The 65,358-nt window shown below is 43.1% G+C and overlaps 6 protein-coding genes across 6 annotated transcripts; all 6 read left to right on the top strand.

The window, feature by feature from the left end:
* Positions 1–10,280: 10,280 nt before the first annotated feature.
* On the top strand, positions 10,281–11,249 carry LOC310997260 (olfactory receptor 52Z1P-like; the record flags this gene model as incomplete). The annotated part of the gene is made up of 1 exon (XM_083986936.1): positions 10,281–11,249. One exon carries the CDS (start codon positions 10,281–10,283, stop codon positions 11,247–11,249), a length of 969 nt encoding a protein of 322 aa, XP_083843062.1.
* A 1,956-nt stretch (positions 11,250–13,205) lies between these two features.
* Positions 13,206–14,144, top strand: LOC310997259 (olfactory receptor 52N2-like; the record flags this gene model as incomplete). Its single annotated transcript, XM_083986935.1, has 1 exon — positions 13,206–14,144. One exon carries the CDS (start codon positions 13,206–13,208, stop codon positions 14,142–14,144), a length of 939 nt encoding a protein of 312 aa, XP_083843061.1.
* Positions 14,145–24,928: 10,784 nt separating this feature from the next.
* Positions 24,929–25,879, top strand: LOC310997258 (olfactory receptor 52E8-like; the record flags this gene model as incomplete). Its single annotated transcript, XM_083986934.1, has 1 exon — positions 24,929–25,879. One exon carries the CDS (start codon positions 24,929–24,931, stop codon positions 25,877–25,879), a length of 951 nt encoding a protein of 316 aa, XP_083843060.1.
* An 11,458-nt stretch (positions 25,880–37,337) lies between these two features.
* LOC310997257 (olfactory receptor 1500-like) lies at positions 37,338–38,288 on the top strand (the record flags this gene model as incomplete). Its single annotated transcript, XM_083986933.1, has 1 exon — positions 37,338–38,288. One exon carries the CDS (start codon positions 37,338–37,340, stop codon positions 38,286–38,288), a length of 951 nt encoding a protein of 316 aa, XP_083843059.1.
* A 17,802-nt stretch (positions 38,289–56,090) lies between these two features.
* Positions 56,091–57,041, top strand: LOC310997256 (olfactory receptor 52D1-like; the record flags this gene model as incomplete). Its single annotated transcript, XM_083986932.1, has 1 exon — positions 56,091–57,041. The coding sequence occupies one exon, from the start codon at positions 56,091–56,093 to the stop codon at positions 57,039–57,041; it is 951 nt and encodes a 316-aa protein (XP_083843058.1).
* A 2,319-nt stretch (positions 57,042–59,360) lies between these two features.
* On the top strand, positions 59,361–60,311 carry LOC310997255 (olfactory receptor 1500-like; the record flags this gene model as incomplete). The annotated part of the gene is made up of 1 exon (XM_083986931.1): positions 59,361–60,311. The coding sequence occupies one exon, from the start codon at positions 59,361–59,363 to the stop codon at positions 60,309–60,311; it is 951 nt and encodes a 316-aa protein (XP_083843057.1).
* Between the last annotated feature and the right edge of the window lie 5,047 nt (positions 60,312–65,358).

Raw genomic sequence — 65,358 nt, 5'->3', positions numbered from 1 at the left:
CTCTACTTCTGGACTGCGCTATTTATCTGTCTGGCCTCTATATACTACCTGGTCTTTTTTTACTAAATTTAACCAACTCCTATTGCCTAAACCCAACCAGGGGAAAAAATATGCTATTAAAGGAATTGTCAGAAAGGCAGGATATTTAAAAAAAGAAAAAAATACCGTCATTCCGACCATAGGAAGCAAGAATAGTCGGAATGATGGGACATTTGATAGAAAAATAAGTGTTGCTATTTAGACAATTAGAGGCCTATGTTGGACTGGTGGGATGTTGGAATTGTGGTTGGCCCCCCTTGATTATAGTCCAGTAACCACTTTGCTTTGTGATTGTTTCAATGACATTAGGTTTGTGTGTGAATTGCTGATATTTTTAAAATAATGTTTCCTCAAGTTTCATCCTCCTCTGTCACCACACATAAAACTCACTCACACACTCATCTGCATGTTTTTTTTTCTCTCTCTCTGTTTTGCACCTGTGACCATAGAGGAGGCTTCAAGACTGAATATTGCTGTAGTTTTAAAGTTTTATTCTTCTGATTCATTTTCTCAGGGGGAAAGAATGGACAACTAAAAAAAAAAAGATTAGGTACATCTGAAAATGTTTTTATTACTGGTCCCTCTGGGTGTCACAAACAGTGGTTTATTGTTCAACAACATGAAATGGTTATGTGCGTGTGTGTACTTGTTGATGCAACATATAAACCTTCCTAAAATGCAGGGACATTTGGGGATCTTCACTTTTAAAGGCATTTTAGGTTTAATGTGTGGTTTTAGATGCAGCCAGTTAATTTTCATGTTCAGTATTATGGGCCTGGAAATCCACTTTGACACAAGTGTCCTGACAAAGATAGAAGGGTGTGTGTGTGTGTGTGTGTGTGTGTGTGTGTGTGTGTGTGTGTGTGTGTGTGTGTGTGTGTGTGTGTGTGTGTGTGTGTGTGTGTGTGTGTGTGTGTGTGTGTGTGTGTGTGTGTGTGTGTGTGTGTGTGTTTCCACCACATGCAAACTCATTAAAGTATGAGGTGACTTAAAAATTTACATTTATTTATAAAACCTTTCACTTGCTATGTGTCTCTTTCATGCAATGATCTGCAGCAAACACCCATCATGATGATGATGATGGTTGTGGTGATGATAATGCTATGTATCAACGGTCTAGGGGTGTGCAAAGCAGCCGGTATTTGTATCTATATTTGTATTTGTTGGGGGGGGGGGGGGGGGGGGGGTATTTGTATTTGTATTTCTTTTCGAGTAAAATTCAAAATAGGCATAAAAATCCTTCTTTTTTTTTACGTTACACTTCTAATTTACGTTATAGTGTAAGTATTCTTTAATTATCCATTATAATAATTATGGATATGCAATACTGGTTGATGTTTCTCCATAAATCCAGCAATGAACATGGAATGTTATTGAAAAGAAAATAACATACAGTAACAGGCATTACCTAATCCATGGTTAAACCAACAACTAATAAAATATCATTGTGAACATTATGAACCCCGGAAAAAGGAGGTTTTTATACGCACATTATGCTGTAGGCTATTGAGGTGCAGGGCAATAAAAAGTAACGTAGAAAAAGAGAGGGTTGCCCGCACACTCTTACAGGAGGTCACAGTGATTTATTTAGCACAAACATTTTCGACCATGTGTGGTCTTTATCAGGTGCCAACAGAACAAAGGAACGCTCACGCCCATATATAGGGTCACAGGTGTATGGGTGTGAGGTCCAATTAGGTGAGGAGGGGCGAGCCTGAAGGCAAGGGGCACATCCTTAAGCTTACAGTATTGAATTATACACTTTTTAAATATATGGTTTTAAATATACAGTTTTTAAATATAGAAAATCTTTTAAATATAGAAAACATCATACACTTATCATTAAACAAATGGGCCCAGAAAAACACAAATATAATCAGTGGGTACCCATTTGTAGTCAAAAAGTTTTTTCATCCTAGCAGTGAAACAATAATCAAATATTTCATCATCATGAGAGAAAAAAGTAAGTAAACAACGTGTATATAATCCAGAATGGATACCAATGCATAAACAACCAACATTACATATATAAAGGATCACCAAAGTTACAAAACAAGTCTTAATAAATCATTAAAGTTACAAAGTTATTAATAAATCATTAAAGGTACAGAGCAAGTGTTAGAAACCACTTTTAAGGGGACTAAAGAAAATGCTTAATATCATACTCCTGGTTTAGGCCTCTGGGGGTTAGTATTTGGAGGGTGAAGATATGGAAGCTCTCTCTTTTCAATAGGAGACTATTCTGCCCTACAAAGGAGAAAGGCAGTAACTTCCAAAAGTGAAGAACTGAGAAAAATGACTGTAAAGTTTTCTTGTTGTCCAGCCAATATAGTTGCGAGCAGACCATTGGGTTTGTGGCCATTCTTTAGCTTTTTATTAGGTTATTCTTCCTACATATTAATCCTGATCTCTGATTTGACCTTTGACCCTTATTTGGCAGTTACTGTAATCTTCCTTTGTATAGTTTACCAGAATTTACTGGGTCAAACCAAAGCAAAAGGCAGTAACTTCTGTTTTATCTTGTAATTGTAGCTTTTAAAAGCAGTATAATGATCAATATGATAAAATTCTTAGTCTGATGATGAAATACAATGAAACAGCATATTTTTCTGTTATTCCTTACATTGTTATTCTCAATATTATTTATTTGCATCATTTATTATTGTATATGGAGGTAGCTTGTGATCTGTCAAAGTAACTTTTCTAATCAAATTATTATTAGCCTACTTCGTATATGTAGGTATGTATTTGGCTCAAGCCAAATGAACGGTCAATTAAAAAAAAAAAAAAAAAAAAAAAAAAACTTGTAGCCTATCTGTTAAACTGCAACTCTATATCGCACCTGCAGAAATCGCATGTTTGGGATTAATACTTTAACTTGCAAAACCGTGTGGGACATCTGTTTATGAAACGGATTTAACGGACTAGGTGAGGTTAGTTTTAACAAGTTGTGGCTGCTGTGCATTTTTCTTCATGTTGTGTGTTTGTGCGTGGGCGTGTGTGCGTGTGTGACAGGGGGACGGACTGAAGTTGCTTCCTGTCACAGACTCAACTCCTCACAGGGAGATTTTAATAGGCTGCTCTCGTTGTCTGACGTTATAGTGGTGGTGATCAGATTTATCCATTTACAATTTCATATCTGAGAGTGTTCACTGTGAGCGATGTTGTGTAGAGAGGATGAAGACAGCTGTCTAGGCTAAAGTTAGGCTAGGCTAACCGGCGCTAGCTAGCTGCCTCAACTAGGCTACGATTGCTAAAATGAATATAATGTGATGTCCTTGTAATCGTTCTTACCCCGTGTTGGGTAATTTACGTTTCAGCACCATCTCCACCGTCATTTTCCACCATCAGAAGGTCGTAATTAATGTTACAGTAACTTCTCTTTGAAGTGAGGGAAAACAAGGGGCAGATACAGTAGAACTGAAATTCAGCACAGCAAAACAATGGAGGAATACAGTAACTGAAGTTACTGTTGTTTACCTTGGTTTCTATAGGGTTTTTTGCAGTTACTGTAATTACGACCCTCTATTTTCTCCAAAATACAAGACATTTTTAAAGAAATTATTTCTCCACATGACAAAGGATGTCTTTAATGGTAGAAAAATGATTATAACTCATTTTTGAAAAAAATGAAGTTACTGCCTTTCTCCTTTGTAGGGCAGTATTGTGGTCTCCACCTCTTCTAGGGGGTTTAACGTGCTCGATGCCAATGTATCTCAGGGAAGAAATTGGGTGATTAGCTTCCCTGAAGTGCACCGCCGCCGGGCTACGCAAATCCTGTGTTCTGATTGCACTCCTGTGCTCAGCAATTCTTGTTTTTAATGCCCTTTGGGTTTTCCCGACGTAGGCCAGGCCGCAAAGACATTTGATTAAATAAATAACATTTTTTGTAGAGCATGTGATAGTGCCCTTGATTTTCATTGCTTTTCCCGAAATTGGATGATTAAAACTTGTGCATTTATAGGTGAAGTTGCACTGTGTGCATGAACCACACCTATAATTGCCAAAGGGCACATCTAAAATGTAGTATTTTTGATGGGTTTTAGGTCCGATTGAACCAGCATGTCTCTAAGATTTTTTGAGCGTTTAAATACTACCTGTGGAGGATCCTTAAACTCTTTTTTGAGGAGTGGGTCAGAACCCAGGATATGCCAGTGCTTTCTAATACTTTCTTGGAAGTCTTTACCAAGAGGAGAATACCTGAGAAAACATTTTGGAACATGGTCTTTTTTAGGTTTTTCTTTCTTTATTAAGCACTCCTCCTGTGATTTTTGATTATACCTTTCTCTTGCAGCATGGACCCAATGTTCCTTATAGTGTCTGTCTTGAAACCGTTGTTCAAGTTCATTTGCTTGTTCTTTGTAATCTGCATCTTTAGTACATATTCTTCGAATACGGCTGAATTGACTGATGGGAAGGCCTTTCTTCAGGTGGGTGGGGTGGAATGACTGGCCATGTAAAAAGGAACATTTATCAGTGTCCTTCCTATAGAGATCTGTTACCAGTGTTCCACCTTCACGTTTAATAAGAATATCCAAAAAGTTGATTTTGTGTTCATCATGGCTCATAGTAAATTTCAATATTCAATAATCAAATATTTCATCATCATGAGAGAAAAAAGTAAGTAAACAACGTGTATATAATCCAGAATGGACACTAACCCCCAGAGGCCTAAACCAGGAGTATGATATTAAGCATTTTCTTTAGTCCCCTTAAAAGTGGTTTCTAACACTTGCTCTGTACCTTTAAAGCAGAAGTGAGTGATCCGGTCGTTTTCGCTAATGCTGCGTTCCAGGCAGGCTTTTGAAATCGTAAATTACAGCTTCAAGTCACAACTTACGACTTTGTAGCGTTCCAGGCAACCCACTCGTGTTTTTCCGACCTGTTTTACCGGTGAAAGTCACTATAACGGCCACTCGTAACTTCCGACCGGTGAACTCGTACCAGATCGAACTGGTACCACTTCACGGTCGGAAAAATACGAGTTTCCTTGAACGCACCATAACAGTCCTCGTCCCTACGTCACCACATTCACGGCGTTCCTTGACTGCACACACAGCCCTGCATGCCGTTCTCTCTCCTCATTGGATAAAAACTGTAGGATACGATAAATGTTTTCTCTTCGGCTCAGAGCAGAGCAGAGGGACTGAGAGACCCGTGTTTCAGTCCAAACACTCTATGTAAGTGATTGCTGTCGGAAGATATAACTATTTAAGACTTATATTAACACAAATATATCACTCACTTCTGCTTTAATGATTTATTAATAACTTTGTAACTTTAATGATTTATTAAGACTTGTTTTGTAACTTTGGTGATCCTTTATATATGTAATGTTGGTTGTTTATGCATTGGTATCCATTCTGGATTATATACACGTTGTTTACTTACTTTTTTCTCTCATGATGATGAAATATTTGATTATTGTTTCACTGCTAGGATGAAAAAACTTTTTGACTACAAATGGGTTCCCACTGATTATATTTGTGTTTTTCTGGGCCCATTTGTTTAATGATAAGTGTATGATGTTTTCTATATTTAAAAGATTTTCTATATTTAAAAACTGTATATTTAAAACCATATATTTAAAAAGTGTATAATTCAATACTGTAAGCTTAAGGATGTGCCCCTTGCCTTCAGGCTCGCCCCTCCTCACCTAATTGGACCTCACACCCATACACCTGTGACCCTATATATGGGCGTGAGCGTTCCTTTGTTCTGTTGGCACCTGATGAAGACCACACATGGTCGAAAATGTTTGTGCTAAATAAATCACTGTGACCTCCTGTAAGAGTGTGCGGGCAACCCTCTCTTTTTCAACATTATGAACCCCACCACCACCCGTCCACCAGGACGTTGAACATACAGAATAAAAACAAATTAAAGCTGCAAGCGGCTGTGACGGGCCCTCGCACCACGCATCCCGGCCTCGCGCTCCCACTCCCTCGCCACCTAGCCTAGCCACCGCTAGCAGTTCCGACCCCAGCTCCCATGCAGCCGGGAACTAGCCGCTGGGTGACAGCACGCGGGAAACATAGACACAATAAGCCCGTGTTGCCCCACTAACCCCTTCACGTCTCCAACCGCTTTTCCCCACTCAGCGACACACCCGCTGAGAACGTAACTCAACATGCCGGCTCTGTTGCTCGCAGCCCCGCTGTGAAGCCAGCATTAGTCATGGGCAGCTCTGTTTTACGGAACGTGAAGGTAGAGACTCCAGCAAGCATAAAGTGCATCCCAGGGGCCAGAGCACCCGACTTCGCCAGTCGGAATTAACTAAGGTTAACATGGCTTCGGTGTGCAACTTTGCAAAGACAATGTCGGACTCCGTAATTTTCTCTGGCCTGCTGCCCAATTTAGTGAGTGACGATATGTTTAGCCGCATGCGTTCATTCCATCGCTGGATGTCTAGGTGGTGCTTAGATAACGACGTGGCTTACATAGACAACTGGACCTCCTTCTGGGGAAAGACTGGTCTGATTTGGAGAGATGGTGTCCATCCTACTTTGGATGGTGCATCTCTCCTATCCAGGAATATAGGGCAATTTATTAGCCATGCTAATCCCTGACAAGCACCCAGAGTTCAGACCAACAGGCAGAGCCGCAGTTTACGCGGCTCTGCCTGTCAAAACAACGTTTCGGTCCACAGGACCTTTTTCAAGCAGAGATCAGAGATCTGAGATCTCTGCTTGAAAAAGGTCCTGTGGACCGAAACGTTGTTTGTTTTATTAAAGTCTTTTGCAAGTGACTTGACAGTGTGCGGGAGACCCTTTTTTCCTTTGTTCACTCCCTACCTATGCTCCAACGCACCTGTTTTTCAAGATTTTTTAGGTGTGCATCAGCTTCCACACCTTAATATACTTTGATGAGAAATATTTTTTTATGGGTATATTATATTGGGTAAAAAATACCTGGCGTTAGTGATGATGTTACTATTTTTAACATTAGTGTTCTAGGGTTAATCATATCCTTGATTTAGAACTTATGGAATAGAAGTTGACCATGTCACAGTTCTTCCTCAAAACCCTGTCTTGTCTGATCATTCTTTTTACTTTGACAAATTATATCCTACCTTGGAAAAAGTTCCGCTACAGTAGATGTTTATCTGACACGGCTGTTTCTACATTTCTAGAAGAGCTTATTCCAGCAGAGCTTGCTGCCAAATCTTGTAACAATATAATGGGCAGTTATGCTGATTTCGCCCCCACACAGGTGGACTATCTTGTGGATAGCACTGCAGCAGCACTCCTTGGGACACTTGATGCAGTAGCTCCCCTAAAAAAGGGGGAGCATACATCAGTCCGACTGCCCAAAAGTCCGACGACTCATTTCTCCGACTACCCATTCTACAGTGTTAAGGTTAGGTTTAGGGTAAGGTCAAGGGTTAGGGATACTTAAGTCGGAGAAATGGGAGGTCGGACTAATGGACGCAAAAATAAAGAAATGTATGGTCGGAGAAATGGGTAGTCGGACAGACGTCATGCGCCCCTAAAAAAGAAGGTTATCAACCAGAAAAGAATAGCTCCCTGGTACAGCCCAAACCTGCGCGCTTTGAAACAGAAGACCAGACAGCTGGAAAGGAAAACACATTCCAGCCAACATGAGGAAGACCGTCAAGCCTGGAAGGATAGTTTATTAATATATAAAAAAGAACTCCGTAATGCTAGAAGCAATTACTATTCATCTTTAATAGAAAAGAATAAGAACAACCCCAGGTTCCTCTTCAACACTGTGGCGACAAGACAACTTAAAGCAGATATCAGTGGAATGTTTTTGTTAATATAAGTCCTAAATAGTCCTATTTTCCGTCAGCAATCACTTACATGAAGTATTTCAGCCTAAACACGAGTCTCTCCGTCACTCTGCTCTGCTGTAACCCGAGGAGAAAATTTTCCTTGTGGGATACAAATGTTATCCAATGAGGAGAGAGAACGGCATGAAGGGCTGTGTGTGCAGCCAAGGGATGCGCGTGAATGTGGCGACGTAGCACGAGGACCAATTGATGCCTGACAAGGGCGGGGGCTGCTAACTCATGGTGCGTTCAAAGAAACTCGTACTTTGTGTTTTTCCTTCCTGTGAAGTCATACCAGTTCGATCTGGTACGAGTTCACGGGTCGGAAGTTACGAGTGGCCGTTATAGGGAACTTTCACAGACAACAGGATGGTAAAAACACGAGCTACGGGTTACCTGGAACGCTACCAAGTCGTAGTTGTGACTTGAAGCTGTAACTTACGGTTTCAAAAGCCTGCCTTGAACGCAGCATTAGCCGAAACGGCAGTGAAGCTGATATCTGCTTTAAGGATGTCTTCCTCTTAGTTAACATTTCTTTTCTGAACCACATCAATATTTCCCTATAGTCACAGGCTACATGCCACAGGCCTTTAAGGTGGCTGTCATCAACCCTTTACTTAAAAAACCTTCTCTTGACCCAGATGTTCTAGCCAACTATAGGCCTATATCCAACCTCCCCTACATCTCCAATATCCTTGAGGAGGTTGTCCTGGAGCAGCTACATGAGCATCTGCACAGTAATGAGCTCTTTGAAGCTTTCCAATCTGGACCATAGTACTGGTCTAATGATCTTCTTATAGCTTCAGACAGAGGTCTTGTATCTGTACTTGTACTTTTGGACCTCAGTGCTGCATTCGACACCATCGACCAGCATCCTCCTGCAGAGACTGGACCATGAAATTGGGATTAAAGGACCTGCCCTAAAATGGTTTAAGTCATACTTATCTGACAGGTTTCAATTTGTTCATGTTAATGACGACCATTCAGAGTACAGCAGAGTTACATATGGTGTACCACAGGGTTCAGTCTTAGGGCCAATTCTCTTCATTCTTTACATGCTCCCATTAGGTGACATCATCCGGAAGCACTCAATCAATTTTCACTGTTATGCGGATGATACGCAACTCTACTTGTCCATGGAGCCAGATGACAGAAGCCGCCTCATCAATCTGCAAGACTGCCTGAAAGACATTAAATCCTGGATGTCCTCTAACTTCTTGCTACTGAATTCAGATAAAATTGAGGTCATCCTGTTTGGACCTAAACACCTCAGGGACGCGTTCTCTAATCAGATCGCTACTCAAGATGGCATCACCCAGACCTCAAGTACAACTGCGACACTGTCTCTGTTTCCACAGATCCACCGGAGCTCCATCTCTCTGCACCAGCCGCCGCCTGCACCCCCCCCTTGTCTTGCCTTTCTTGTTCCCTATTACAAATATTTTATAAAGTATTTGTTTGAAATAAGTATTCTTAAAAAACACGTTATTTGTGCCTTTCCGAATATCGTATTCGGGTTCAGCTCCACCCCTAACATACAATATACTGTATCATTGCTAAATTTATCATTGCAATTTATCATTGCTAAATTGTTGATTGTGTGTATGTCTTTTTTTTATCTTTATTGATGTTTTTAACCACATGGAGGTTTGCATTTAAATTTCGTTTAAACCTTGGTATGAATGACAATAAAGGAATTCAATTCAATTCAATTCAATAACATCATGATATTTCCATTAAGCAGAGTATCATCTTTGTTATTTTAGGGTTGCTCTGTGATCTCCAGTACCGTGACAGGGGAAATGGAGAGGATGGTTGATGCTGAGTCAGTGGTTACCAAGTAACAGCTAACCTGTCAGCGTGTGACGCTGCAGCTCATGGCCACCAAATAAAAGTGTGAGCTGTTGGCTGATGTTTAGGGTGGAGGGTGGTATAGGGTTGCACAAGGTTATTCTGGCCAATACACACACACACAAACAACATTGGAAAGTGGAAAATGTGTTTGAGTTAATGTGACTTGGTTCTGTGTAACTATACTTTAGTTTATTTATTTTCCCCTAACCCGATAATTTCACACGGTACTCAGGTTAAAGTCTGATCCCATTTTATCAAATCATTGATTTTTATCATGTGGAAAAGTTGAAAGTCCTTATGTAAAGTGTTTCTTGACTTGTCTCTTTTATTTGACTCTGATGTCTAAACGTAGTGCATGTGTGGAGAAGAACTCTTAATCTTACAGGAGCATGAGCCTGTATTTCACCATATGTAAATAACTGGGGTCATACAGTTTGAGAGGAACTATATTGTATTTAGTGTTGCGTACGTCTGTCACACCTGGTGGATCCATCTCTAACCCTAACCCTAACCATAACCCTTGTCTTTGTACATGTATTTTTTTCACTGGCTCACAGATGTTTGCAGCTGCATCTTTTCCTAATCTATTGCATGTATGCAGTTGTACACAGATATAGGAAACCAGACTGTCAGAGATGACATGCTGCTCATAGAGGGGTTAAAGGTCTCTTCCCAGTTCTTCTTTCCCACCTTCATCCTCATCCTCCTCATCTACACCTTCGCCATAACATCCAACGTCTGTCTGGTGGTCCTGATCCTCAGCAACAGGAGCCTCCACCAGCCAATGTACCTGCTCCTCTGCAACCTGAATATAAATGATTTGATCGGAGCCACAGTAATTATCCCTAGTTTGCTTGGAAATCTGTTACTTTCTACCCACTCGGAACATCGGTACATCCAATACATCAGCTGTGTGACTCAGGCCTTCTTGAGTCACATGTATGTAGGTGCTTCCCACACTGTACTGATGATCATGGCCTTTGACCGCTACATGGCCATCTGCAGTCCACTGCGTTACAACACCATCATGACCAAAAGGATGGTGGTGAACCTCTCTCTTGCTGCCTGGGGAAGCATCCTGGTGCTGGTGTCGATCCTGTTGGGCCTCACCATCCGCCTGTCCCGCTGCAGGTCGGTCATATCCCACCCATTCTGTGACAACGCCTCGTTGTTCAAGCTCTCCTGTGAGAGCCTCCTCATCAACCACATCTACGGCCTCGGCTACACTGCAGTGCTGCTGGGCTGCTCCATCGGCAGTGTCATGCTCACCTACCTGAAGATTGCTGCTGTGTGTCTTGGCAGTAGAAACAAGGCGCTGAACAGGAAAGCGCTGCAGACCTGTGCCACACACCTGGCTGTGTATGTCCTACTGCTGAGTTCAAGTTTTATTGTTATAATCCTGCACCGTTTCCCTCAGCTTGCGAACCAAAGAAAGATGGTGGCCATTCAGTGCGTTGTGGTTCTTCCGGCTCTGAATGCTGTGATCTATGGGCTGCAGATCAAAGAGATCAAGCAGAGAATTGTTGCCTTGTTCCACTGGAGCAAAGCAATTCAACAGAAATGAAGCAATTCACCATTCAGATCTTTAAATCCTTTGCACTGTAGAGACAATGTCAAGATGATCTGTCAGATTGTAAATATTGATGTCGGTCAATATAACAGGCTTTTTTCAGTTTGTCATAAAAGTTTATCAATCAATTTTTTTGCTTTCTGTGTATTTTTTGTGTTGAAAGCCATCACCATAAAGCAGAACTTTGTCCTTCAAGTGTTCAAACATTTGTCAGGAGACTCATCAGATTCTTGATTATGGTCTGACATCCCACCATTTAGACATACCGCTATTCCGACATGCATCATCCCACCATTCCGACAAGGCTTTCAATATAAGGAAATGTGCGTTACTCAACAGGTCACCTATTTATCTGGACTCCCTATCTATCTGGCCTGTCTAGCCTCTATCTGGTCTTTTTTTTTTGCTAAACTTAACCAACTCCTTTCATCATTGCCTAAGCCCAACCAGTACAAAATATTTTGGAGAAAAAATACGCTATTAAAGGAATTGTCAGAAAGGCAGGATGTTTAAAAAAAAGAAAGAAAAAATACCATCATTGCGACCATAGGCAAGAATGGTCTGAATGTTGGGACATTTGATAGAAAATAAAGTGTTGCCATTTAGACAATTAGAGGCATATGCCAGACTGGTGGGTCACCCTCCTCTGTCTCCACACATTAAAACTCATCTGCATTTCTCAGACACTCTCTTGTGTTGTTGTTTTTTTGTTCTGTTTTGCACCTGTGACATTAGAGGAGGCTACAAGACTGAATATCTCTGTAGTTTTATTCTTCTGATTCATTTTCTGAGGGGGAAAGAATGGACAACTCAGAAAAAAATGATTACATCCCTGAAAATATTTTTATTACTGGTCCCTCTGGGCTTCCATAGACATTCCATAAACATTGAGTGTCACAAACAATGGTTTATTGTTCAACAACATGAAAGGGTTATGTGCATGTGTGCAATATAGTGAGGACCAAAAACCTTCCTAAAATGCAGGAACATATGGGGATCTTCACTTTTAAAGGCATTTTAGGTTTAATGTGTGGTTTTAGAAGCAGCCAGTTAGTTTTCATGTTCAGTATGATGGGCCTGGGAATCCACTTTGTCAACAAGTTACAAAGATAGAAGGGCGTGTGTGTGTGTGTGTGTGTGTGTGTGTGTGTGTGTGTGTGTGTGTGTGTGTGTGTGTGTGTGTGTGTGTGTGTGTGTGTGTGTGTGGGGGGGGGGGGGTTACACCACATGCAAAGTCATTAAAGTATGAGGTGACTTACATATTTATATTTATTTATAAAACCTTTCACTTGCTCTGTGTCTCGTTTATGCATTGATCTGCAGCAGACACCCATGATGATGATGATGATGATGATGATGATGATGATGATGATGATGATGATGATGTTGATGTTGATGTTGATGATGATTATTATGATGATGGTGATGAGGATGATAATGCTACGTATCAATGGTCACCAAGCAACAGCTGACTTGTTGCTCCAGCTCACGTCCACCAAGGCACAATATAAAAATGTGTGTTGTCTCAGTTTGGTCCAGGGTGGAGGACGGTGTGTGATTGTGTGTGTGTGTTTGTCAACAGCGAGATGACAGCAGAATAAATGTGTTTCTCAACTCTGACACCTACCCCGACACACACGAAGAGGCTCAGTATCGTCACTGAACACTGACTGAGATAGTGAGCCAGATACTTAGCCTTTTGTGGTTAGATTGGCCATGTGTGTGTGATGTCCTGATACACCGGAGATGAACAGCAATGTGTCCGCAGAAAGTGTGTGCGCATGTGTCTTTACATGTGTGCCAAACCAGAAGGGCAGTGACTGTAAATGTTGCTCTAATGACTAATGACTTACTAGTTGAGACATAACCGAGTGTGTGGGTTCACATGAACCCTTTTTACTGCGTTTCACTGTGTTTAGCTGCTTTTCTCTGAGCTGTCACAGGTTCATGATGGAGAATCAGACTTTCATTACAGATGTCTTAATGCTGGAGGGGTTAAAGGTAACCTCTCATTTCTCCAGCCCTGCCTTCATCCTCCTTTTTTTCATATACATCATCATAATGGTGTCCAACCTCGGCCTGGTGGTCCTGATCTTCAGCAGCAGGACCCTCCACCAGCCCATGTACCTGCTCTTCTGCAACATGAGCATTAACGATGCATTTGGAGCCACAATAATTGTCCCTCACATCCTCAGAGATCTGTTATTTGTCCACTCAGAGCGGTACATCCACTACATCAGCTGTGTGATTCAGGCCTTCTGTGTTCACCTCCATGTAGGCACCTCCCACACTGTGCTTATGATCATGGCCTTTGACCGCTATGTAGCCATCTGCAGCCCGCTCCGTTACGCCACCATCATGACCAACAGGATGGTGCTGAACCTGTCACTTGCTGCCTGGGGAACCATCCTGGTGCTGGTGTCCATCCTGTTGGGCCTCAGCATTCGCCTGTCTCGCTGCAGATCATTTATAACCAATCTTTTCTGTGACAATGCCTCCTTGTTCAAGCTCTCCTGTGAGAGTCTCCTCATCAACCAGATCTACGGACTCGGCTACACCGTGGTGCTGCTGGGCTCCTCCATCGGCAGCGTCGCACTCACCTACCTGAAGATTGCTGCTGTGTGTCTGCGCAGTAAAAACAAGGCGCTGAACAGCAAAGCGCTGCAGACCTGTGCCACACATCTGACTGTGTACATCATACTGCTAGTGTCGGCCTTCGTTATCGTCATTCTGCACCGTTTCCCTCAGCTGTCAGACCACAGGAAGGTGGGTGTGCTGGGTCATGTGGCCTTACCGGCTCTGAATGCTGTGATCTATGGGCTGCAGATCAAAGAGGTCAGACAGAGACTCAGAGCTGTTCTACACAAGAACAAAGTGGACATAAAGTGATCAACTGCTTCAACAATATCATAATTACATATAATAATGACAGCCCTTGTGTTTCAGGTTGAGCCATAAACACTGTCCACTATATCATAACTGTTCATCTCTCTCTGGTAACATAACAGTCTATTTTTCACTGAAGTACAGTGGCCCTGAAAGGTCAAAGCACTGCAACCAAACAAAACACAAAACTCATCTGCACACATTGAGGTGGGAGGGCTGATAAATAAACGATTAAAGCCATATGTATTCATATGTTTAATTTTTTTTACTTCAAAACTAATGTAGAAAAATAACCTCATCTGCAAGATCGTCTCCTTATTTATTCTGAAACTAACTTTATTTATAACACTGAGATATTAGAGTTCTTTCCTAACCACGGAAACAAACACGATTAAATATTGAGTCATTAAATTGAGAATCAAATAGAAATAATGAATATAATATAATGTAACAGTAGTTTAAGAGTAAGTTAAGAGTAGAAGAAACTTTTGTTTGTTTGTTAGTGCCTTCACATTAGGAGGGGCCTCAAGGAAACAACATGTACTGTATGTACAGGTTTCATTTTTTCGAGATGATGGTGATGATGATGATGATGATGTTTACTGCAAATTCCCTCTGCTTTATCCCCATGGTGATGCCAAAATGAAACTAGTGCAGATGTTTACTGATTGTGTCTTTCAGGGCCACCGTACACAGCTGTAAACTAAGTACAAACTTGATTTCCTTTGTGTATTGCTTTTTGACTTATTAAAATTATTTATGTTTGAACAATGACTGTCTAAATCATGGTGAAGTGTTAAAAGCTTCATGGATGTGTTTTCATCACTGATTCACCTCAGCTGTTAACTATGTGTGTGCAGTCTTTAAGTGCTGAAATCACAGTCTTCACTGTGTGTCAAGTTCAACAAACACCAGATCCTACATTTCCCATAATGCATATTGAAGAAACCTTATTAATACCAACCATAGCAAATATCATAAATTCATAGTGAATCCACAAATAGTAATGATGAATGCAAAATGACTGCATTATTTATTACCTAAGTATTTTAAATTGTGTTCTCTTGACAATCATTTAATTACAGCTTTGTTAGGATTAGGCATAGATACATTTTTAAAATCTAGATTTCTTTCTTTCTTTCTTTCTTTCTTTAACCTTTATTTAGATCTCGAAAGCCATTGAGGGTAAACCCTCATTTCCAATGACGTCGAGAGCACATCAAATCAAAACAACACATAACAAATACAGTAATCATAAAAATACATCAAACAGAAATACGATCACACATTATCAACAATTTTAAGGATTTTTTGAAACAGTTGCATTCAAAAGCGTGCATATTTATGATCATGTTTTTAAACTGGCCTGGGGTAACAAATGAATTCATTTTCAGAGATCGTTGAAGAGAGTTCCAGGTATGAGCAGCAGAAAAACTGAATGCAGTTCTAACGAAAGCTGAATCTGTCCGAGGAACCTGGAGTGTTAGATAATCATTTGAGCGAGTTGGATACATTTGAGATGGCCAAATTACTAAGATATGTTGGTGTGAAGCCAGTTAAGGCTTTATAGATAAAGTCTTAACTTAGTAATCTTTAGTAAGATCTTTAGTAAGATTAATCTTACTAAATGCGATACAACCACAATAAATATTATTAGGTACACCTGTGTTTATCCTGCAATGACATGTCAAAATGGCTGTTGTGAAAAGGGTCTATTGTTCTGATTAATGTCTTTTATCAAATTGCCGTAAAAAAAAACCTTGTCAAAACCATTGTTTGGCTGTTTGCCCTCATTTCCCTCCTTGACTAGAGTGTGTAATGCCAATTACATTTTGAATTTGAATGTCTTTATTGTCATTGCACAAGTGAAACGGAATTGGGTGCAGTCCTTAAAGTGCAAGTTAGGAGAAATAAATAAATAAATAAAACATCTATAATAAATAAATAAAATCAATTAAAAACACATACAGGAAACAACAACATGTATTCACATTCTGCATGTTTACATGATGGCCGTGTATGGCTCTGGCATAAAAACTGTTCTTGAGCCTGTTTGTGCGGGTTTTTAATGCCCTGTAACGTCTGCCTGATGGCAGAAGCTCAAACAGTGAGTGTCCGGGATGAGATGGGTCATTAACAATTTTCTTGGCTTTTGTGAGATACCGGGGGCCTCATTTATCAAACAGGGTGTAAAAGTGCTACTAAATTTTGACTACGACGAAAAGCCAGAAATGTCGTACACCCAAAATATTTACACCCTTTTCAGATCTATCAAACTGTGCGTACGCACAACTGCCGGCAATTTCCATTGATAAATCACACCGGACCCAAGAAAAGTGCGGATGTGAACACACCTCATATCCCACCCGCTAAACAGCCCAACACAACCATATATGGTCAATGCAAATCAGCGCACGTGCATATTAAGTAGCCATGTGCACTCGTGTGGAATGACGTCAGTGGAAGACGGTGAAGACAACGGACGGACGGAGAGCGGAGAAAGAAGCGAAATTTCTCTGGAAGCGAGATACACGGTAACACGGCAATATCAGTCAGAAAAATCATCTTGCATTGAAAGGCTACAATAAAAACAAAGAACTCCCAAATCTAAATGAAACAGAGCAGAAAGAATAATAATTTTAGATTATGTCACAAATAATTTAAAGCAGGTTTTCCACTACCAGTTACTATTAGGCTACTTTGAAACATTCTAAAACATTGAAGTCCACCAGTCTGTGACTTTTCCTAAAATGATGTTGGGCAGCACCCCCTTTTGTTAAATACAATAAATAGCCTATTATTCACACAAAAAATATCTATCATGTTTTCTCATTTTTACTTGTAACCACCACCTTCGTTCATTGGACAACCAGATAATTCACCGATTTGCGGCGACATTATTGGGCTTGCTGCGCTGTGTGTGTGTCCAGTCTGGCTACTTCACACACGCAGTCGCAGAAATTATTTTCCAGACTGGACAGACTGGTTGTGGAAGAGGTGTAGCCTACATGCAGGGGAAAAATATCAATATGATATCAAAAGAAAACAAAATTCGTTTTAAAAAGCCAGTATTTAGGAGCAAAACTAGTGTAAATGCCATAGACTGTATGGTAAATGCACAGGGGAAAAATCAGAGTCGCTGTGCTTTTCATGTAAAGTGCCGACGTCAGCACGTGTGCGGGGGGGGTCATCATCACCACCACTACTTTAAACACTATGCGCTCCTCTCTCCCTCGCACACTGCAATTCTCCGACTCATCAGTGGCGTCGCCAATTCCTGTTCTTCAAAAAGCGTGTAAATCACGGTACGCCATGGTCAGACTGGTCCTACATTTCGGCACATTCTCCCGACAGGTTTTGGTTTGATAGATCCCAAATTAGGCGGAGAAAAGTGCGTACGCACAAAACGGGGGAAAGAGCGTGTAAAAAAACGGGTATCCACAATGATAAATGAGGCCCCGGGTGTTGTACAGTTCCTCCAGAGAGGGGAGTGGGCATCCTATGATCTTTTGGGCTGTGGAGGCAACCCTCTGGAGTTCTTTCCTGTTCGCCACTGTGCAGCTGGAGAACCACATGCAGATGCAGTATGTGAGGATGCTCTCTTTGGAGCAACAGTAGAATGACACCAGCAGTTTTTGTGTGAGATGGAGTGTTAACATCACCACCATCCTCAAGAAAGCACAGCAGAGACTGCACTTTCTGAGAGTACTCAGGAACAACCATGTCAGGTCGTCCTTTATCTCCACGCCCAGGAACCGGAAGCTTGCGACCCTCTCCACACAATCCCCACTAATGGACCGAGGCAGGATGGCGGTTTTATTCCTCCTTAAGTCTATGATCAGCTCCTTTGTTTTTCATCCCTGTAGCCGGACTCATCCCCCCCAGATATGAGCCCCACCACAGTAGTGTCATCTGCGAATTTGACAATGTTGTTACTGGGGTGGGCAGGAACACAGTCGTGGGTGAGCACACAGCTCTGAGGGGAGCCAGTGCTGAGACTGAGTGTTGAGGAGATGTGGGGGCCTACTCTCACCCTCTGGGGGTGATCTGTTAGGAAGTTCTTTATCCAGCAGCAGGTGGAGTGTGGTATTCCCAGGTCTGGCAGTTTCATTACCAGTCTGTTCGGGAGGATGGTGTTGCACGGAATAAGTGTAGGTGATAAGTTACAGATGGACATGATGTCCAGAGAGGGAAATGGAAGCTGGTATGTGGCATGATGAGATTTATAGCAGTTCCAGCCTGTGAAGTAGGCCGAGAGTGTTCTTGGGGCCAGGCTGTCGAGGATGGCTTCTTGTGAGGCTCTGGAGATGCTGTCTAGCTGAGGGGTTAGTTGTATATTGTGGCTGAAAACGGTGGGACTGGAGTACGATGAAGATCTGATTCTGGAGCCAAGCGTCTGAATTTCTGGAAGGAAAAACGGGACAATGAATCAGCAATGCTGTTCTGGTAACCAGGGATGTGGGCTGCTTTAAGGATGAACTGGTGACGAGCTGAGACTAGTGTCAGTCTGCGCAGGAACTGCATGATGGCGGATGGGATCGGCCTTTGTTGATGATTTCTACGACTGCTGTGTTGTCTGAGTGGATGACGATGCATTTCCGGGACCATTCTGGGTGAATGGGCAACACCTTGATAAGCCAAGCACCGTGGCCTGCCAGACGGATGAGGGTAATGGCGTGGTTGATGGTTGCATATTGCATGGATAAGTCCAGGCTAGGAATGACGCTGCTGATACTTGGAGTGAGGGAATCATGTGGGGAGGACAGATCTATGATCAGTCTCTTTTTCTGGTGGCGACTCCTATTGGGTTGATACGGAAGACTGGGAAAGGAGGACTGTTGAATGGGCCTATCATAAAGCCTTCTTTAACCTTTCAGCCAAGAAGATGTTAACAGTGTCGGGTTCAGTGATAGCAGATTGGAGGTTGTGGCAGGCCGAACAGAAAACGCAAAAGTGGCGTCGCGTCTTCACTTTTTATCCCGCATTTAGGGGTGGAAATCTGCGTGCATACGGTGACGCAATGCTGTCCTCCGTGCCCTCCACAGGTCATAGCAATCGGAGCAGAGGTTTTATGTTTTCACCCTTTACACAGAGACGCACGGAGAAGATTTCCACTCTGGAGGGTGGTTTCACTTTTTTATGTTGTCAAGCCCAGAAAACGGCGTCACCGTCTAAACGAAAGGCACATAAGATGAAATATTTTGCCGTCGTGTAAACGGGGCCTGCTGTTGCTGCTGTTTGTGTGTGTGTGTGTGGTGAGCTGAACAGAGTGGTTTCAGGTGTGCCGAGACGGAGCAGAGTCCCATCACTCTCGCTGCCAGATCGTATCCACTGTTCAGTCGCTCGACTCTAGCTTATAGACCAAGACTTGAGATAAGAGATACATTTTAACTCTGTTCCTCAGTTCCAGCACCCGCCCGCCGCCCCGCTCTGCTCCACCAGTCTCCGCCTGGTAACACCCCAGCCTGCTCCTTTTTCAGCCTGCCCCCCTCCACGGACGCCCTGGACCTGGACCTTCACCCTCACTCCCCCTCTGAGCCTGGCCTGCTCCCTCCTTAGCCTGCCCCCTCCAAAGACGCCCCTCAGTGAGTGTATTTGGCGTTTGATGGGTTAGTAGCTAACTTCTTGTCCACTGTTGGATCAAACTTAGCAATGATATGCAGCAGCTCACAAAAGTTTCCCAAGTTGTGTGACTCCTCACCCTCTCTATGGCCTCGCTGTGCGATCCCCTGGCAGGCTGTGAAGCGCAGGCTCTCTACCACAGCTTTCATGTATTTTCTGTTCTCCATAACGAACGCAGAATGTCCCTTATCAAGCATGTTTGCTATTTTAGATCCGCTTGTCTCTTTTTGCTGGAACTCACTCCATCCTTCCATACCATACTTTCATGATGGCTCTTCAGAGATGCTGATGCTTTCCGCCAGTTGTTAAATCCGTTGCTGGTAAATGCTGGCTCTAAATGAAATCTGTGCCCTCTTTTCAGAAAATGCCTACACACAAAACAAAATGCTGCATCTTTGGCCACGCTGTATTTCAGCCATGAATACTGATCCATCCAACTTTTGTCAAAAGTTCTCTGCTGATTTGCAAATTGCCATGTGGGGTATTTCAGAATGACTGGCTGTCTTGGGCCCTCTTGAGGATGGTTGTTAAAATCACCCGCAGCACAAACCTAAATGTTAGCATTCTCGATGGTAACCGCCACCAGCGATTCTCCTTCGTCTTCATCCTCCGGATTTTCTTGTTCCTGGGGCTCTGTGACAACGAGTGGTGTGGCTACACCTTCACAGTCTTGAATGGGAGTTTGTTGTCATGTATCAATGACAATGTACTGTTGCAGTCGGCAGCAAAAGACAGACGCAGTGTTTGGAGTTAACAAATAGACTAAAGTAGTTGAATTCACGTGTTCAAGGTTAACTTTCACCTCCGGGGAGGGTTAACAATGGTAGAGTGGATTGAGCAGTGACTTTCACCTGGAAAAAAGCAGAGGAAAAGACAACATGCAGAGCTAACGTCCAGAGAGGTGGGACTATTTTTTCCACAGTGGGGCTATTTTATTAGATAATAATTTCTGGTTGAATAAAAACTACATGACATTGATTGTGTGTTCCTCTTTCATATTGCCAAATTGGCAAACCACTTGTAACCCTTATTACGATGTTATAACAGAGCACAGGTAAGTAATAGTCAATGCTAAGAGATGGACCAGTAATAGAAGACTATAAGCTAGTGAGAGCCCTTGTTGTTGAGTAATCAAAAGACACAGGCAATGGTTTGAGTTTTTTGTGTGGCCACTTGTATTTTCATTGTGTTCTTGGTTAATAATAACAACAGTTTGTTGCAAGGCATTGAATGAAAAATAAGTGTGTCAGTGTATCAGTGTATGTTTGTTCTGTCCTACCACACAGTCCATGAGGAAGGGGGAATGAAGGAATCCTTCTCCACTCTCAGAGTTCAGTATCAGTAGTTTCGATGCGGCTCGCCACCCAGCTCACGCTGGGAATCTACGGATCTGGGATCTGGAAACAATCTCTGGATCTCTGGAAACTTCACACGAACCAGCTGAAGCTCTCCACTGGACGGTGGGATGTGGCTGGGATGTCATCTAATGATGTCACAGGAAAAAAAAAACCTGACCTACGAAGAGGTCAAAGGAGATCCACATAGCATGTTGATTATCAAGTAATACTACTTCACTTCAGTTCAAATATTAATCTACAGTTGTGAAACTATAAATACATTGAAAGTGCATTTTATAATTATATTCAAGTACTGTAACTACCTTAACTGTTTAAAGATCTGAAACAGTCATTAGTAACACAGAAAATATCATTTTACAAAAACAAAAAAATATTGCATAGTACCCCTTTAATTTTTGTAGAAAACTGCATTAAATTCAGAGAAACTCATGGTAATTTAGAGGCATTAAGGCCTACTGTGCTTATATGTCTCCCCTTGCACCGGTAACAGTGAGAAACTGCACCAAACATTCACCTCTGCATTTACCACAAGCACACACACACATCAATAGTCTCACCATCGTCTTATTTTTTCAACATATGTAGTGAACGACAGTTTAGAAAAATATTCCTAAGTAAACAACTATAGAACACAATAAAACAATAATTTGCATATGACACCAAATGAGCCAAGTGGCTATACACAAGTCAATGGGCCATTAGCATCACAACACACAGTCTATGGTGGCTATAGCACCGTTAGCACCGTTAGCTTTTTTCATGGCTATCTGCGCAGATTAACGCGACTTTTAGCTGCTTTACACACAACCAACAGGTTACACATGAATATAAGATACATTCCAAGTAACCGAACAGATTAAGGGGTATTTTCACTCACCGAGTGATCAAGCTACAAGCACCGTTTCAGCATTTACCCTCGCCAGGTCGGCGGAAATCATCTGGTCTCACGGAGCTCTACAAAGTTTAAATGTCAGTATACTGGTCAACCAGTGCTTAAAGCAGATATCAGTGGAATGTTTTTGTTAATATAAGTCCTAAATAGTCCTATTTTCCGTCAGCAATCACTTACATGAAGTATTTCAGCCTAAACACGAGTCTCTCCGTCACTCTGCTCTGCTGTAACCCGAGGAGAAAATTTTCCTTGTGGGATACAAGTGTTATCCAATGAGGAGAGAGAACGGCATGAAGGGCTGTGTGTGCAGCCAAGGGATGCGCGTGAATGTGGTGACGTAGCACGAGGACCAATTGATGCCTGACAAGGGCGGGGGCTGCTAACTCATGGTGCGTTCAAAGAAACTCGTACTTTGTGTTTTTCCTTCCTGTGAAGTCATACCAGTTCGATCTGGTACGAGTTCACGGGTCGGAAGTTACGAGTGGCCGTTATAGGGAACTTTCACAGACAACAGGATGGTAAAAACACGAGCTACGGGTTACCTGGAACGCTACCAAGTCGTAGTTGTGACTTGAAGCTGTAACTTACGGTTTCAAAAGCCTGCCTTGAACGCAGCATTAGCCGAAACGGCCGTGAAGCTGATATCTGCTTTAACTTCATCAAGAATTACTACAACTCAGTTTGGAACATTATTTTCATGTCTTACCGTCTTACCCCGTGGATGGCAACAGGTTTACTCTCGGTTTGGATCAGATAGCACATGAGGCAGCAGAGGTAAACATGACCGCAGAACCGGAAGAGAAGAACGGACGTGACCATATGGGGTTGATCACCTGGGCTCATGGGGGTTCAGTGATTGGCTCGTTCTACGTAGCCCTCTGCAGCAACTCTTTTTTTTTCCTTTTTTCTCTCCATTTCTCCTTTTCTCCATTTTAACCACTTTTAACCCAGTTTTTAACAGTTGTTGGTGCATATAAATCAATTTCAATGAATTATCAACTCATTTCGAAATAAAATGAACTATTTATGAATCATCTATTTATTCAAAAATAAAATAAACTGTTTTTAGAATTTTTAATGACTTTTTTCAATAAATTGTTTCTTTCACAAATAAAAGGAATTATTTTAAAGGAATAGTTTCAACAAAATAATGTCACTTTATAGCCTGGGCTACACACTCTAAGGGGGTTTTCGTTGCTTAGCCGTGGTATAATGAGCATATACCACGGCCTGTCGTGATATATTGCTTAAATATTATTTAGTTCACATTTTTAAACAACATGAAAAATATTATTCAAACATGAAATTAAAATATAAACATAAAACATTTCTTGGGGGTGCTGGGTGGGTGCTAAGGCCTTTATAGGGGGAGCTACAGCACCACCTCCCTGGCGCCGACACTGGGTTAGAGAGAGAAGTATATATATATGTATATGTGTGTGTATATATGGTTTGTTTTTTTAGTAAAGCAATCGTTACTTTTCCTGGTAATTAATTACTTTTATCATGTAGTAACTCCGTCAGTAACTCAGTTACTTTTTGGGGAGAGTAACTAGAAAATATAACTAATTACTTTTTTAAAGTAACATGCCCGACACTGGCAATAGCACAAGTCATAAAGCAATAGTTTGATCAACACAAACATTTTCCACACATATACAAAATTGACCACATTCTCAACTTCACCCACACTCTTACACCTCTGGTTCGTTTTAAACATTGTATCAGAAGCATAACAACACAAAATTATGATATATTCATGAAATGAGTGAGTAATTAGCCGTGGTCGACAGCCGCCAGCTATGCTAAATGCTAATGATTACTACTCACTGGAGTTTTCTCTCGACAAAAACACAATAACACGGTGATGTCCGGCAACCCAAAAACCTCCTCACAGGTGCGGATACCTTCCGGAATCAATAACTCAAAACAAAATAGCTTTGATCACTTTTTATCTAGTTATTAACATTAACGTGCTCTCTTTGCTGTGGTGTGTCTGCCCTCATCGGCATCGGTGCAGGAAGAAAGAATGAGCAGGGAAAAACAAACGAACTAAGAGCGTGAGTGGCACTTGAGTGTGATGAATACACACCCTGCTGGTGAAAATAAGGAACTACAACGAACTACAAACTCATTCAGACTGTATAGCTCAACATGATTAAACTAGAAATATTGGGGATTACACTGTGTGTGTAACTAATGGGCTCTGTGATCTCCAGTACCGTGACAGGGGATATGGAGAGGATGGTTGGTGCTGAGTCAGTGGTTACCAAGTAACAGCTAACCTGTCAGCGTGTGACGCTGCAGCTCATGGCCACCAAATAAAAGTGCGAGCTGTTGGCTGATGTCTAGGGTGGAGGGTGATAGAGGGTTGCACAAGGTTATTCTGGCCAATACACACACACACCACTGGAAAATGGAAAATGTGTTTCAGTTAATGTGTCATTGTTCTGTGTAACTACTGTATACTTTATTTTATTTATTTTCTCCTAACCCGATCATTTCACACGGTACTCAGGTTAATGTCTGCTCCCATTAAATCAAATCGTTGATTTTTATCATGTGGAGTCCTATGTAAACTTCTGCTCTCACTCATTTTCATCCGAGTGTTACTTAACTTGTCTCTTTTATTTGACTCTGAGGCCTAAACTTAGTGCATGTGTGGAGTTGAGCTCTTATCTTACAGGAGCATAAGCCTGTATTTCACCATTATGTAAATAACTGGGGTCTTACAGTTTGAAAGGAACTATATTGAATTTATTGTCTCGTAGGTCCGGCACACCTGGTGGATGCATCTCTAACCCTAACCCTAACCATAACCCTTGTCTTTGTACATGTATTTTTTTCACTGTCTCACAGATGTTTGCAGCTGAATCTTTTCCTAATCTATTGCATGTATGCAGTTGTACACAGATATGGGAAACCAGACTATCAGAGATGACATGCTGCTCATAGAGGGGTTAAAGGTCTCTTCCCAGTTCTTCTTTCCCACCTTCATCCTCATCTTCCTCATTTACACCTTTGCGATAACATCCAATGTCTGCCTGGTGGTCCTGATCCTCAGCAACAGGAGCCTCCACCAGCCAATGTACCTGCTGCTCTGCAACCTGAGTATAAATGATTTGATCGGAGCCACAGTAATTATCCCTAGTTTGCTAGGAGATCTGTTACTTTCTACCCACTCGGAACATTGGTACATCCACTACATCAGCTGTGTGACTCAGGCCTTCTTGAGTCACATGTATGTAGGTGCTTCCCACACTGTACTGATGATCATGGCATTTGACCGCTACGTGGCCATCTGCAGTCCACTGCGTTACAACATCATCATGACCAGAAGGATGGTGGTGAACCTCTCGCTTGCTGCCTGGGGAACCATCCTGGTGCTGGTGTCGATCCTGTTGGGCCTCACTATCCGCCTGTCCCGCTGCAGGTCGGTCATAACCAACCCGTTCTGTGACAATGCCTCGTTGTTCAAGCTCTCCTGTGAGAGCCTCCTCATCAACCAGATCTACGGCCTCGGCTACACCGTGATGCTGCTGGGCTCCTCCATAGGCAGTGTCACGCTCACCTACCTGAAGATTGCTGCTGTGTGTCTGGGCAGTAAAAACAAGGTGCTGAATAGGAAAGCGCTGCAGACCTGTGCCACACACCTGGCTGTGTATGTCCTACTGCTGGGTTCGGGTTTTATTGTTATTATCCTGCACCGTTTCCCTGAGCTTGCGAACCAAAGAAAGATGGTGACCATTCAGTGCGTTGTGGTTCTTCCAGCTCTGAATGCTGTGATCTATGGGCTACAGATCAAAGAGATCAAGCAGAGAATTGTTGCCTTGTTCCACTGGAGCAAAGCAATTCAACAGAAATGAAGCAATTCACAATTCAAATCTATAATCATTTGCACTGTAGAGACAATGTCACAAAGATCTGTCAAATTGTAAATATTGATGTTGGTCAGTATAACAGGCTTTTTTCAGTGGTCATAAAAGGTTATCAATCAATTTTTTTGCTTTCTGTGTATTTTTTGTGTTGAAAGCCATCATCATGAAGCAGAACTTTGTCCTTCAAGTGTTCAAATATTTGTGAGGAGACTCATCAGATTCTTGATTATGGTTACATGCTGTCATTCCGACATCCCACCACTCGGACATCCCACCATTTAGACATACCACAATTCTGACATTCTGACATGCCATTCTCCCACCTTTCCAACAAGACTTTCAATATAAGGAAATATGCGTTACTCAACAAGTGACTCCCTCCTACTTATCTGGACTCTCTCTACCTATCTGGCCTGTCTGGCCTCTATCTGGTCTTTTTACTAAACTTAACCAACTCATTGCTTAAGCCCAACCAGTGCAAAATCTTTTGAAAAAAAAAAAAAAAACGCTATTAAAGGAATTGCACAATGTTTAAAAAAAGAAAAAAATACTGTCATTCCGACCATAGGAGGCGAGAATGGTCGGAATGATGGGAAATTTGATAGAAAATTAAGTGTTGCCATTTAGACACTTAGCGGTCTATGTGAGACTGGTGGGATGTCTAAATGGTGGTTGCCCATTGATTATAGTCCAGTAATCGTCTTTGCTTTGTGATTGCTTCAATGACATTAGGTTTGTGTAACTCAGAGCAGGAATTGCTGATATTTTTTAAATAATCTTTCCTTATGTTTCATCCTCCTCTGTCACCACACATAAAGCTCAACTGCGTTTCTCAGACACCTTGTGTGTGTTTTTTTGTTTTGTTTTGTTTTGTTTTGTTTTGCACCTGTGACTATAGAGGAGGCTTCAAGACTGAATATCTCTGTATTTTTTACAGTTTTATTCTTCTGATGATTCATTTTCTGAGGGGGAAGGAATGGGCAACTTAGAAAAAATGATTACTGACATTAGGCTATCAAGATAGAGATGAAAATACGGAAGAAGTGGTGGAACAGGAAAGTTGTGGACTTCAGTTAAGTTAGTTTTAAGTTGGATATTCGACAGACATTCGCAACATATAATTTTTTATATGTAAATCTCAGCATTTTAGCTCAATAGCTTCCAGGTCATGTGATCAAATGACTCAAAGTCAGTGTGGGATCATAGTACTACACTGGCTGCATGAGATACACCTCTTGTTTTTACATTTGACATCTGTTCATTATTTTTAGGCTATATGTAGATACTAGCATTTTAGCTCAATAGCTTCTCAGTAGCTTTAAACACAGTATCTCTGCTTTAAATATCCCACATTTTTATTTCGAAAACAGGAAGTTGGCACATGCTGTAGCCTTCCTCTCTGTGTGTTTACTGTAAAGTCTGCAATATGGGTGCTCTTGAAATATTGGAGTGGCTTGCGAATGTCTGTCAAATATCCAACTTAAAACTAACTTCACTGAAGTAAAATGTGGTCTTAAAGAAGAAGCCCATGGTGAAGCAGAGGAAACGGCCTTTGAAAGGCTGGTCCAGGTCTAAACATTTAGAAAACTGAGTTTTGTTTTTGCTCCCCAGCCACAGCTCCCCACTAGACCAGTCTCATACACTCCAGCCATTCTTGCCATTACAATGATAGGAAACTCTGTTAGGATTTGCTTTGCCTGTGTTTGTTTCTTGTTTGTCAGTTGCGTGTGTTCCCTCCCTGCTGGTCCCAGGCTGGGCGGGGCTGACCTACTTCCGGCTCCCGTTGCCACCTCCACTCACCTGCAGCTCGTTCAGTAATCAGCAATCCTCAAGAGGCTGGCTCAAGCACCCACTCCTTGCCTTGTTCATGACCATCCGTGGTAACACCTTGGCTCGTGAAACTTTGTTCTTCCTCTCCGCCATTTTCTTTATACTTTCAGCATTCACACTATTGTTCTTCTGTTCGGCCATTTTCTTTATTCCCTTTTTATATTCTTACTACTTTCCGCCTTTTTACGGTCTTCTTCTAATCCTTCATACTTTGTGCTATTTCAACAATTCTCACATCAAAATGTTCAGCCTTTTCGGGACACGATTGCTATGACTTTTCTCTTTTCAAATATTCATACTTTTTGCAATATTCAACTATTTCTGATTTTTTTTGGCCCATAGAGAATGCATTGGAACAGTCTTCAAACTCTTCAAATCTTCTTACTTCTTTCAACCTCTAAAGCTTCACCATACTTTCTGCTAGAGACTTCATTCAAATTCTAATCTGTAGACAAACCTTTTAAGTGTTCCTCTATGACTCAGCTTATTGATATCTTCAACAGTTTCTGATATTTGGCAGTTTTAAAATCATTCAGTTTTTTGACAAAATCCAGCTTTATAATGGTTGTGTATTGCGTCTAACGAGCAGGACTGAGAGACACCAAAAAAAAAACATTCTAGAATTTTTCTGGCTAAACTGTCAGCACAGCCACAAATTAAACTCTAGACACATGATTTTCTCCACAGTTTGTAGCCACACTTGTCATGTCTCATATGATGTGCTCAAAACAGCAGACAGACTTACAGAATTGTCTCAGTGAACCTCTTTGTGTAGCAAGACCCACTCCAGTGGCTCATTGACTTCAATACAAAAGTAGGAGCTGATTTTTTGAGAAAAGGAGAAAGGACCCCCTTTTCTAACTAGCCAGGTTGAGAAAAGTATTTGCCCTACAAACATTTATTGCACATCAGAACGCTCAGGAAGGACTTTTGAACCAGTCAGTCTCTACCACATTCTGATAAGAGGTACGGTTCTCTTTTTTTGGCTGTTGTTAGGAGAGCTGCGCCAAGCTCAAATCTGACTGTTCTGCTCCTGTGTTGTGCAGTTGGCCATCAAGTCTGTCACACGCGCACACACACACACACACACACACACACACACACACACACACACACACACACACACACACACACACACACACACACACACACACACACACACACACACACACACACACACACACACACACAGGTTTTCAACTCACATGCATCAGCCCCTCAATGATTTCAGACTTTTGAGGGCAATTTGTAAACATCTCCAACAATTTATCTTTTTCTCATGAATTTCAGTTTGTTCTCCTAATGCAGATGTCAGGATTTTGAGCTTCTCCATGACCTGACGTTTAGCTTTTCCACCTCTATAAATAGTACAATTACAGTTGGTGCATGGTGCTTGTTAAGATGTTTATAAAAACAACCCCCCCCCCCCCCCCCCCACACACACACACACACAGCTAAATCAGACTGACAAAGGATGCAGCTGTCAAGTCTCTGTATCTATCCATCCATCCATCATCTCTTTCTATCCGTCATCCCCTCTCTGTCTGCCTTTCTTTCTTTCTCTCTTTCTTTATTTCTTTCTATCTACCCCGTTTCTTTGTCTTTTTACTTTTTCTTTCTTTCTTTCCACCCCGTTTCACTTTCTTTCTTTCTTTCTTTCTTTCTTTCTTTCTTTCTTTCTTTCTTTCTTTCTTTCTTTCTACCTTCTTTCTCAGTCTTTTTACTTTTTCTGCCCCACTCTATCTCTATCTATGTACCTCTTTCTATCTGTCACCCCCTCTCTCTCTGTCTCTTTTTTCTCTCTTTTTCTTCTTTCTTTCTTCTACCCCCTTTCTCTGTCTTTCTTTCTTCCTACTCCTCTTTCTTTCTTTCTTTCTTTCTTTCTTTCTTTCTTTCTACCCCTTTCTCTGTCTTTTTACTTCTTTCTTCGTTCAGCAGGAACGTGCTCTGCGGACCCAATCGCCCTCTACTCCCAGCATTTCTCGGCTACCTCTTGTCACCTCTCCTGCTATGGTTACTCCATCAAGCCAGCCAGCACGACAACCCGCTCAACCTGTAGAGGAGGTACCCATGCAACTGGGCCATGCTGGATTAACACCAGAAGAGCGCCTCCGCAGGATCCGGGCGGGTGAGTGCATCTACTGTGGCAAGGCTGGCCATTTCATCTTCAATTGTCCGGTACGCCCAAAAGACAGGGCTCATCAGTGAAGATGGGGGTACTGATGAGCCAGAACCATGAACCTGATCCGTCTCCCAACAAGACCCGACTGCAAGTGCAAGCTTCGTTGTGTTTGGATTGTGGTGTGCTCCCTCTGCTCGCTCTTATTGATTCAGGGGCCGAGGATAACCTTTTGGATCGTGAGGTGGCAGTGCAAGCTGGACTCCAGCTGGTAGAACACAAGGTGCCAATGCTGGCTAAAGTAACACACAAGACATCCCCGGTGACTCTGATACTTTGGGGAAACCACCATGAGACCATCATCTTTAGTCAGGCATGCAAACTTGCCACCTTTCGGCGAAATTCGCCGTTTTGAAATCGAAATGGGTCATTCTTCTGAATCGCGTAGATCCGAGGAGAAAAAATTGGATGGGGGGGGGGGGGGGGGGGGTCTCGGGCCGAGCTGAGCATGTCAACTAGCGAGTGGGACTGTGAACCTCAAAACAACACAAGACCCGGACCACAGATTTATTTGCCGCCACTCTCTTCTCGTGACAACAAATGACTGACAAGAGTGGCGTGTGAGAGAAGCCCCATCACCAATCAGAAGTGAGGAGGGCGAACCCTTCTCTCCCTCTCCCTCCCTCCCCCCGCCTCGTATCTCCCACTCGGTGGAAATTGCGGCAAGGTAATAATTAATATCAACAGTTTCTTCTGAAGCTAAAATGCTAAAATTTGACTGATGATCAGTGTTGGGTTACCTTTTTTCAGTAACTAATAACGTAACGCGTTGCTTTTTTTAAATCAGTAACTCCGTTTCCGTTACCGAACGCTGCGTTACTCCGTTCTTTTCCGTTCCCTCTGGTGAGGTTTTACAACGGCACACAGTTCCCATAACATTTTAGCGATCAATAAAGTTTCATTGAATTGAAAGACAGAGCACAACAAAGCACTCGGTGCCCTCTAGCGTCCTACATGTAATCAAACACGCTCCATGAAGAGGACGAGACAGGTCAGAGCACGGCATGACGGCGAGCTAAGGTAACATTAGCTAACGCAGCATCCGAGTCCGAAGCTGTGTGTCAGTTCAGGCTGCAGCTGGGACACAGCTCCAGAGTCACAGCGAGCACACGCTACACGCAAGCACCCACTCCACCTAAACAGCAGCGGTTAGAGTGCGACACGCTCTGTGTAAACACAGCTGATCGATCGCTCTGTGTAAACACAGCTGATCGATCGATAAAAATTACCGCTTGAGTGAATTTTATTTTATGTTATGATTTGAAGAGGGCCTGTGAGGTCCTTGTGCAGGCCAAAAAGAAAAAAAAATGAACTTTTTTATGATGTTGAACTGTAAATAGTCCTACTGTTGATCCTTATGAAGTTTTTTTTCTATTGTTTACCAATAAATGTTTGTATATGGTAAGTTATTTTGTAGTGTATTTATTAATTCAAAATGCCTCTGGTTGCACTTATAACACAAACTACGAAATTCACTTTTCCGCGCGCGCGCACGTCCGCGTACCCTTGTCACCTTTTTCACCCCTGACCAGTTTGCATGCCTGTTAGTGTGCTGCATTGATTTCCGTGGCCTGAATGATATCACAGTAAAAAACAAATACCACTTGCCCCTGATCAACTCTGCTTTTGAACCACTGCAGGGTGCCACCATCTTTTCCAAACTTGACCTACGCAACGCCTATCACTTGGTACGCATCAAACATGGTGATGAGTGGAAAACCGCTTTCAACACCCCCCTCGGCCATTTTGAATATCTGGTGATGCCTTTTGGGCTCAATAATGCCCCTGCAGTGTTGCAAGCTCTAATTAATGATGCGCTCAGAGACTTTTTAAACCTGTTTGTTAAAGCTGAGAAGTGCGAATTCCATGTTGATTCTGTGTCATTTCTAGGAGTTGTCATCCAGAAGGGGTGTATTAAAGCAGAAGTAAGCGGAATTTTTGTGTTAATATAAGTCTTAAATAGTTATATCTTCCGACGGCAATCACTTACATAGAGTGTTTGGTCTGAAACACGGGACTGTCAGTCACTCTGCTCTGCTGTAAGCTGAGGAGAAAACTTTCCTCGTATCCTACAAGTTTTATCCAATGAGGAGAGAGAACGGCATGAAGGGCTGTGTGTAGGGATGTATACCGTGGACCGGTACTTTTTGGTACCGGTCCATAATAGCGTTGGTACCAGAGTACCGTTAAGATTCTGGACTAACGGTACTCTTATCGGTACTTTTTGAACGTCTCCCTAAGCGTCACGTAATAATGACACTGCCGCCACAGCAGCTTGTCACCCCCCAATTTCCACCGGGTTCGTCAGCGCCACGGAACCGCTACACGGCGGTCACCGCAGCTGATCCCTGCCGCTCAGCACTTGGACCAGGCGAGCCGCGGCAAGTCTCAGCAGCGTCTCTCCGCGCTGCGCTATCAAATCCGACACATGGCCTGACGGTGCGCGTGGAGCGAGACGAGTCTGGCCCGGTCCGTTCGCCTGTGTCGGGTCGTCATGTGTTTGAAGCCTCGCACCGAGACCCAGCAAAGTACTTTAATTCATGTCGGAGGCGGAGGGCTGAGTGTCCAGTAGAGCAGCAGGTCAGTGAGGAGACAGAGGAGGCTCCAGCAGCTTCATGTCTGCTGCTGTGAGGAGCAGAGTGCAGTCAGAGCAACGTGATGATACTCCGCTAAGAAAGTGGAGGAGAAAACTCCGACTGTGGAAACACTGAGCTGCTTGTGTCGTTTATTCTGAGGTAACACGCATATATTGACTGGTCTACGGCGTGAAGAACATGGACTGGCTGCTGTAGATGCAGCGTTACGGTGTGTGTGTGTGTGTGTGTGTGTCTGTGTGTGAGCTGTACACACACACGCACACACGGGGTGCAGCGTCGTAGCATTGACGTGAAACAACAACCTGCAGATCACCTGAGCTGACGTGAACTGTGAGTCAGAGCAATAAGTAAAAAAGCTAACTATTCATCAAGAACCATAGATGGAGATCCTATTTTATCATGATGACAGATTAACTGCAGCTCCTGCAGGTTAACTGTTGACTTGCTCAGGGTTTAAAGGAGGTGTTCTTCTCTGCTGTCAATTTTTTTTATTATGTTGCTGGTGTTACCCCCCAATTTAAGAAAAACAAAACCAAAAAAAAACGGTTGAATCTTTTGACATCTTTATTTTTTACACTAAATTACATGTTGTAGTATCAATAAGAGTATCGATAAGTATCGGTACCGATAAGGAGTATCGGTATGGGTATCGGTATCGATAAAATCCTAACGATATACATCCCTAGCTGTGTGTGCAGCCAAGGGATGCGCGTGAATGTGGTGACGTAGGGACGAGGACCAATAGATCCATGACGAGGGCGGGGGCTGCTAACTCCATCGGCTGACAAGAAGTTATGGTGCGTTCAAGGCAACCCGTAACTCGTGTTTTTCCGACCTGTGAAGTCGTACCAGTTCGATCTGGTACGAGTTCACGGGTCGGAAGTTACGAGTGGCCCTTATAGTGCACTTTCACAGGCAACAGGTCGGAAAAACACGAGTTACGGGTTGCCTGGAACGCTACAAAGTTGTAAGTCGTGACTTGAAGCTGTAACTTACGGTTTCAAAAGCCTGCCTGGAACGCAGCATTAGCCAAAACGACCGGATCGCTTACTTCTGCTTTAAGGCAGATCCAGGCAAGAACCATGCTGTGGAGGACTGGCCAGTTCCGAGAACCAGGAAGGAGCTGCAAAGGTTCTTGGCATTTGCAAACTTCTATCGGCAGTTCATCAAAGACTACAGTAAGGTAGCAGCACCACTTGCCAGACTCACATCGGTAACCCTCCCCTTTTGCTGGTCTCCGGAAGCAGAGCAGGCTTACCTCAAGCTAAAACGCCTCTTTACCTCAGCTCCTATTTTGATCCAGCTTGACCCTAGTAATCAGTTCATTGTTGAAGTCGATGCTTCTGGCACTGGGGAGGGGGCAATATTATCTCAGCGCTTTGGTCCAGACAAACAGTTGCATCCCTGTGCTTTCTTCTCCCGGCGTCTCTCTCCTCCTGAGCGAAATTACGATATCGGAAAACGAAAACTGCTAGCTGTCAAACTAGCATTGGAGGAGTGAAGACATTGGTTGGAGGGGGCTGTTTGGACTGATCATAAAAACCTGGCGTACATTCAGTCAGCTAAAAGACTAAATTCCAGACAAGCTGTTGTTTTTTGGTTGTAACCTATCGTCCCGGCTCTAGGAACACTAAACCAGATGCTCTGTCCCGCCAATACTCCTCTGAGGATACCAGCTCCCCTCCTGACACCATCCTCCCTGCCAGTCAGGTGGTTGCTGCACTCATCTGGAGCATTGAGAAGACTGTCAGGGAGGCCCAACATCAAGAACCAGACCCGGGTAATGGCCCGGTTAATTGTCTGTTTGTTCCCCAGTCAGTGCATTCCCAGGTGCTGCAGTGGGCACACTCCTCAATTTCACCTGCCATCCAGGAGCCAACTGAACCATCTCTTTGCTCAAGCAACGTTTCTGGTGGCCAACTCTGGAAGCTGACACCTGGGAGTATGTAGCCGCCTGTACCACCTGTGCCTGCAGCAAAGCCTTGAGTCAGTCTCCTTCTGGCCTTCTCCAGCCCCTCTCCATTCCTGGACGGCCCTGGTCCCATGTGGCATTGGATTTTGTCACAGGGCTTCATCCTTCTAAGGGTAACACAGTTATTCTCACGATTATTGACTGGTTTTCTAAAGCAGTACATTTTGTTGCTCTTCCTAAATTGCCCACTGCCTTTGAAACCACTGAACTGTTAAGTCATGTCATTCGTCTTCATGGGATACCCGTGGACATCGTCTCGGACCGGGGGCCACAGTTCCCAAGTGTGGAAAGGGTTTTGCAAGGCCCTGGGGACGTCAGTGAGCCTCACTTTGGGTTTTCACCCCCAGTCCAATGGGCAGTGTGAGCGGGCCAATCAGGTCTTGGAGGCCACCCTACGTTGTGTGTCAGCTACAAACCCCACCACCTGGAGCTTCCAACTCCCATGGGTTGAGTATTCTCATAACTATCTCACCTGTTCAGCTACTGGTTTCTCACCCTTTGAAGTGTCACTTGGCTATCAGCCCCCATTGTTCCCAGTACAGAAGGTGGAGCTGGCAGTCCCATCAGTCAAGGAACATATCCTCCATTGTAAGGAGGTGTGGAGACAGACTCTTGCAGCCCTCGAACATTCACAAGCTAACGCTCAGCGGACTGCCAACCGGCAAAGGTCCCCAGCCCCAGAGTACCGTCCAGGTCAGTCAGTTTGGCTTTCTACCAGAAATATCCCTTTACGCACTGAATCCTGGAAGCTCCCTCCATGTTATGTTGGACCTTTCCCTATTGAGAGCATCATCGGTCCATCTGCCATGAAACACACTCTGCCTAAAAATATGAAGATCCACCCCACGTTTCACGTCTCTCAATTGAAACCTGTCGTCACCAGCAACCTCTGCCCTCCTTCCGATCCCCCTCCCCCCCTTCGGCTTGTCTACGATCAAGTGCATTTTCAGGTGCATTTTCTGTCCACCTCCTTGTTGATGTCCATCGGCGAGGGCGCTCCTGGGTACCCTGTTCGTTCATTTTGGATCCCGACATTCTCAGGGCTTTTCACAGGGACCACCCTGACAAGCCTGGTGGGTCGCCTGGAGGCGCCCATTAAAGCTATGGTCTACGATTTGAAAGAGGATGAGAAAAATTTGAAAAAAGCACCCCCCCACACACACACACACCCCTCCCCTCTGAGCTCGTATGGCCCGCCCCTCGGAGCCTCCTCGTGACCCCCCCCTTCCCAGATCAGAGTGGAGCAAGCAACAAGCCTGCTGCCTGCAGAACCCAAACATGGCTTTGAATGCGGAGTAAAATGTTGTGTGCACAGTCACAACTTCCACAATAAAACCAAAGATTACCTGTTCAACATAAACTCAGCACCGCCGCTGCAGCCTGACCGGGGTCTCTCTGCACCGCGGCGCCGCGGAGCTACAGGCCCCGCTTCCTGCTTCTCTCCCCCAGGCACAGCACCCTTGCCCGGTCACCCAGCTCAAAGAGTTGGCAGTGCCACTGTGCACCAGCTTCCGGTAATGAGGCAGTGCCAGTTGCCGTCGTCGCCGTCCCCGGCAACGGGACCGCGGCGACCGCTGGTACAGGCAGCGCCGCCATTAGCAGCTCTGAGCACAGCCTCATGTTACAGGGAGACTCCTCATGCTGGGTGACCGGGCAAGGGTGCTGTGCCTGGGGGAGAGGAGCAGGGGAGATGAGGGGATTGGATGGAGGGTACGATTTAAATGCAGGCCCACGGCTGATAGACTGAATGGATTTTTTTTGCTTCTTTTTGCTATTTATATTGTGTAGATCGGACCACAGGACCATAATCGTCGTATAAACGATGTTAATAATAATTACCAATCCTCCAAATTGTAGACCATAGGTTTGGGGGGGGGGGGGGGGTCAGTAATCAGCAATCAGCAATCCTCAAGAGGCTGGCTCAAGCACCCACTCCTTGCCAGTTCGTCGTTGACCATCCGAGGTAACACCTTGGCTCGTGAAACTTGCACTCCAGCTCCACACCAGCCTGTGTCATTAAAATCTGAGTCTTGCATTGTGGGTCCAGCTTTCTGCCCTTTCCCTAACAAACTCAGAGAGAGAGAGAGAGAGAGAGAGAGAGATCAATAAACAATAGTACAATAAACAGAAAATAGTTGAAAAAATTGTGCCCCCCTGAAAAATCGTAATGCCCCCTTTTAATTTGTTTCTGCAGCTGGGTCTGCGTGACAGGGGATATGGAGAGGATGGATAATCCAGAGTCAATGGTTACCAAGTAACAGCTAACCTGTCAGCGTGTGACGCTGCAGCTCATGGCCACCAAATAAAAGTGTGAGCTGTTGGCTGATGTCTAGGGTGGAGGGTGGTATAGGGTTGTACAAGGTTATTCTGGCCAATACACACACACAGCGTGAAAGTGGAAAATGTGTTTGAGTTAATGTGACTTCGTTCTGTGTAACTATATTTAATTTATATATTCATTCACGATACTCAGGTTAAAGTTTGCTCCCATTATATCAAAAAAATTATTTTTATTATGTGGAAAATTGGATCCTTATGTAAACTTCTGCTCTGACTCATTTTCATCCATGTGTTTCTTGATTTCTCTTGTATTTGACTCTGATGCCTAAACTTAGTGCATGTGTGGAGTGGAACTCTTATCTTACAGGAGCATAAACGTGTATTTCACTGTATGTAAATAACCGGGGTCACTGATACAGTATGTGACAAACTATATTGTATTCATTATAGGTCTGTCACACCTGGTTGATGCATCTCTAACCCTAACTATAACCCTTGTCTTTGTACATGTTTTTTTTTCACTGGCTCACAGATGTTTGCAGCTGAATCTTTTCCTAATCTATTGCATGTATGCAGTTGTACACAGATATGGGAAACCAGACTATCAGAGATGACATGCTGCTCATAGAGGGGTTAAAGGTCTCTTCCCAGTTCTTCTTTCCCACCTTCATCCTCATCCTCCTCATCTACACCTTCGCCATAACATCCAACGTCTGTCTGGTGGTCCTGATCCTCAGCAACAGGAGCCTCCACCAGCCAATGTACCTGCTCCTCTGCAACCTGAATATAAATGATTTGATCGGAGCCACAGTAATTATCCCTAGTTTGCTTGGAAATCTGTTACTTTCTACCCACTCGGAACATTGGTACATCCACTACACCAGCTGTGTGACTCAGGCCTTCTTGGGTCACATGTATGTAGGTGCTTCCTACACTGTACTGATGATCATGGCCTTTGACCGCTACGTGGCCATCTGCAGTCCACTGCGTTACAACACCATCATGACCAAAAGGATGGTGGTGAACCTCTCGCTTGCTGCCTGGGGAAGCATCCTGGTGCTGGTGTCCATCCTGTTGGGCCTCACTATCCGCCTGTCCCGCTGCAGGTCGGTCATAACCAACCCGTTCTGTGACAATGCCTCGTTGTTCAAGCTCTCCTGTGAGAGCCTCCTCATCAACCAGATCTACGGGCTCGGCTACACTGCAGTGCTGCTGGGCTGCTCCATGGGCAGTGTCACGCTCACCTACCTGAAGATCGCTGCCGTGTGTCTGCGCAGTAAAAACAAGGCACTGAACAGGAAAGCACTGCAGACCTGTGCCACACACCTGGCTGTTTATGTCCTACTGCTGGGTTCAGGTTTTATTGCTATTATACTGCACCGTTTCCCTCAGCTTGCGAACCAAAGAAAGATGGTGGCCATTCAGTGCATCGTGGTTCTTCCGGCTCTGAATGCTGCAATCTATGGGCTACAGATCAAAGAGATCAAGCAGAGAATTGTTGCCTTGTTCCACTGCAGCAAAGCAACTCAACAGAAATAAAACCATTCACAATTCAAATCTTTAAACCATTTGCACTGTAGAGACAATGTCAAGATGATCTGTCAGATTGTAAATGTTGATGTCGGTCAGTATAACAGGCTTTTTTCAGTTTGTCCTAAAAGTTTATCAATCAATTTGTTTTTGTTTTCTGAGCATTTTTTGTGTTGAAAGTCATAATCATAAAGCAGAACTTTGTCCTTCAAGTGTTCAAATATTAGTGACAAGACTCATCAGATTCTTGATTATGGTTACATGCTGTCATTCTGACATCCCACCACTCCAACATACCACTATTTAGACATACAACCATTCCGACATACCACTATTCCGATATGCCATCGTCCCCCCACTCCGACAAGGCTTTTAATATAAGGAAATGTTTGTTACTGAACAAGTGACTCCCTCCTACTTATCTGGACTCTCTTTTTCTATCTGGCCTGTCTGGCCTCTATCTGGTCTTTTACTAAACTCATCCAACTCATTTCATCATTGCCTAAACCAAACCAGTGCAAAATATTTTGGGGAAATATTAAAGGATTTGTGAGAAAGGCAGGATGTTTAAAAAAAAAAAAAAAAGAAAAGAAATACAGTCATTCCGACCATAGGAGGCAAGAATGGTCGGAATGATGGTACCTTTGATAGAAAATTAAGTGTTGCCATTTTAGAGGCCTATGTGAGACTGGTGGGATGTTGGAATGGTGGTTGCCCCCCCCCCCCCCCCCCCCCCCCCCCACCCCTTGATTATAGTCCAGTAATTTGTGATTGTTTCAATGACATTAGGTTTGTGTAAGTCAGAGCAGGAATTGCTGATATTTTTGAAATAATGTTTCCTCATGTTTCATCCTCCTCTGTCACCACAGATAAAACTCAACTGCATTTCTCAGACACCTTGTGTGTTTTTTGTTTTGTTTTGTTTTGTTTTGCACCTGTGACCATAGGCTTCAAGACTGAATATCTCTGTATTTTTATAGTTTTATTCTTCTGATGATTCATTTTCTGAGGGAGAAAGAATGGACAACTCATATAAAATGATTACATCCCTGAATTTTGTTTCATTACTGGTCCCTCTGGGCTTCCATAGACCTTTGAGAAATGAATCAATGCTGAAACATTGAGTGTCATAAACAATGGTTTTTCATTTAACAACATGAAATGTGTGTGTGTGTGTTGATGCAACATAGTGAGGACCAAAAACCTTCCTAGAATGGAGGGACATTTGGGGTTCTTCACTTGAGGAGCTCTTTTCCAAAACGCGATAAACGCCAAATAATAAAAAAAAGAGTTTGTCACGCCATTTTGCTGTGTACTAAGCCTATTAACTGCTCCATCAACGTATCACGTCAAATCGCTACATTTCCCTGTTTAAAAGGCACCGCAAGATGCCGTTCTCCTCCAAACCGCGATAAGCGCCAAGTCTATTTTTAGCCAAAACGCGACATCTCCTCCCTCTCCTCAGAATTCTATGAGGGCTCCATGCAGTCCAACATGGCGGTGCGCTGAACCCAGGTCTGTTTTCAGTCATTCATTCAGTAGTTTCTGGGTTCTGTGTTAATTACTGTATCTGTTTATGTGGTGGACACTGGGCCGTTAAGTATACCCCCACAGACCCCGCATACCGTACGAGCCCCGCCCCCGCCTGTAACGCCGGGTGTCCTCCGTTTCAACGATCGATTTTTTTTTATTTTTTTTTTTACAGCAAAGACGTAGTTTTGTTTACAGCAACATGTGCTCACATCATGATAGCGTCTGTATTTTGACTATTAAAACTTCCATAGTCCATAGTTCTCTTTGTTTAACATGTAAAGAGACAGACATCATTACCGTCAACGCCCCCTCCCTCCCCCCGACGTGCGCGCACACACACACACACACACACGCACGCACACACACGCACGCACGCACGCACACACACACAGAGAGAGAGAGAGAGACACGCACGCACCTCAGTGATGTTCTCATGTCATGTTGGTTGGTTTTTCAAGACAGAAACCATCAATTTTTGTTTTTTTAAATGTGGATTTATAGCGTTTTGAGAAAAAATAAAATAAACTTTGAGTTTTTAATCAACAATATTGTTGTTTGATTTAATAATCATTGTTCAACATGTTCAGACTGAGCCAACAATCATTTTAACAGGATAAATTGAATATTAACAAAATGGGTGGGTCTAGGTAAAAAATGTCATTTTCTGGAAAACTATTAAAATGGATTTATAGCGTTTTGGAAAAGAACTCCTCACTTTTAAAGGCATTTTAGGTTTAATGTGTTGTTTTAGATGCAACCAGTTAGTTTTCATGCTCAGTATTACGGGCCTGGGAATCCACTTTGTCAACAAGTGTCCTGACAAAGATAGAAGGGCCACACACCTGACTGTGTACATCATACTGCTAGTGTCGGTCTCCATCGTCGTCATTCTGCACCGTTTCCCTCAGCTGTCAGACCACAGGAAAGTGGGTGTGCTGGGTCATGTGGCCTTACCGGCTCTGAATGCTGTGATCTATGGGCTGCAAATCAAAGAGGTCAGACAGAGACTCAGAGTTGTTCTACACAAGAGCAAAGTGGACGTTAACTGATCAGCTGCTTCAACAATATCATAATTACAATATAATAATTACAGCCCTTGTGTTTCAGGTTGAACAATAATCACTGTCCACTACATCATAACTGTTCATCTCTCTGGTAACATAACTGTCTGTTTTTCATTGAAGTATAGTGGCACTGAAGTATGGTAGCCCTGAATGGTCAAAGCACTGCAACCAAACAAAACACAAAACTCATCTGCACACAATAGAGGTGGGAGGGTTGATAAATACGTGATGAAAGCCATATGTCTTCATATGTTTAATGTTTTAACTTCAAAACTCATTGAACCAATGTAGAAAAATAACCTCATCTGCAAGATTGTCTCCTTATTTATTCTGAAACTAGCTTTATTTATAACACTGAGATATTAGAGTTCTTTCCTAGCCACGGAAACAAACACAACTAAATATTGAGTTATTAAATTGAGAATCAAATAGAAATAATTAATATAATATAATGCAACAGTAGTTTAAGAGCAGGTTAAGAAGAAACTTTCGTTTGCTTGTTAGTGGCTTCACATTAGGAGGGGCTTCAGAGAAACAACATACTGTATGTACAGGTTTAAGTGTTTCGTGATGAGGGTGATGATGATGTTCACTGCAAATTCCCTCTGCTTCAATTCAATTCAATTCAATCATTTATTTGTCACTGCCATAAATAACAATGAAATTACGTTGGAGCATACAACCTTACATAGTGAAAAGTGCATAGTGCAAAATGTGCAATGGTGCAGAATCCCATGGGCATATCATGTACATGAAAAAGAGGACAAGAAAACACAGGGGCGCCAGAGGACATGGTCAGAGGTAGTACTATGGTGTATGTTGCAGCAATGCAAAGGCCAGTTCACAGTTATTGTAAGGTGGAGTGTGGTTACTGTCCATATGGGGGAGGGGGGGGGGGGGGGCATGGAGTGTAAACAAGGAAAGACAAAAACAGAAACAGGGGCATCAGAGAACATGGTCAGAGGTAGTATAGTGTGTGTTGCAGCAATGCAAAGACCAGTTCACAGTTATTGTAGGTGGAGTGTGGTTACTGTCCATGTGAGGGGGGGAGAGAGAGGAGGGGGGCACTGTTCAGCAGCCTCACTGCCTGAGGGTACAGGCTGTGGGCCATTCTGGTGGTTCTGGCAGATAAGGCCCTGTACCTTCTACCTGAGGGCAGCAGGTGGAACAGGTGATGGGCCGGGTGGTGTTGGTCACGCAGGATGTTACGCACTCTCTTCAGACAGCGGGAGGTATAGATGGTACTGATCTCTGGTAGAATGGTCCCCATGATTTTCCCCGCTGTTTTTACCACCCGCTGGAGTGCCTGCTGTTCGGCCTTAGTGCAGCTGGAGAACCACACTAGGAAACCGTATGTCAGAACACTGCTGATGGCACAGTTGTAAAAGTTCACCATCAGCTGGTTCTGGATCCCGGCATTCTTCAGTTGCCTCAGGTAGTAGAGCCGTTGCTGGGCCTTTCCTACTGCCGAGGCGGTGTTGATGCCCCAGGACAGGTCCTCAGTGATGGTCACTCCCAGGAATCTGAAGTGCGCCACCCTCTCCACCGCCTCACTGCCGATAGAGAGTGGAAGATGGTTGTTTTGTTTCTTTTTGCGGGGGTCCACAATAATCTCCTTGGTCTTCTTGATGTTCAGTATGAGATTATTATCCACACACCATGCTGCTAGATGTTGCACTTCGGTCCTGTAATCCATCTCATTGTTGTTGTTGATGAGTCCGAGCACTGTGGTGTCGTCGGCGAATTTAACAATGAGATTGGAGGGAGAAGAAGCAGAGCAGTCATGTGTGAACAGGGTGTAGAGCAGAGGACTGAGCACACACCCTTGGGGGGCCCCGGTGTTGATTGAAAGGGTGGAGGAAGTGTACTTGTCCACTCTCACACTCTGTGTTCGGTTTATAAGAAAGTCCACAATCCAGTTGCACAGTGAGATGTTTAGTCCAAGATGGTGTAATTTGACTTGGAGCTTGAAGGGCCGGATTGTATTAAAGGCCGAGCTAAAGTCGACAAAGAGGAGTCTCGCATAGGTGTTCTTCTGCTCAAGATGCTCCAGTAGTGAGTGAAGCACGATGGCAATAGCGTCCTCAGTCGACCTGTTCTGTTTGTACGCAAACTGGTGTGGATCAAGTGTTGGTGGTATTGCGCCTTTAATGTGTCTGATGACCAGTCTCTCAAGGCATTTGGCGGGAATAGGGGTGAGTGCCACAGGTCTGTAATCATTCAGACATGTGACATTTGACTGCTTGGGAATGGGAACAATAGTGGCTGCCTTGAAGCAGGCGGGAACCCATGATGTAGACAGTGATGTGTTGTAAATAGAGGTGAAGACATCCGTTAGCTCTGCAGCACAGTCTTTCAGCACCCGGCCCAGCACGCCATCCGGCCCAGCTGCCTTCCTGATGTTAATGCTGCGGAGGACACGTCTTACCTCATGAGAGCTCAGGACTGGGGCAGGGTCAGAGGAGGGAAGGGGGGACAGCACAGAATCTGTGTTTTCCCTGTCAAAGCGGGCGTAGAAGTGGTTTAAGTCCTCAGCCAGGGTGGCATCAGCTGAGGGAGATGTTACTCTTGCCTTGCTCTTGTAGTCCGTGATGGCCCTGATGCCCTCCCATACCTGCCTGGAGTTCGTAGAGTTGTTGAAACAGGCTTCAATACGCCTCCGGTGTTGTTGTTTGGCAGTATTGATGCCCTTCCTCAGTGCAGCCCTGGCTCTGCTGTATGCCTCAGGATCCCCAGAGCTATGTGCCAAGTCCCTAGCTCGGATCAGCTGTTCTACACTGTGTGTCATCCAAGGTTTCCTGTTCAGATACACACGAAAATGTTTCCAAGATGTAACGTTATCCACACAGAAGTTTATGTAGCATAGGACAGTGGAGGTGTATTCATCCATGGATTCACGAGTGTCCGTGCCCTGCCCTCTGAATACATCCCAATCCGTGTGATAGAAACAGTCCTGCAGCATAGGGATGGCGTCTTCTGGCCATGTTCTCCTAGATTTGGTGATAGACCCAGCACTCTTGATCTTAGGTGTATACCGTGGGTGTAACAGCAGAGAGAGATGGTCCGACAGACCCAGGTGTGGGTAAACCTGAGCCTTGTATGCATCTGCTGTGTTAGTATACACTTGGTCCAGCGTTTTGTTTCCCCTAGTAGCACATTTCACATTACGATGGAATTTGTGTAGAACTGTTTTCAAGTCAGCATGGTTAAAATCCCCAGCTGCTATAAAAACACTGTCCGGATGAGCTACTAAGCTGTCGTTTATGCTGTCGTGGACCTGTGCTAGCGCTAGCTTAGCATTAGCATCTGGTGGAATGTAAACAGCACAGATGTAAACAGCAGTGAACTCCCTCGGTAGGTAAAACGGTCTGCATTTTAGCAACATGAGTTCTACCTCTGGACTGCACAGTTTACTCACTACGGCCACGTTGGTGCACCAAGAGTTGTTGGTATAGATGCATAATCCCCCGCCGATCTTTTTGCCAGAGTCCGCAGTCCTGTCGGCTCTGTAGGCGGTGCGTCCCGCTAGCTCGATAGCCGCGTCCGGGGAGTTGCTGTCCAGCCAGGTTTCTGTGAAAATCATGCAGCAACAGTTGTAGATAATCCTCTTTGCCGCCATGTGTAGCCGTATCTCATCCATCTTTCCGCGGATCGACCGGGCGTTGGAGAGGAAGATGGTAGGGAGCGGTGGTTTGAATGGGCTAGCCTTTAGCCTAGCCCATACGCCAGCCCGCTTACCTCTCTTCTGCCGCCGCTCACAGCGCCTCCTTCGCCGGCTTGCTGCTGCGGGGTCCTCGGGAGATGGTCTGATGATGTCAGGAGGGATGTAGTACTCGGCTGGTAGATGGTGTACTCCAGTGTTTAATTGCAGGAGTTCAGAGTGGCTGTATTGTAATGCCACTGCCCCAAAAACGTGCAAAATAATGCCCAGTGCCACCAATAAAGTGCAAAAACTATGCCGGTTGTGATAGCTCCTAGCCGCTGCGTCTGTGCGCGCCGCCATCTTGCCATACCATCTCCATGATGATGTCAAAATGAAACTGATGCAGATGTTTATTGATTGTGTTTGTGCTTGATCTTTCAGGGCCACTGTACACAGCTGTAAAGTACGAACTAAGATTTGATTTTCTTTGTGTGTTGATTTTTGAGTTAATAAAATTCTTTGTTTGAATCATGAAGTGTTAAAAGCTTCATGGATGTATTTTCATCACTGATCCACGTCAGCTGTTCATATTAACTATGCTTGTACAGCCTTTAAGTGCTGAACTCGTAGTCTTCACTGTGTGTCAACTTCAACAAACACCAGATCCTACATTTCCCATAATGCATATTGAAGAAACCTTATTAATACCGACCTGCATTATTTATTGTTAGTATTTTAAATAGTGTTCTCTTGACAATCATTTAATGACAGCTTTGTTAGGATTAAGCTTCACTAAACACTGACAGGAAGCAAGGTTTTTCTTCACCTCCTTGTTGTCAGAGAAAAATATTTAGAACATGTGAGGTAAGTGCCATCTTTTCCAAGTGACAACTTCCCAAATCCCAGGAGCGCTGCTGGTATCCCTCAAACCACATGTATCATGTAGCTATTGGGTTCACAATCCAGAAGGTATAAAAGATAAAAGTGCAGGCAGTGTTAGGAGTAGAGGGATTGTAGCTCCTCCTTTCTTTCTTTTCTCTTTCCCTCTGTTTTTCACAAATGAATGGCAATTAAAGGCAATTTTATTTGTATACCCCATTTTTACAAACAGTTTGTCTCAAAGGGCTTTACACGTCATCACAACAACATCCTCTGCCCTTAGACCCTCACATCGACTGAGGAAAAACTCCATGGAAAACCCTTTTAACTGGGAAAAATTGGAGAAACCTCAGAGGAGAGGAGAGGGCTCTGTGTAACCAGATGTGTCCCCCAGCAGTCTAAGCCTATAGCAGCATAGCTATAAAATGGTTCAGAGCATCCTGAACCGGCCCTAACTAAAAGCCCTGTCATAAAGGAAGGTCTTAAGCCTAGACTTAAATGTAGTTGACCCATGGAGAGAGCTGGTTCCACAGTAAAGGAGCCCAGTAACTGAAGGCTCTACCTCCCAGTCTGTTTTTAGAGATACTGGGAGTCACTAAAAGACCTGCATTCTGGGAGTGAAGTGCTCTGGTAGGACAGTAAGGAATGATTAGTTCTTTCAGATAGGATTGAGCTTTATCATTAAGAGCCTTATAAGTCAGCAGAAGGATTTTGAAGTCTATTCTAAATCCTACAGGAAGCCAGAATCTGAAAGTAAAAGAACACTACACTACTATTCACTTGTCGTATGTCTTTCTCAATGGTGATACTTGCTGGTAGAAAAGGATCATACACTATTGTGTGACACTCTCTCTTCCTAACTCCTGTCAAAACCCTTGCTGCGGCATTCTGGACCAGCTGGAGACTCTTTAGAGAGTTTTTCGGACATCCTGACAGGAGAGAGTTACAGTAGTCCAGCCTAGAAGTGATAAATGCATGTGTGACAGTTGAGGGTCCTGTCACTATGCCTCCAATTGATCATGTGCCCTGGCTACTTGGCCAAGGGGATGTCCCTTTGGGTGACTGGCAAGCGCGCATGACTATTACCCGGGAGGTGTGGGTTCAATCCCCGCCCGGGCCCTCTCCACCTTGCCACACATGCACCAGTTTCTCAGCATCGCTCTGGGAGAGGATATTCCTAATCTTAGCGATACTGCGCAGATGGAAGAAGGCGGTCCTAGTCACGTGTTTTATGTGGGAGCTGAAGGAAAGGTCCTGGTCAAAAATGACTCCAATGTTCCTCGCAGTTGTACTCGGGGTCAGGGTGATGCCATCTAGAGTAGCGATCTGATTAGAGAGAGTGTCCCTGAGATGTTTAGGTCCAAACACGATGACCTCAGTTTTATCTGAATTCAGTAGCAAGAAGTTGGAGGACATCCGGGATCTAATGTCTTTCAGGCAGTCTTGCAGATTGATGAGGCGGCTTCTGTCATCTGGCTCCATGGTCAAGTAGAGTTGCGTATCATCCGCATAACAGTGAAAATTGATTGAGTGCTTCCGGAGGATGTCACCTAATGGGAGCATGTAAAGAATGAAGAGGATTGGCTCTAAGACTGAACCCTGTGGTACACCATACGTAACTCTGCTGTACTCTGAATGGTCATTATTAACATTAACAAATTGAAACTTGTCAGATAAGTATGACTTGAACCATTTTAGGGCAGGTCCTTTAATCCCAATTTTATGGTCCAGTCTCTGCAGCAGGATGCTGTGGTCGATGGTGTCGAATGCAGCACTGAGTACAGAGACGAGACCTCTGTCTGAAGCTATAAGAAGATCATTGGAGACACTGTTTCGGTGCTATGGTGTTCTCTGAATCCAGATTGGAAAGCTTCAAAGAGCTCGTTGCTGTGCAGATGTTCGTGTAGCTGCTCCAGGACAACCTTCTCGAGGATCTTAGAGATGTATGGAAAGCCGTTTTAGTCATAATGAAATAAATTAATAAATGCATAAATAACTAAATATAGCCATGAAATGAGTCCCGAATTAAATAAATAGGATGATAAATAGATATAAATGAAATATAAATACATATATTTTTATTTTAAAAACAACATTTTTATTTTTCCAGGAGAGTTTTATTTTTAACGCCTCATTTATTTATTTCCAGATACTTTTATTTCCTAATGTCACATTTATTTATTTCCGGTTACTTTTATTTCATAACGTCACATTTATTTATTTCTGGGGACTTTTATTTCATAGCATCACATTTATTTATTTCCGGCGACTTTTATTTCATAACGTCACATTTATTTATTTCTGGGGACTTTTATTTCATAGCATCACATTTATTTATTTCCGGCGGCTTTTATTTCATAACGTCACATTTATTTCTCTCCTCTTTTATTTCATGCTGCAATATTCAAATGAGGGGGCGGGGTTATCTGGACCCTTTCAGAGTAAAACATCACACGACGGCCTATTCACCTTATTTTGCGCTGGATCTAGTGTGTGGAAGTGCTGTTGTTGTGAATTGTTGAACAATCCACTTCCCTATCCACTGAGCTATGTGTTAGTAGCCTACTGGCACTCTGGTTGAGAAGAACAAGTAGTGCGTATCCAAACGACGGCTGTTTTAAGTTTGCCCCGATGTTTTTCGGAGAAGTGAAGCTCCAGGTCCGAGCAGCGACCGCGACATCATAGAGGCAGCAGCCCGGCTCCTGACGTGCTCCGCCGGCTATACGGTCCTCGCCCAGGTGGAGAAAACGACCGCTAATTAACTTACCCGATGGCTTTTAGAGGTTTACCACCGGCTGATTAAACTCTTTTTATGGGATAAAACATCGGGGCAAACTTAAAACAGCCGTCGTTTGGATAAACTAACCGCACATTGGGGTTCTAAATGTTGGTCTCATTGATGAAATCTAGCAGAAGTTTGTTTGTGGTTAGACAGAAGAGCAGCACTGCCTTGGGGTCTGTACGCACAGAAAACACCACATTTACACCAATAAATAAATGTTTTACAATGAACCAGGCCGATCTGAGAGCTGGCAAGACTCTCCGGTAAGGCATATTGAACGGTTAAATGCCGTTAACGGGACGAGAGCGGTCAAAACTGCGGTTCCAAGCTAGCTACATCGAGGGTAGGTTCGCTTCCTGTTTTCAAAATAAAAGCACAAATTCTATCGTTGGGGTTTTCTATATAGTAAAGGGCAACGGGTGTTTTATTTTGTGAAAGTAACCGGAAGTGCGTTGCTCACGACGGCTAGCTTTAGTAGCGCCGAAATCGTCCGAACAAAATTGTAAACAGCTGGTATTTAGACAAATTAACGACACACTGCTGATCTAAACGGCTACTTTCTCGCCTAAAACGTTTGAAATGTTAATAAAGTGATATATTTAAAGAATTTAGAGCTAAAATGAAATCAGCTTTAGCCTGTTGATTTTGGCTCGGGTAGGAGCGCAATGCATTATGGGTTATCATGTAGTATGCTGCAGTGTAAACGCTCTGCATACTGTCTGATTGATGAGTATGTAGTATGGAGTATGGGCAGTATGCAGTATGTAAGGGATAATGTATAGTTCGGAGGTTGTTATGGAGAAATAAACCCCGACAGGTTGTATGGAACCCCGACGCGAAGCGGAGGGGTTTCATTCAACATGAAGGGGTTTATTTCTCCATAACAACCGACCAACTGTACATTATCCCGCTTATTACACGGTTTACGAGTGAAATAATTAATTTGAAACATAATGTTGACCAAAATACGACTTTCATCGATTTAAAATTGCATTTAGCGAATCTGCAAGACCGGTCACTTCCGCTGTTTTGCCGAGCCTCCTCCCGTTCGTGCATTTGAAGCCTTTGATAATCAATCAGTGGATCGATACATTACCATACACGTGTTAAAATGTATGTATTGTGTGTAGTCGTATCTGTCATAAACAAGAGATTAACTTTACTGTTTACGGGGTGCGTTTGTGTCGCGGAGCCGCGGTGCCAGCTGCACCGAGACGAGAGGAGAGCTGTGACACCGGGTCAGAGGCTCTGATCAGCAGGTTTGGTTTCCAGCCACGATGTGGAAGGAGCCTCCACTCTCCTTGTAACAGGTTACAAATCATTTATCTCTAACATCACTAATAGTCCGACGCTGTTTAATGACGGTAAAAATGAAACATAAGGTAAATATCCTGCATAGTTTCTCTTTTCTGTGCTGCGCTGATCAGAGCGGCGTCCCTAGCAACGGTCTGTTATACATGACGACGGTCCGTTATACAGAAATAACAGACCGCAGAACGCAGCGCTGGACCAATCAGAGAGCAGGATTCAATAGAGCCGTGTAATAAGGAAGTATATAGTATGTAGAATGCGGTTTCGAACACACCCAAAGAGACTGTTTCTGTTTACGTAGCTACACCCGGTAACGACTTAAATATTTTCATTGCAGTTCATTATATGTTTTCTTTGGGAGGTGGGTGCAGGTTGTGCTAGCCTGCTCCACTTTGTGTTCGAGACACACTGCCGTCTGCTCTTTACCCAGTTGCTGTGGCAGGGACATAATGCTAGACATAGCTAGCTGGTTAGCTACGCAGCACACTTAAGCATGGATGTATTATATTAACATATAAGGCAGAGAGATGTGTAACAACAACAGAAACTAGAAAAAACGAAATATGTTTAAAACACTATTCTCCTCCCCAAGTTATTGATCAAGTTGCTGAGTAGCCGTCAACAATTAACAACAACAGCACTTCCGCATGTGATGTTTTACTCTGAAAGGGTCCAGATAACCCCGCCCCCTCATTTGAATATTGCAGCATGAAATAAAAGAGGAGAGAAATAAATGTGACGTTATGAAATAAAAGTCGCCGGAAATAAATAAATGGGATGCTATGAAATAAAAGTCCCCAGAAATAAATAAATGTGACGTTATGAAATAAAAGTAACCGGAAATAAATAAATGTGACATTAGGAAATAAAAGTATATGGAAATAAATAAATGAGGCGTTAGAAAATAAAAGTCTCCTGGAAAAATAAAAATGTTGTTTTTAAAATAAAAATATATGTATTTATATTTCATTTATATCTATTTATCATCCTATTTATTTAATTCGGGACTCATTTCATGGCTATATTTATTTATTTATTTATGCATTTATTAATTTATTTCATTATGACTAAAACGGCTTTCCATAGAGATGTAGGGGAGGTTGGATATAGGCCTATAGTTGGCTAGGACATCTGGGTCAAGAGAAGGTTTTTTAAGTAAAGGGTTAATGACAGCCACCTTAAAGGCCTGTGGCATGTAGGCTGTGACTAGGGAAAGATTGATTTGGTTCAGAAAAGAAATGGTAATTAAGGGGAAGACATCCTTAAGTAGTCTTGTCGGGACTGGATCCAACAGACATGTGGCTGACTTGGAAGAAGTAATTGCAGAAGTTAAGTCTGACAGGTCGATGGGAGAGAAGCTGTCCAAGTGTGCACCAAGTCTGGGAGGTGCTTCTATGGGTACCGTAATCTGTGGTCCATTACTGGCAATCTTCGTTCTAATATTAACAATCTTTTCGGTAAAGAAAGTTAGGAAATCATTACTGCTGAGAGTTGGAGGGATGGATGGCTCAACGACACTATGGTTCTTGGTTAGCCTGGCCACAGTGCTGAAGAGGAACCTGGGGTTGTTCTTATTATTGTCAATTAAAGATGAATAGTAATTGCTTCTAGCATTACGGAGTTCTTTTTTATATATTAATAAACTATCCTTCCAGGCTTGACGGTCTTCCTCATGTTGGCTGGAATGTGTTTTCCTTTCCAGCTGTCTGGTCTTCTGTTTCAAAGCGCACAGGTTTGGGCTGTACCAGGGAGCTATTCTTTTCTGGTTGATAACTTTCTTTTTCAGGGGAGCTACAGCATCAAGTGTCCCAAGGAGTGCTGCTGCAGTGCTATCCACAAGATAGTCCACCTGTGTGGGTGTGGAAGACCAGCTTAACTCCGGTAGGTGACCCACCTCCACGCTTTTCTCTAGGTGAAAACCAGTCCATCTCCGTTCTTCCCCTGTTTTACCTCCTTCACACACACTCCAGGTTAGGATTAGCACCGGTTATGTTTACATAAATCTCCCTAGACCCGCTAGTCCGTAACAGCAGTTAGGTTGGTTTTGGAAAAAATAATTGAGTGACCCTTGTTTACAAGAGGTTTTTTTCTGAACTGCCAGGTATCAGCTTTAGAAGGGCCTCTAATATCAAGGATAAACTAGTGAGGAGTTATCTTTCTGCTCACAAACCAAAGGGCAACTTTTGCTGTGGTAACTGTAAATACTGTGAAGATGTGACAGTTGACTGTCCTGCCACTATGCCTCCAACTGATCATGTACCCTGGCTACTTGGCCACAGGGATGTCCCTTTGGTCGAATGGTCAGCGCACATGACTGTTACCCGGGAAACTTCTTAAAATTTACAGAGATTATGGATTTATTGTCCTCATCTCCCTCCGAGGACAACTTCTTCTGGCGCATCTCAATCTCCAACTCCTTGAGATGGACCACTTCACCCACATCTAAACCTGCATCCCCACTCTTCATGGTCTCTTCACTCAGAAGACCCTTTTTAACACAGATAAGAGTTCAGCTTTCATAGCTTACTTCTTCATCTGCTTGGACACAGGAACTTCAAGAAAACTGTGTCATGGTTTTGGTTTGGTTTGGATTTTGTGTTGGCTTGTTTCTCTTTTTTTTCTTCCTTCAGTTTAGGTGTATGGTGAGAGGGGGCGGAGCTGACCCACTTCCAGGTTGCACACCTGCATCCAATTCTACCTTCGTCAAGCTCCTCCAGAAAAACTCCTTCACCAGTGCACCAGGCTGCCAGATTATTTCGTTCCATGCGGTAGATCACCACGGCCCCTTGTCCAATAAGTTTTGCCTGTCCTGCCAGTGCCTTTTAGTAATTCCTCCATTTTTTTCCCCCTGTTTGCAGAGAGCCCGACGGAGTCCACCGTGCCTTGGGTCAGCTCATCCCCTGCCACCACCACCTCTTCAGTTCTCCCCCCTCAGTTGGTGGTTGTTTTTTGTTTGTTCTTGGACCTTTTGTTAATAAGCTCTTTAAGTCCATTACCTGCACCCCCGAGTCCGGCTCCAAACTCTGGTCCAAACCTCTCACCTGACAAACTGCCCAAATAAAAATGAATTGCTCTTTAGTGCAATGGAACTACTCCAATGTCAGATGAGCGACAAACTCCTCAGGATTAAAATCCATCATGAAATGAACCACAAGTGTGCAATTCGGAAATAAACAACCACACTAGGATGTAAGCGCACAGCAATCCACACAAAGCAGACTACCCTGGATGACAGCGTCTCCAAAATATTTACTGTAGAAACAAATCGTACCAAATTTTTCAGGAAGTCCTTAGAGCACCGTTGATCAGTGTTTTTCTTTGATAGGAGTTACCATTTTGTCACAGTAAGCCTTTTGCGAGACCAGTGCAGAGGCAGAAAATCGCTATTTCTCTCCACGTTTCTGTCTGCCTCAGCCTGGGGGGCCCCTATCGTCATTGGCAACCACCTCAAGTCTCCGTGGTAACGTCTGAGACTACGTTTACACGTGCCCAGCTATTTTCATAAACGGACATTTCACCCTCTCCGTTTACAAAAAAACTGCGTGCACACCAGTCCGTTTTCAGAAAACGTTTCGTTTACACTAACCCGTGTATATGCCGTCAAGAGCATGCCAAACCTGTAGGTGGCAGTGTAGCAAGAAGCTCAAGCCCACGTTAGCCAATCAGAATCCCGCACATGATCCCGCATAGCACAAAAAGTGTGTAAAGTTTTTATATTTTTTCATGAGAGAAAGTAACTGTTTAGATGCCAAATATACGGCCAGTTTATCCAAATAACGGCTGTTTAGATGTTTGCTCCGATGTTTCTCAGCCTCGGGACTCTGTACAGAAATCACCCCGTTTAACGTTGCATCAATAAATAAATGTTTTACAGTGAACACATCAGTCTGCATTAAATTTTATCATGATTATTATTTATTTATTTACGTAATATGGTTACAGTTAGACGTCAGGGTCTGACGTCTGCTACCCAAATCTCCGTTTTTCTCTGTTTACATGCAAACGTGCAAACAGAGTTTTCCAAAATCTCCACTCTGGCCGGAGTTTTTAAAAAGCATCGTTTTCAGGGGCGATTTCTCCGTTAGCGTCTAAGGTTAATGTCTCCGTTTTTAAAAATAACCAGGTACGTATAAACGGGGCCTTGATTCTCAGGCCAGAGCTCGTTAACTTTATAAACAATCCACCTGGCGCTCGTTAAAATGTTTATAAACACAGACACACACTAAATCAGACTGATACAGGATGCAGCTCATAACATGTGTCAAGTCAGTCACACACACACACAGACTCTAGAACCAGCTTCATGTGATTACAGTTACAGACACACACACATCAAAAAACACAGGTAACATACACATGCGCGCATATGCGCGCACTCCTCTCCAACACACACAGGTAACTTCATGTGATTACTCACACACACAGGTAACCTAATGTGGTTACAGCTCCTCCATATCAGTGCTTATAGAAAGATGATCATGTGTCTGTCTGATTAGCTCTGTCTTGACCTTAAGATCGTGGGTTTGATTCCCATATTGACAGAGATGGCAAAACCGGCCGTAGCTCCCGTGGCCCTCTCAAAATTTCCCAGAGGAAATTTTTTAGTTTCCTATCTTACATTATTGGACCAACTGATTAATCCAGGTGTGCCTGACCATTGTTGTGAGGTCAGACACACCTGGATTAATCAATTGGTCCAATAATGTAAGACAGGAAATAAACGAGCTGGCTTATTTCAGGAAGTAGTGGAGCTGTGCATAAAGCCCATTGTTGATTAGTTTTAATTTTGATTCCCCTAAGCAATTCTTAAACAATTTACATTCATACTGACCACTGCGCTGACTGCCAACCACCAGTAAAACAAGAAAGAAGTTAATATCTGCTTGCACAGACCACCCACAACTGCTGTGTGTGCAATTATAGACAGACACATTGATTTTTATTATTATTTCCTTGTAGAGCTGTGCACAGCGCAGCTATCCCCTCCTTGACCCGTGATCTCTTTCACAAACACATTGACCAGGGACCTGTCTGTGAACAGCCCCTCTGCATACTGAAGGCCATTTAAAACAGAGATCCCCCTATATTGCAGTTAAGACCCCCCATTATGCTGGCTCTGCTTGTTTTACATGTGGCTCTCCCTGTTAAACAGAAGTCGGGCTGTGACTACCTCCATGCTGCCACCTTAAACAACAATGCTCCCCATTCTGTGTTCTGTTTGCACCTTTAAAGAATGGCTTGCGGAATAATTGTTTAACAATATAAAAGGAGCTTGAGTCAAAAATTGATCATGTAGACCATAAAAACTTTTTTGACCCCTGTCCTTAAAATAATTGGAATTGTTAGGAACCAGAATCAAAACGGGGAATCAGAATTGGACCCGAAATTATTATATTTCAAACAATGCCCAATCCTACCCAGGACTAATTGTAGATCAACAGCACTGATGACCGTTTGGCATTAATCCAGAACCTCGACCGATCCAGTATGAGGTTATTGTCATTTGTGAATCGCATCTTCAATTTGGCATAAGTTTTTTGTCAGGTGGCCTTCCTGCCACAACTGACTGCATTTATCCGGGCATGGGACCGGCATAAGGAAGACACTGGCTTGTACCCCCTGGTAGGCTGCATTGCATAAGATATACTGCATCAATGCTAAATGACATCCTGATGTATTTTTGGTAACAGTTTACTTGAGTGACATGACACAACATGTCATAAACATTATGTCAATGTCATAATGTTGTTATTGAGTGTCATTCAGTCATAACCTTACAAACCCCATTGACATTTAATGACAACGTTATGACATTGACATAATGTTTATGACATATTCATGACTGTGTCATGTCACTCTTATGACGAAACCTTCAAGTGTAACCGTATTTTTTCATTAAGTAACGTATCATCATTGTTACTTTACTATTGCTTTGTGATCTCCAGAACCATGACAGGGGACAAGGAAAGGATATTTGATGCTGGGTCAGTGGTTACCAAGTAACAGCTGACGTATCAGCGTGTGAGACTGGAAACTGAATAAAAGTGTGAGCTGTTGGCTGATGTCTAGGGTGGAGGGTGGTTCGGGGTTGCATAAGGTTATTCTGGCAAACACACACACATACACACACACCACACCCTTGGCAGCTTGAATATGTGTTTGAGGTAATGGAACTTGGTTCTGTGTTATATTCCTTTATACCATCATATAAAAAGGGTCTCAGGATAGTCTTCTTCCATTAAATCAAATCATTGACTTTTGCCATGTGGAAAAGTTGAAAGTCCTGGTGTAAACATCTGCTCCCACTCTGTATCATCCAAGTGTTTCTTAACTTGTCTTTTTTCTTTGACTCTGATGTCTAAACTTAGTTCATGTGTGATGTGGAGCGCTTATCTTACAGGAGCATATACCTGCAGTTATGTGATGAACTATATTTTATTTATCATAGGTCTGTCACACCCAGTGGATGTCTCTCCAACCATAACCCTAGCCATAACCCATGTCTGTAGACATGTATTTTTTTCACTAACTCACAGATTTTTGGAGTTTGCAGCTGCATCTTTTCTTAATCTGTTATTTTCATGCAGTTTTACACAGATATGGGAAACCAGACTATCAGAGATGACATGCTGCTCATAGAGGGGTTAAAGGTCTCTTCCCAGTTCTTCTTTCCCACCTTCATCCTCATCCTCCTCATCTACACCTTCGCCATAACATCCAACGTCTGCCTGGTGGTCCTGATCCTCAGCAACAGGAGCCTCCACCAGCCAATGTACCTGCTCCTCTGCAACCTGAGTATAAATGATTTGATCGGATCCACAGTAATTATCCCTAGTTTGCTCAGACACTTGTTACTTTCTACCCACTTAGAATATTGGTACATCCACTACATCAGCTGTGTGACTCAGGCCTTCGGGAGTAACATGTACGCAGGTGCTTCCCACACTGTACTGATGATCATGGCCTTTGACCGCTACATGGCCATCTGCAGTCCACTGCGTTACAACACCATCATGACCAGAAGGATGGTGGTGAACCTCTCGCTTGCTGCCTGGGGAAGCATCCTGGTGGTGGTTTCGATCCTGTTGGGCCTCACTATTCGCCTGTCCCACTGCAGGTCGGTCATAACCAACCCATACTGTGACATTGCCTCCTTGATCAAGCTCTCCTGTGAGAGCCTCCTCATCAACCAGATCTATGGCCTCGGCTACACCGCAGTGCTGCTGAGCTCCTCCATGGGAAGTATCACGCTCAGCTATCTGAAGATTGCTGCCGTGTGTCTGGGCAGTAAAAACAAGGCACTGAACAGGAAAGCACTGCAGACCTGTGCCACACACCTGGCTGTGTATGTCCTACTGCTGAGTTCAGGTTTTATTATTGTTATTCTGCACCGTTTCCCTCATCTTGCGAACCAAAGAAAGATGGTGACCATTCAGTGCGTTGTGATTCCTCCGGCTCTGAATGCTGTGATCTATGGGCTGCAGATCAAAGAGATCAAGCAGAGAATTGTTGCCTTGTTCCACTGCAGCAAAGCAACTCAACAGAAATGAAACCATTCACAATTTAATCTTTACATTCTTTGCACAGTAGAGACGATGTCAGGATGATCTGTCAGATTGTAAATATTGATGTCAGTCAGTATAACAGGCTTTTTTCAGTTTGTCATCAGAGTCAGTCAGAAAATGTATTGCCATGTCAACAAGTGACAAGTAATTTGTCTTGGTTTGCTCTCTAATACATACAATACAAACACCACATGAAAAATACAAGCAGGGGACAGTATAAATTACAAATTACAAAGGACAGTACCCAGCTACATCATGTACAGTATAGGTGTAAAGTGCAGTGCTTAGTGCGAATCAGTGTGAGTTCATGAGTCTAATAGCTTGGAGGTAGGTGCTGTCTCTGAAGTGTGATGTTTTACTTCTGATGCTTCTGTATCTCCTGCCTGATGGGAGAAGATTAAAGAGATGGTGTGCCAGAGAATGGTCTGCTATGATTTTGTTGGCCTAACTGGTGAGTCTCGTTGAGGACTCACCATAGAAGGTTATCAACTTTTGATTTTAAATTTCTGTGTATTTTTTCTGCTGAAATCCATCATCATAAAGCAGAACTTTGTACTTTAAGTGTTCAAATATTAGCGAGAGGACTCATCAGATAGCTCAGTGATATGTCTGTTTTTAACATTTAAAACAGAGATCCCCCTATATTGCAGTTAAGACCCCTCATTATGCTGGCTTTGCTTGTTTTACATGTGGCTCTCCCTGTTAAACAGAAGTTGGGTTGGCACTGTGGCTACCTTAATGCTGCCACCTTAAAGGCGGAACAACAATGCTCCCCATTCTGTGTTCTGTTTGCACCTATGAAGAATGGCTAGCGGAATAATTGTTTAACAGTATAAAAGGAGCTTGAGTCAAAAAATGATCATGTGCGAGAGGAAGGATTGTTGCTGGCACAGAGAAAATGACTCACACCACAAATAGAATCTAATTCTGTGGGTAAAAGAACTCAGGTTATCTCCCTCATTTAGACCATAAAAACTTTTTTGACCCCTGTCCTTAAAATAATTGGAATTGTTAGGAACCAGAATCGAAACGGGGAATCAGAATTGGACCCAAAATTATTATATTTCAAACAATGCCCAATCCTACCCAGGACTAATTGTAGATCAACAGCACTGATGACCGTTTGCCATTAATCAAGAACCTTGACCGATCCGGTATGAGGTTATTGTCATTTGTGAATCGCATCTTCAATTTGGCATGAATTTTTCGTCAGGTGGCCTTCCTGCCACAACTGACTGCATTTATTCGGGCTTGGGACCGGCATAAGGAAGACACTGGCTTGTACCCCCTGGTAGGCTGCATTGCATAAGATACACTGCATCAATGCTAAATGACATCCTGATGTATTTTTGGTAACAGTTTACTTGAGTGACATGACACTGTCATAAGAGTGACATGTCACAGTCATGAACATGTCATAAACATTATGTCAATGTCATAATGTTGTTATTGAGTGTCATTCAGTTGACCCTAACCCTACAAACCCCAATGACACGTAATGACAACGTTATGACATTGACATAATGTTTATGACATATTCATGACTGTGTCATGTCACTCTTATGACGAAACCTTCAAGTGTAACCGTATTTTTTCATTAAGTAACGTATCATCATTGTTACTTTACTATTGCTTTGTGATCTCCAGAACCATGACAGGGGACAAGGAAAGGATATTTGATGCTGGGTCAGTGGTTACCAAGTAACAGCTGACGTATCAGCGTGTGAGACTGGAAACTGAATAAAAGTGTGAGCTGTTGGCTGATGTCTAGGGTGGAGGGTGGTTCGGGGTTGCATAAGTTTATTCTGGCAAACACACACACATACACGCACACAACACCCTTGGCAGCTTGAATATGTGTTTGAGGTAATGGAACTTGGTTCTGTGTTATATTCCTTTATACCATCATATAAAAAGGTTCTTAGGATAAAGTCTTCTTCCATTAAATCAAATCATTGACTTTTGCCATGTGGAAAAGTTGAAAGTCCTGGTGTAAACATCTGCTCCCACTCTGTATCATCCAAGTGTTTCTTAACTTGTCTTTTTTCTTTGACTCTGATGTCTAAACTTAGTTCATGTGTGATGTGGAGCGCTTATCTTACAGGAGCATATACCTGCAGTTATGTGATGAACTATATTTTATTTATCATAGGTCTGTCACACCCAGTGGATGTCTCTCCAACCCTAACCCTAGCCATAACCCATGTCTGTGGACATGTATTTTTTTTTACTAACTCACAGATTTTTGGAGTTTGCAGCTGCATCTTTTCTTAATCCGTTATTTTCATGCAGTTTTACACAGATATGGGAAACCAGACTATCAGAGATGACATGCTGCTCATAGAGGGGTTAAAGGTCTCTTCCCAGTTCTTCTTTCCCACCTTCATCCTCATCCTCCTCATCTACACCTTCACCATAACATCCAACGTCTGCCTGGTGGTCCTGATCCTCAGCAACAGGAGCCTCCACCAGCCAATGTACCTGCTCCTCTGCAACCTGAGTATAAATGATTTGATCGGATCCACAGTAATTATCCCTAGTTTGCTCAGACACTTGTTACTTTCTACCCACTTAGAATATTGGTACATCCACTACATCAGCTGTGTGACTCAGGCCTTCGGGAGTAACATGTACGCAGGTGCTTCCCACACTGTACTGATGATCATGGCCTTTGACCGCTACATGGCCATCTGCAGTCCACTGCGTTACAACACCATCATGACCAGAAGGATGGTGGTGAACCTCTCTCTTGCTGCCTGGGGAAGCATCCTGGTGCTGGTGTCCATCCTGTTGGGCCTCACTATTCGCCTGTCACGCTGCAGGTCGGTCATATCCCACCCATTCTGTGACATTGCCTCCTTGATCAAGCTCTCCTGTGAGAGCCTCCTCATCAACCAGATCTACGGCCTCGGCTACACTGCAGTGCTGCTGAGCTCCTCCATGGGAAGTATCACGCTCAGCTATCTGAAGATTGCTGCCGTGTGTCTGCGCAGTAAAAACAAGGCACTGAACAGGAAAGCACTGCAGACCTTTGCGACACACCTGGTTGTGTATGTCCTGCTGCTAGGTTCATGTTTTATTATTGTTATTCTGCACCGTTTCCCTCATCTTGCGAACCAAAGAAAGATGGTGACCATTCAGTGCGTTGTGATTCTTCCGGCTCTGAATGCTGTGATCTATGGGCTGCAGATCACAGAGATCAAGCAGAGAATTGTTGCCTTGTTCCACTGCAGCAAAGCAATTCAGCAGAAATGAAACCATTCACAATTTTAATCTTTACATTCTTTGCACTGTAGAGACGATGTCAGGATGATTGTAAATATTGATGTCAGTCAGTATAACAGGCTTTTTTCAGTTTGTCATCAGAGTCAGTCAGTCAGAAAATGTATTGCCATGTCAACAAGTGACAAGGAATTTGTCTTGGTTTGCTCTCTAATACATACAATACAAACACCACATGAAAAATACAAGCAGGGGACAGTATAAATTACAAATGACAAAGGACAGTACCCAGCTACATCATGTGCAGTAGGCTAAAGGTGCAAAGTGCAGTGCTTAGTGTGAATCAGTGTGAGTTCATGAGTCTAATAGCTTGGAGATAGGTGCTGTCTCTGAAGTGTGATGTTTTACTTCTGATGCTTCTGCATCTCCTGCCTGATGGGAGAAGATTAAAGAGATGGTGTGCTGGATGAGAATGGTCTGCTATGATTTTGTTGGCCTTACTGGTGAGTCTCTCGTTGAGTAAACGATACTCTCCATAAAAGGTTATCAATTTTTGATTTTAACTTTCTGTGTATTTTTTGTGCTGAAATCCATCATCATAAAGCAGAACTTTGTACTTTAAGTGTTCAAATATTAGCGAGGGGACTCATCAGATAGCTCAGTGATCATCTTTGCTTTGTGATTGTTTCAGTGGCATTAGGCTTGTGTAAATCAGTGCAGTAACAACAAGGGATTTCTGATGTTTTCAGGATCCGGGCAGCTAAGCTGCCAGGACAATATTGTATTCCTTGGAATTCTTTCTTTCTTTCTTTCTTTCTTTCTTTCTTTCTTTCTTTCTTCCGAGGAAGTCATACTTCCCATGGGCGAAAACTCACCAAACTTTACAGAAATGTCCAACCCCATGCCACATTTACTCAACTCAAAGGACATGTGCCCCTCCCCCCTCTCCTCCTAGGGGGGGGGGGGGCACAATAAGCGTTTCAATTTAAAAACTTTCAAAATACCTACAAAATCAATAGTACATGCTACAGTTTTGAAACTTTCAGCAAAATGTCGCCCCAATACTGCTGAAACTTTTGTCCACTTAAACTCATTACAGATTATGAAGTCCATCACTCTGTTTTTTTCAAAAACTGTAAAACTTATAAAATCTCCTCCCACAATTTTTGCTCAACTGTCACCAAACTTGGGGCGGTGCGTGGCGCAGTGGTTAAAGCGGCCACCCCATGTAGAGGCCACAGTCCTCAACGCAGGCGTCCCCGGCAGACCTTTCCTGCATGTCATTTCCCCTCTCTCTGCCTCCCCCTTTCCTGTCTTTCTCACTGTGCTATCAAATAAAGGCAAAAAAGCCAAAAACATATTTTTTTTAAAATAAAAAAAATAAAAAACTGTCACCAAACTTGCTAGAGAGCATCTTCAGACTGTCCTCCACACAACTGGTTTCTCAGATTTTTTTTGGATTTATCAAGAAATTAAGCCTACAGTGCATCAAAATATTTGACTGTAAACAGTACTGTAAACATATAGCTACCTAACCTATCAAATTCTTGCTAAATACATTTTCAATCTTCCTGAAAAAAATTGACAATATTTTGGAGTCATGGTTGATGAAGTTTGGCAAATGTCAGAATTTTATCTCAAAAACTGAATTTTCTAGAACATTTTAAATTCCGTTCTCATGGGAACAACTGCAGTTAATGTAAGAGTGGCAACATCAGATTTTCTCTTATCAATCAAAACACTTAGAGTTAAAAACAAATCACCAACATTTCCAGGCTGTCAAGATGGAATTCATGTATTATCAGATTTTTGTTTAGATAACAGAATTTCTGACATTTTTCCCTGAGTCGATAAATGAAGCTACACAGCAGGTCTCATTGCCAGGATATTAGCTCAGTGAGTTTGGAGCTGGTTCTTGGTGTCAGAGGATGTGGGTTCGGGACCCAACAAGAGTGATGATGATGATGACAGATCAAAATATAAGATGACCTCAACTGGAAACACAAGACAGTTGTCCTGATGGTGGCATCACAGCAAGCCTCTAAATTTAAAAAAATATATAGCTTGGACCGGACCATGGCAAAAAGCCCACCAAATTTTCTTTCTTTCTTCAAATCTGAGTGAAGGAGTCAGCTATCTATTAAAACGTTGTCCAGGTTAATGTTTTTGGCCATTAAAGGTCCTTCAGTTCAAGATTTCAACTTAATGTCGGACCCTGATTTGGTGTAGCCTACTCAAACACAGTAATAGTACCCACACCAGTACCAAGGTATTTTCACAGTTCACATAGAAATAAAGAAGAAATGAGACCAATGAAAAATCTAATTCAAGCCCTTGGACAATTTCCCTAATCATTGGGGCCCAGTAAGTTGGTGCACATGAAGTTTTATCTAGTCATGAGAAGTTAAACTTTGAAACCGGGACAGTTCACACAGTCTGCTTTAACACAGTCCTGTGCTTCTATCCTGCACTCGGTTCCCGTTCCAATGTCCTCACACAACCGCCCGATGTAGATGCAATATGTCCAGCCAGGCAGTAGAGCGATGTCCAGACAGCCCTGCGATGACTCCTGTAGCCCAGGCTAGCTGCGATACGCCCTCGTTATCTGCCGTCACCTCGTTTGTCATCCACTCCGTCCTCACGACTCTCACAAATATCGAGTGGAGACTTCCTAGCTCGTGTCCACGTTGTGCAGCAGGCTAGCTCTCTGCCACCAAGCTAACTCATAACAGAGCTAATGTCGGCGCTAACAGAGGAGACCACGCTGTCGCAGCTCAGAAAAATTCACCGTTGTGTAAACGAAACACTGTCGACTGAGATACATGACAAGAGTACTCTGGACAATTAAGAAGTGCAATATCTGGGCCAAAATTAACTCCGAGGCTCCAAACATTGACTTCTTTCTCTCTGCCGAGGAAACACAGCCAGCTCTCCTCTGTCCCGGGGAACTCTGGGATACTTTCTGGGAAAAACAATAGTTTTTATTAAACAGGAAAAAAACTAAACCTGTGTCAGTTTTAAAGACCACAGATTATTTTTTTAACAATATAATACATGAATTACAGAGTTAATAAACAGTATTAATTTAAAAAGGACTATGGCATGGATTAAATCAATATTCATTCTTAGCACCTATTGCGAATAATCCTGGCTTTGAAAATTCTTGTGTAGATGTGGCATTCAGAGATTGGAAGACCGCTGGTATTACAAAAATTGGTGATAAGTATATAGGTGATGCACTAAAGTCTTTTCAGCAACTACAAGAAGAGTTTAAGCTTTCTCGAACTCAATTTTATCGTTACTTACAAATGAGGAACTCAATTTCATATTACAAAAGTGGTAGTAAGCTGAATATTCTTGATAGTCTCATCATGAAAGCAGCAACAATTAATAAGAAAGTGATCACTTATATATACGATCAGTTGCTTATGAATGATGGGACTATAAGTAATATCAAAAATAGTTGGGAAAAAGACTTTGGCTTTGGTGTTCACCTAGATGACCAGACCTGGCGTAAGGTTTTATATAATGCCAAGAAAATTACTAGATCAGACAAATCACATGAAACACAACATAAGACAACTAGAAAATTTCCTCTCGGGAAATTTTGAAAGGCCCACGGGGCTACTGCCGGTTTTGCCATCTCTGTCAACATGGGAATCAAACCCACGATCTTAAGGTCAAGACAGAGCTGATCAGACAGATCATCTTTCTATAAGCACTGATATGGAGGAGCTGTAATCACATTAGGTTAACTGTGTGTGTGTGTGTGTGTGTGTGTGTGTGTGTGTGTGTGTGTGTGTGTGTGTGTGTGTGTGTGTGTGTGTGTGTGTGTGTGTGTATAATCACATGAAGTTACCTGTGTGTGTGTGTGTGTGTGTGTGTGTGTGTGTGTATAATCACATGAAGTTACCTGTGTGTGTGTGTGTGTGTGTGTGTGTGTGTAATCACATGAAGTTACCTGTGTGTGTGTGTGTGTGTATAATCACATGAAGTTACCTGTGTGTGTGTGTGTGTGTGTGTGTGTATAATCACATGAAGTTACCTGTGTGTGTGTGTGTGTGTGTGTAATCACATGAAGTTACCTGTGTGTGTGTGTGTGTGTGTGTGTGTGTATAATCACATAAAGTTACCTGTGTGTGTGTGTGTGTGTGTATAATCACATGAAGTTACCTGTGTGTGTGTGTGTGTGTGTGTGTGTGTGTGTGTGTGTGTGTGTGTGTGTGTGTGTGTGTGTGTGTGTGTGTGTGTGTGTGTGTGTGTGTGTGTGTGTGTGTGTGTGAGGGGGGGGGGTTGTTATTTTACCCAGGGGGGTCCACTCTTTAACAAATTCATCTAAGGTACCTTGCAACACATGGGATAGCCTTTCATAAGGAACAATTAGTTTAGTTTAGTTTAGTTTTTATTTGCACATTAGATAACCTGCATAAACAATGAAAATAGTAAAATTAAACATTGTGCAGGAGAGGTAGAAGCCCAGTGTGTGTGTGTGTGTGTGTGTGTGTGTGTGTGTGTGTGTGTGTGTGTGTGTGTGTGTGTGTGTGTGTGTGTGTGTGTGTAATCACATGAAGTTACCTGTGTGTGTTAGAGTGTGGGAGAGGTGTGTATGTGTGTATTTGTATGTTACCTGTGTGTGTGCGTGCGTGCGTGCGTGCGTGTGTGTGTGACTGTAATCACATGAAGCTGGCTCTAGAGTCTGTGTGTGTGTGTGTGACTGACTTGAAACATAGACACTAGTTAGTAGCTGCATCCTGTGTCAGTCTGATTTAGCTGTGTCGGTGTTTATGTAAGGGATAATGTATAGTTCGGAGGTTGTTATGGAGAAATAAACCCCGACAGGTTGTATGGTTTCATACAACATGAAGGGGTTTATTTCTCCATAACAACCGACCAACTGTACATTATCCCGCTTATTACACGGTTTACGAGTGAAATAATTAATTTGAAACATAATGTTGATCAAAATACGACTTTCATCGATTTAAAATTGCATTTAGCGAATCTGCAAGACGTACCGGTCACTTCCGCTGTTTTGCCGAGCCTCCTCCCGTTCGTGCATTTGAAGCCTTTGATAATCAAT

This window comes from Trachurus trachurus (assembly GCF_905171665.1).
Source record: "Trachurus trachurus genome assembly, chromosome: 14".
Taxonomy (NCBI): Eukaryota; Metazoa; Chordata; class Actinopteri; order Carangiformes; family Carangidae; genus Trachurus; species Trachurus trachurus.
The sequence above is the reverse complement of the archived record's forward strand: the minus strand, read 5'-3'. Positions and strand labels throughout refer to the sequence as shown.